This window comes from Selaginella moellendorffii, unplaced genomic scaffold (assembly GCF_000143415.4).
Source record: "Selaginella moellendorffii unplaced genomic scaffold, v1.0 SELMOscaffold_59, whole genome shotgun sequence".
Classification (NCBI taxonomy): domain Eukaryota; kingdom Viridiplantae; phylum Streptophyta; class Lycopodiopsida; order Selaginellales; family Selaginellaceae; genus Selaginella; species Selaginella moellendorffii.
The window spans coordinates 260,353-319,669 of record NW_003314320.1 but is presented as its reverse complement, the minus strand read 5'-3'; the positions used below and the strand labels follow the sequence as shown (position 1 = coordinate 319,669).

General features: G+C 45.9%; 14 protein-coding genes across 20 annotated transcripts; 6 read left to right on the top strand and 8 right to left on the bottom strand.

Annotated features, from left to right (window-relative positions):
* The first annotated feature begins 7,731 nt into the window (after positions 1-7,731).
* LOC9643803 (histone acetyltransferase HAC12) lies at positions 7,732-14,228 on the top strand. Its single transcript, XM_024688765.1, has 16 exons — positions 7,732-8,351; positions 8,408-8,519; positions 8,588-9,380; positions 9,438-10,807; positions 10,862-11,158; positions 11,213-11,491; positions 11,542-11,670; positions 11,729-11,932; positions 11,985-12,127; positions 12,196-12,514; positions 12,569-12,708; positions 12,767-12,845; positions 12,910-13,302; positions 13,361-13,578; positions 13,643-13,934; positions 14,016-14,228. The coding sequence occupies exons 1-15, from the start codon at positions 8,236-8,238 to the stop codon at positions 13,755-13,757; spliced, it is 4,707 nt and encodes a 1,568-aa protein (XP_024544533.1). The 5' UTR covers positions 7,732-8,235; the 3' UTR covers positions 13,758-13,934; positions 14,016-14,228.
* Positions 14,229-14,257: 29 nt separating this feature from the next.
* LOC9643985 (putative glycerol-3-phosphate transporter 1) lies at positions 14,258-16,911 on the bottom strand. The gene is made up of 3 exons (XM_002983591.2): positions 15,410-16,911; positions 14,787-15,341; positions 14,258-14,682 (listed from the first exon to the last, which is right to left on the bottom strand). The coding sequence occupies exons 1-3, from the start codon at positions 16,533-16,535 to the stop codon at positions 14,645-14,647; spliced, it is 1,719 nt and encodes a 572-aa protein (XP_002983637.1). The 5' UTR covers positions 16,536-16,911; the 3' UTR covers positions 14,258-14,644.
* Positions 16,912-17,770: 859 nt separating this feature from the next.
* On the top strand, positions 17,771-19,754 carry LOC9643802 (inositol-tetrakisphosphate 1-kinase 6). 3 transcript variants are annotated; one of them, XM_024688807.1, is made up of 11 exons: positions 17,771-17,927; positions 17,984-18,019; positions 18,139-18,294; positions 18,356-18,424; positions 18,480-18,679; positions 18,735-18,891; positions 18,939-19,052; positions 19,100-19,162; positions 19,218-19,360; positions 19,417-19,552; positions 19,606-19,754. In XM_024688807.1, exons 1-11 carry the CDS (start codon positions 17,787-17,789, stop codon positions 19,738-19,740), a joined length of 1,350 nt encoding a protein of 449 aa, XP_024544575.1. In that variant the 5' UTR covers positions 17,771-17,786; the 3' UTR covers positions 19,741-19,754. The 3 variants fall into 3 exon arrangements, with proteins under 3 accessions (XP_024544575.1, XP_024544573.1, XP_002983744.2); XM_024688805.1 differs by having other exon boundaries at positions 18,073-18,294; XM_002983698.2 differs by having other exon boundaries at positions 18,067-18,294.
* On the bottom strand, positions 19,574-20,831 carry LOC9643801 (glucuronoxylan 4-O-methyltransferase 3). Its single transcript, XM_002983590.3, has one exon. The coding sequence runs from the start codon at positions 20,639-20,641 to the stop codon at positions 19,790-19,792; it is 852 nt and encodes a 283-aa protein (XP_002983636.2). The 5' UTR covers positions 20,642-20,831; the 3' UTR covers positions 19,574-19,789.
* A 103-nt stretch (positions 20,832-20,934) lies between these two features.
* LOC9643984 (nucleolin 2) lies at positions 20,935-23,441 on the bottom strand. Its single transcript, XM_024688804.1, has 10 exons — positions 22,441-23,441; positions 22,360-22,392; positions 22,225-22,307; positions 22,057-22,171; positions 21,901-22,010; positions 21,749-21,824; positions 21,608-21,699; positions 21,335-21,552; positions 21,189-21,275; positions 20,935-21,109 (listed from the first exon to the last, which is right to left on the bottom strand). Exons 1-10 carry the CDS (start codon positions 23,404-23,406, stop codon positions 21,081-21,083), a joined length of 1,809 nt encoding a protein of 602 aa, XP_024544572.1. The 5' UTR covers positions 23,407-23,441; the 3' UTR covers positions 20,935-21,080.
* A 101-nt stretch (positions 23,442-23,542) lies between these two features.
* On the top strand, positions 23,543-24,740 carry LOC9643800 (NADH-ubiquinone oxidoreductase subunit 8). The gene is made up of 7 exons (XM_002983697.2): positions 23,543-23,678; positions 23,747-23,800; positions 23,868-23,959; positions 24,015-24,128; positions 24,189-24,256; positions 24,319-24,430; positions 24,485-24,740. The coding sequence occupies exons 1-7, from the start codon at positions 23,567-23,569 to the stop codon at positions 24,578-24,580; spliced, it is 648 nt and encodes a 215-aa protein (XP_002983743.1). The 5' UTR covers positions 23,543-23,566; the 3' UTR covers positions 24,581-24,740.
* Positions 24,718-27,643, bottom strand: LOC9643798 (cysteine--tRNA ligase, chloroplastic/mitochondrial). The gene is made up of 11 exons (XM_024688808.1): positions 27,270-27,643; positions 27,136-27,199; positions 26,907-27,068; positions 26,661-26,849; positions 26,307-26,588; positions 26,098-26,223; positions 25,819-26,022; positions 25,662-25,763; positions 25,126-25,600; positions 24,911-25,068; positions 24,718-24,845 (listed from the first exon to the last, which is right to left on the bottom strand). Exons 1-9 carry the CDS (start codon positions 27,641-27,643, stop codon positions 25,379-25,381), a joined length of 1,725 nt encoding a protein of 574 aa, XP_024544576.1. The 3' UTR covers positions 24,718-24,845; positions 24,911-25,068; positions 25,126-25,378.
* LOC9643799 (39S ribosomal protein L47, mitochondrial) lies at positions 24,842-25,288 on the bottom strand. The gene is made up of 2 exons (XM_024688742.1): positions 25,126-25,288; positions 24,842-25,068 (listed from the first exon to the last, which is right to left on the bottom strand). Exons 1-2 carry the CDS (start codon positions 25,286-25,288, stop codon positions 24,842-24,844), a joined length of 390 nt encoding a protein of 129 aa, XP_024544510.1.
* Positions 27,644-27,714: 71 nt separating the features above from the next.
* LOC9643983 (PH, RCC1 and FYVE domains-containing protein 1) lies at positions 27,715-31,074 on the bottom strand. 2 transcript variants are annotated; one of them, XM_024688797.1, is made up of 5 exons: positions 30,689-31,074; positions 28,624-30,637; positions 28,417-28,563; positions 28,054-28,352; positions 27,715-27,993 (listed from the first exon to the last, which is right to left on the bottom strand). In XM_024688797.1, exons 2-5 carry the CDS (start codon positions 30,631-30,633, stop codon positions 27,858-27,860), a joined length of 2,592 nt encoding a protein of 863 aa, XP_024544565.1. In that variant the 5' UTR covers positions 30,634-30,637; positions 30,689-31,074; the 3' UTR covers positions 27,715-27,857. The 2 variants fall into 2 exon arrangements, with proteins under 2 accessions (XP_024544565.1, XP_002983632.1); XM_002983586.2 differs by lacking the exon at positions 30,689-31,074 and having other exon boundaries at positions 28,624-30,676.
* A 116-nt stretch (positions 31,075-31,190) lies between these two features.
* On the top strand, positions 31,191-32,348 carry LOC9643797 (proteasome subunit beta type-4). Its single transcript, XM_024688810.1, has 6 exons — positions 31,191-31,333; positions 31,388-31,464; positions 31,523-31,652; positions 31,705-31,864; positions 31,925-32,110; positions 32,165-32,348. The coding sequence occupies exons 1-6, from the start codon at positions 31,230-31,232 to the stop codon at positions 32,276-32,278; spliced, it is 771 nt and encodes a 256-aa protein (XP_024544578.1). The 5' UTR covers positions 31,191-31,229; the 3' UTR covers positions 32,279-32,348.
* Positions 32,258-35,525, bottom strand: LOC9643982. Of its 2 annotated transcripts, XM_024688802.1 has the most exons (13): positions 35,243-35,525; positions 35,055-35,165; positions 34,928-34,987; positions 34,468-34,587; positions 34,343-34,409; positions 34,093-34,284; positions 33,470-34,043; positions 33,199-33,404; positions 32,994-33,133; positions 32,883-32,928; positions 32,723-32,817; positions 32,616-32,670; positions 32,258-32,557 (listed from the first exon to the last, which is right to left on the bottom strand). In XM_024688802.1, the coding sequence occupies exons 1-13, from the start codon at positions 35,299-35,301 to the stop codon at positions 32,321-32,323; spliced, it is 1,962 nt and encodes a 653-aa protein (XP_024544570.1). In that variant the 5' UTR covers positions 35,302-35,525; the 3' UTR covers positions 32,258-32,320. The 2 variants fall into 2 exon arrangements, with proteins under 2 accessions (XP_024544570.1, XP_024544571.1); XM_024688803.1 differs by lacking the exons at positions 35,055-35,165; positions 35,243-35,525 and having other exon boundaries at positions 34,343-34,420.
* On the top strand, positions 35,391-35,951 carry LOC112351245 (eukaryotic translation initiation factor 4E-1-like). The gene is made up of 2 exons (XM_024688741.1): positions 35,391-35,614; positions 35,729-35,951. Exons 1-2 carry the CDS (start codon positions 35,391-35,393, stop codon positions 35,949-35,951), a joined length of 447 nt encoding a protein of 148 aa, XP_024544509.1.
* LOC9643796 lies at positions 35,498-39,974 on the top strand. 3 transcript variants are annotated; one of them, XM_024688801.1, is made up of 11 exons: positions 35,498-35,614; positions 35,690-35,864; positions 35,932-36,057; positions 36,249-36,314; positions 36,377-36,740; positions 36,849-37,313; positions 37,371-38,372; positions 38,433-38,806; positions 38,863-39,243; positions 39,304-39,692; positions 39,743-39,974. In XM_024688801.1, exons 5-9 carry the CDS (start codon positions 36,381-36,383, stop codon positions 39,230-39,232), a joined length of 2,571 nt encoding a protein of 856 aa, XP_024544569.1. In that variant the 5' UTR covers positions 35,498-35,614; positions 35,690-35,864; positions 35,932-36,057; positions 36,249-36,314; positions 36,377-36,380; the 3' UTR covers positions 39,233-39,243; positions 39,304-39,692; positions 39,743-39,974. The 3 variants fall into 3 exon arrangements, with proteins under 3 accessions (XP_024544569.1, XP_024544568.1, XP_024544567.1); XM_024688800.1 differs by having other exon boundaries at positions 38,863-39,484; positions 39,558-39,692; XM_024688799.1 differs by having other exon boundaries at positions 38,863-39,692.
* LOC112351270 (uncharacterized protein C11orf65-like) lies at positions 39,281-41,411 on the bottom strand. Its single transcript, XM_024688809.1, has 9 exons — positions 41,222-41,411; positions 40,989-41,126; positions 40,841-40,933; positions 40,696-40,767; positions 40,435-40,579; positions 40,278-40,377; positions 40,134-40,220; positions 39,976-40,082; positions 39,281-39,896 (listed from the first exon to the last, which is right to left on the bottom strand). The coding sequence occupies exons 1-9, from the start codon at positions 41,408-41,410 to the stop codon at positions 39,796-39,798; spliced, it is 1,032 nt and encodes a 343-aa protein (XP_024544577.1). The 5' UTR covers position 41,411; the 3' UTR covers positions 39,281-39,795.
* Between the last annotated feature and the right edge of the window lie 17,906 nt (positions 41,412-59,317).

Below are 59,317 nucleotides of genomic sequence, written 5' to 3'. Positions count from 1 at the left end.
AAAAGCGCGTCCATAGTGTTGACACTGACGAGAGCCGGCTGCCCGGTCAGGATACACTCGAGTATGACATCCTTGCCTTGTTGGGGATAATCCGGAATGCTGGATGTCATCCTTGAGTAGACCTTTGAATAGAAAACGTACGATGAAACGTAGCCAAGTCGAACCCGACGCTTCCATTCCGTGAATGTATGGATCTGCTTCCTTGAAATGTACTCGCAGCAGCAGCCGGTCATTCCCTTGTAACCGCTCGTCAAGGAGTGAATGCTGGCGGCCAACTTTACGATGACCTTGTCCGCATTTGCTGCGCTCCATTCCTGTTCCTCGTTCTCCCTGAACTGAACACCAAACTCGCGCTGATAGTCAGTGAGCATCATGGCGATGTCCCCAACCAGAAGAAAGTCCGATGCCCTCTGCTCCTGAACGCTGAGTGGCGAGATTGGACGGCCCCTCCACGGATCGTAACTGTCGTGACCTCGGGCTGGGCTCGCTGTAACATAGGAACTTCCTTCGGCAGCAATCCGCCTGCCTCGGCTCGGCTGAAAAAGCAAGCTCGTCTTGTCTGTGCCGACCAGAACAAAGCTTCGCAGGCAGTAAAGACCAGAAGCCCCGGCCCTGAACACACAGCTCTCTTTGCACGTCCTCAACGCGGACAGAAACGCAAGCAGCACTCCCGGCCAGGTGATCTCGTTCAGAAGCGCTGCCTCGTCGATGAACCACACTATCTCCTTGCCGGGAGAAGCCAGCATCTTGAGAAGTCCCATGACGCCGGGAGTTCCATCGTACTCGAGCCTGCCTTTGCTCCCCAGAGCCAGAGACATAGCCATCTCGCGGATGAAAGCAACGGTAGCGTCGTCTTCAACGGCATGCTTGTTGGCTGCTCCCACCACTTGAGGGTTCAACACAGTCACCACGGGCACCAAGTCCTGCGCACTCATGCGATCGGCAAGCCCGTACATGAGCGATGACTTCCCGGATTGCCACGGCCCCGTGATGAGCAGCCACCTTGAGTTCCGGAGATAGCCCTCGAGCCTGTCTATGTCGCTCCATTCCACAAAGAAATTCGTGGCTGGATGGATTGCGTGGCCCGCAGCAAACAGCCGTGGCCGCGGGACTATCTCACTGCCCAAATCCGGCCTCCGCTTCCCAGGAGCAAGGTCGACATGCTCGCGCTGCCGTTTCGCCATGGCCAAAAACCCTAGGAACGAAGACTACATTTAAGGAAATTATAAATTTAATGCCACTGTTGTTAGCCTGCTATTGGCCGCCGCGTTAGGAACTACATGGAACTGGAAAGGAGTTGTTTTCAGGTTGAAATCCTTGTAATTTGACGATTTATACTTTTTGGGAGCCTCCGGTCTCAGAAGTGGAGATCATTGCAACACAATGTTCCCAGCAACAGATGAGATTCAACACCAGATGTAAATGCAAGAAGCCGCCTGAGCAGAAGAGAGCCAGATGAGAAACTGTTCCTCCTCGTCCAGCAAAATAATCTGGGATGAATGACCGCCGAAAATCCATAACCACAGTTCATGGTGTTAAACCTTCGATAGAGGATTGTTACAAGGTTTATGGAATAAAAAATGTTAGATCCAAGGTCCTCGATGCTTGTAAGATATGCCCCAAGCTAGGCCTTTGTGGGAAGTGGGCTTTGAAGTCCAGGATTTGAGGATCAGTGGCTTGAGCAATTCGCAGAGAAGTCTACAAAACCCTTCTAAATTTCTTGGATGTTCACTTCAAACCTGGAAAGGCCCATGCTGCTCACATTGCGAGGAAGGATGCACTATGAATCTTAAGAACCAGCGGCGGAATTTTGCGAAGGTTGAGAAGAGATATTACATGCCACGGAATTACAGGCTGGGCGAGACAATGGTGAAGATGTTCATGGCAAGCTTTCTGATTTCAATCATTTCGTCGAGAGACTGTGCAAAGGCTCGTATGAGGAAGCCACAAGTTTACCACCAGAAATGCCAGCTTATAGGTACTGGAGTTGTCAAGGAAGTTCAACATGGTGGAGACGGTGGGAGTGATGTTGAGTATCAAGAGCCTCAATCAAAGACGCAAGGGCTTGCTGCTTCCACGTGGTGATTGAAATCTTTTGTTCCACATTGAGATATGATTTGTAAAGTTACTCTTCTAATGTTTATTTTTCTAACAGTTTCTCTATGTTTGTATATGTGGCTTGAATATATGAGATTTTGCAGATGCCAAGATTTCTGTTGATGAAGAAGATGACGAGGTTTGAATTCAAGATCATTTTCTGATGTTATGTTATGTTTTATTTTCAGGATGTACATCAGTATAGCCTCAGGATCAACTTTGCATGGGCCAAGAAACTTGCACACAACTAAGACAGTAGTTTGCAATACGCCAAAAGCCAGAGGTTGTAATGGATTTAAAATGACTGAAAGTTGCAATGAAAATTCAATTGCAAGCTCTTTCATTGTTATAATCTTTTTCTTCCAGCCTCTCAGGAATGCTCCTGTAGAAAGTCCATCACAAAGCCTTTGTAGAAATGACAAGATGCCTAAGTATAGTGTAATTTTTTACACTTAATATTTGAGTAACACTTTGCTAACTAAACTTTCATCTAGACAATGGCAAGTAGCCTTCAGTATTACCACCTCGAAATACAGTAATTATAATGTTTTCATAATTTTACATTGCTGAAATTCTTCATATTTCAAGAGATCATAAACAGGTTATTTCCAGTGTAAATTCTTCATATGTGATCACTTTATCAGCCTATTCTAATTTTTTTTAAAAGGATGTGAATCAAGTGTAAACTTTTTTCTGGATTGTACAATGTAGCATAGTGACTTTTACACAGGCTATGTGCAACAATAACGAAATCTCTTGGAGCTATTTTTGTTATCACCTTAACTTTGGATGGAGGGAAGGACCACCATATAGTGTAACTAACAACAAAGACACAAGATGAGAGTGAGTTATATATTTCTTTCTTATACTATGTAAATGTTGATTGAAGTTGCTCTTTGAAAAACCTAGAACTAGGACAACTTTTGCCCATATAAGAAGGCCTTAAGACGAGTTGAATATAAATCCTAGAGGTTGGTTTATAAAGTATCTAAAAAAGAACTTTGTTAAAAATATGTTTCTTTCATTATACATGTTGACTGCCTTTTTATTTTAGATAGTTGGGTAAGAATTATCAGGCCCTGATATTAGATATGGTGTGCCACATCTAATCTCTTCTCTTTTCATAAGGGATGAGTACTCTAGAAGTTTGTTAGGTTAGAAAACTTTGTAGTTTTACTAGACAAGTTGAAAATCCATTGCACTATGGTTTAGTTTTATTTTTTTTAAAAAATAATTTATACTTGATTCTTACTAAATAATTTGAAATAGAAGGAAATTTTTTATGACTTCTTGAAGCTAATTTCATTGTCTTAGATTTTGATATATATTATAAAACTACAAAGACAAAACTTGCATTACAATCAACACAAAGATCAGAGATAATAAAAATAAATTTCCCAAGTTGTCTTAGTCAATGTTAAGGTCCCAGTCCTCGAAGAGCCATCTTCTATTAAAAATTCTAATACAAAAGAATTTCTTCAAAGATCTCAACTATGATCCATTCCTTGGGCCTTTATAAGAGCTTCAATACCATGATGTGCATTGTAAGCATCACATAGTACCTCAAGCAGCTAGAGAATAAATCCTTAAAGTTCTTCATCCCGAGGGAATATTATAAGCTTCAAATGCTCTATAATAAAGCAATCTTAGTATGGAGGGATTACTCAATGATCCAATTCCTAATCCACTACTTTCAAGTAGCTAGAAAAGATTCTTGGAATGGTTAATTACTAGAGTGATGGGGAAGGATCTATATTTGGTGATTTTTTATAAAGCCAACTCAATCCAAAACCTTGCTATACAAATGCTGTCAAGTCTTCTTTGCTATAGGAGGTTTAGACTATAATAGATTTTTTGGTTATCAAGTTTTCATGCAACTCTTTGGATGAATCTAGTTAGAGAAATTCCATACTCACACATATTAAGATATTAGGGTGATGAAGGAGAATGTGTGGGGACACTCTACAATGCTGTTGGACATTGATATCTTCATCAAACTCTAGCAGAACCAATAGAAGTTTATTATGACCTTGACCAGAGGATGTACCACCTCCTTCATGGTGTTTCAATTGGGTGAGAGAACTCAAGATGAGGTTTAGGTCCTCTTGGACTAACTCCAGACCACTGCCAATCTTGAGTACCTTGGTTATGAGTTTTAGACTATCATAGGTTGAAGCATGGTTGCCATTATTTCCAGCAACTTTCCTTCACAAAAACCCTTTAGAAGTAGGGATCAATATATTATATTGCCTTGCTCACTATTGGATACTTCTGACTAGAAGAATATAATCAATGGCCAGAAAAAAATCACTTTCTCTTCATAGTTGGAGCTTATAGCCACAATATGAGTTGTGGAGGCATTGGCTTTACACTTTTCTCAACTGAACAATTGCTATATCTTGCATTTACTTTGATTGTTGCAAAGTTTTCTAATGAAGTCGAGTATAAAGAATTTATAGTTAGCATCTAGAAAGCTCTTGGTCATGATCTAAAACTTAAGATAGACTTGAATTTATCATGCCAACACATCCATGGTGGATTTCTACTCAAGAGCTTGCAACTTCATTCACTACATGAAGAGCTTCAATGGTTCTTAAACACTTTAGTATATCTCTAGAGAGTAAAATATAGTTGTTTTTGCCTTGGTAAAGTAGGGGTTTATTGCCTTCTTTGCACAATAGACACTCAATAAGAACAAGCTTTCATCATAATTGCCTTGTCAATTTGGTGGAGACCAAAATGGTTGCATTTGTGGTGAACACCAACTTTATTGAGCTCGATCTAGCTACATCTAATTCCTCACCACAACTCATCCTCATTAAGGATGAAGCCATCTCTACCACCTTTGCTTTGAATAAAGACATCTTTATATGGCATTATAGGAATTTGTGAGGAGTCTTTCCAAATGCTATTATGTATTATATCCCCTTCCATGATGATGCTCATTTAATGCAACAAGCTCCACAACATTTGAGTTCAATACTAGTGTTAGTCGTCAAAGTTAAAATTATGACTTATGGACGTCAAGTTTATTTTCTTAGTTGATACCTAGTAAACTGAATCATCTCAGTGAGGAAGGCAAATAGTAATATCTGAGTTTGCATGGATTTTAAAGACCTTAACAAAGATATGTTACATAAATACTTTTCAACACTATTTATCGATAACATTCTCAATGTTGTAGTTAGTTATAAGATTTAATCTTTTATGGATGGATTTAATAGTTATAAGCTAAGTGTGAAGAAAATCTAGACATACAACTGTTGATCTCATAAATTCATTAGTGACATTCCAATAAAGTTATAAAAGTTTTCCATGTAGATCCATAGAGGATTGGAGCATCAAGTTGTAAAAGGCAAAATTCATGATTTATTAGCAATACATGTTGAAGACTTACAAACCATCTTCCAGCAATGCCATTTCTATATCATCCAGCCCAATCCCATAAAGTGCAAGTTTTTCATTCCTTAAGGGAAGTTACTTGGTCAACATTATATTCATAAGGTAGAAAGTGACAGCAATCTTACATATTTGCCATATGGTGAAGTTAGTTCATATGTAAGATACTATTAACCAACATTTAAGAGTTTTTTTAGTGCTCCAAGACTTTAGTTAGTAAAGAAGGCAAAAGTCTCATGTGATGCAGAGTAAGAAAATTAGGTCTTGAAGAAGATAATCGTGGAAATTCATCCAAGAGCTTGATTGATACATTTATTTTCAAGTCTTTGGGCCTTTCACACATCTTACAAAGTAACAATAAATGCTATTTCCTTTGGACTTCTCTACTATGTCAAAGTGGTTTTATTTGTCCAATTTGGATTGCCAACTTTTATAGTAATTCCCTTGGATGACTAACTCATATAACAGTATGATCAGTTATTAGGTCACCATATTGTAGCAATGCGTAACAATAAAGTCTATCAATAGCAATAAGTTTTTGGAGGGTGATTTGGTCTATCTTTTGAATATTACTACCTAACATCATCCTAAACTTGTTTCACCTTGACTAGAACTATACTCTATTGTTGGTGTTGTTGGTAACAATTCCTGTCACTTTATAAACTTTGATAAATGATGAATCCTTGCAATGGGACATATTTATCTTTAAGGATACACTTTCTTCTGTAGCATGTGAGTAGCGTTAGTACTATTTTATAGGTACTATGCCAAGATCACTAATTGATATAGAGACAACACAATAAATAAAACTATTTACTGCTCATCACTTAGCTTGCTTAATAGTTTTTATTTAGTATTTTTTATTTGTTTAAGCAAAACCTGTAGGATGGTAGTGGATATACTTAAAATATTCTTGGATATTCTAGGATATTCTACCATCTAATGGTTGTTATTCATTTAGATTAATCTTGTATTTATAATTTATAAATATGTTTATAATTACAAACTTTCCTAAACACTTCCTAGTATATTATTTCTTATTCTACCATCTAATGGTTAATATGAAATAAGAGTAATCTTGTTTTATAAAATATAAACATATTTATCAATATTGATCAATTGAATTATTCAAAAATACTAAATAAGAACTATTAAGCAAACTAAGCATTGTTGCATGTAATGCACAGCAAATTATTGAATAATCCAATTAATAAATAATTATAAACATGTTTATAATTTTTAAATCAAGATTAATATGATTGCATAATAACCATTAGATGGTAAAATAAAAAATAATGTACTAGGAGGTGTTTAGGAAAGTTTATAAATTATAATTATATTTATAAATTATAAATACAAGATTAATCTAAATGAATAACAACTGTTAGATGGTAAAATATCCTAGAATATTTAAGCATATTCTAAATATATTCTCTACAGGTTTTGCTTAAACAAACCAATTATCCATATTACTTGTTTTATAGATCACTAAAGTTACCTTTACTTCTTACACAAGCACCACAAAACTACATCACAACATGATGCCTCCCTATTTGTACTTTTTCATGCTTAAAGACACATACTTTAACTATGAAATTTATTTACTTTCCAACCATGCCTAAACCTTCTGAGTCATGGTGAAGGAATAACCTGATAAAGGATTAGAAAGGAATCTAGGAAAGTTAATGGAGCTTTCATTGGACATATTCTTAAACACCAAGTACAATTAGCCAAGTAGTCTCACAAATACTCATTCATTTGCTCTTCTCATTTATTATCACTAGCATGCCAGAACAAGCTCTCGGAGTTCTAGAAACGCTGAAGAGTTGAGGCTCAAAGAAGCTTTCAAGGATTTTCCATGAGGAGAACTTCACTTGTTTCAGGTTCTCCAAGAGCTTCAAAGCCAGGGAGCTGGGTTGACAGACGATGAGCTTCTATGAGCGAGCAAGCCTAAGGTTCCAAGGATTTTGGAAAATTGGACCAGATGGTGGGCTCAAAGTGACGAAATGGATCGACATTCATTCTTAAACATAACAGATGTAAAGAGGAGAATGTTTCTAGTTGCCATGGAGACGGCCCGGATGCTGTATCTGACCGGAATGTGAGGGCCGTTAACGGCCGTGAGATTCTTTCCGTGAGTTTGTCCCACCTGATGAGCGGCCCCGATTGGATATCTAGCCGGAATGTATGGGTGAACTACCCTTACTGTGGAGTATAAGATGGGGGTTTGAAAGGCAATGGTCTTGGAAGTATGCTCCCATAGGCTTCACTTTCTGGATTCTCCTTCCATAATTAGGGTTTCGATTGACAGGGCGTTGCCCGCCACGCCGCGACGCCACGGAATTGGAGCTAGATCGAGGAGTAGGGGTTTGGCAGGGACGCGCTGGGGTTAGGGTTTGTAGGACAGTGAGCTCGTCCCAGAGGCCGAGCACGGAGGATGCCGGTAATCTAATTCGATAGAGGTTTAGGGTTGAGCAGCAGCAGCAGCAGCAGCCGCGATCGAGCACGCTGCCGGCCAGCGCCAGGTTTGAATTGGATTGCATGAGCTGGGGGATGATCGGATTTCGAATTGGGTGCTGGCGGCTTTGGGAGCGGGCCATGGATCCAGGAGCGGAATTTCGGGATTCTAGCTTCTGGATGTGAGGATCCATTGCATTGGGATTGGTCGTTTGATTGGCCGGGAGGAGTATGGACTGGGCTGGGACTTAAGAGAAGCTACATTGGAATTGGCTAAGGAAGATGCAGGCCCAGGCACAGCTATCTGGGCAGTGCATCACTTTGCAGGATAAGACGTCGTTACCTTCGAATCCATGGGGTAACGATTTGGCTTTGCGTAGGAAGGTCATAGAAAAAATGTAAGCGTGTTTTTCACTGTATCTCTTGAACTAACGATTGTGTTTTCGTTTTCCAGAGCACAGATTTTTCAGAAATGTAAACACCAATTGCCTCCAGAGTGGCAGCAGAAAATCCCTGACTTGGTATCGAATGTGGAGCAGGCTTTGTACAATGATGCTACTTCTAAGGTTCTGTGTGATCTTTGCTTTTGTTTGTCTTTTTGCCTTTCGATCTCATGGTTACCTCTGATGAACAGGAAGATTATGCTGACGTGCGAACGTTGGAGCATCGTCTCCAAGTTGCAACTCATCGATTTGTCAACCAGCAGCCGCGAGTAACTTCTATAGAGGATCTCACGAGGTCTTCTGGGACCGCGGTCTCTGTGAACGGTGGAGGTGGCATGGTACCAACTCCAGGCATGGGTGGCAACCTTGTCCCTACTCCTGGTTACTCGAACACCATGATCCCGGTTGGGGGTCATGGTAATGGTACCGCCAGGGCCAGCTCGACGATGATGCCAACTCCTGGACTTGGCAACAAGATGGGGATCTCTACGAACGGAAGTATGATGCCCACCGGGAATGCAAACATGAACTTCGTCGCCAATGGCGTTCAAACTTCGACAGGGATGTTTGCCAATGGGAACTTGATGCCTAGTGGGATGCCTGTCAACGGTATGAGGATGATTCACGATGGACAACTTGCCTCCAGTACAGGATTTTCAGCTGGGGGAATGCAGATGATGCCGACGCCGGGTCTCAGCATGCCACAGCAGTCGCCCAGTGTGTCGAACTTCCCTAAAGTCAGCGACATCTCGATGGCTTCCGTGCAACCGCAGCAGCTCGCGGCTTCCAATGGTCATATCCTTCGTGCTCATATGAACGGTGCTTCTCAAGTGAAGACAGCAAACGGACTAGCGAATGGTATGGTGATGAATCGTTCTCACCTAGCGAACGGAAACGTTGCAGTGCACGATTACCCGAATCAAGCTCAAGCTCAGTATATGCTACAACAGCAACAGCGTTTGAACCAACAACAACGGATGCAAAGTAAGCTAGCTCTTTCCTGTCCAGCGATGTGTTTTTACTGACGAGTTCGTTATGTAGCGCTGAGCTCCGCCGTTTCCAATGGCAGCTATGCCATGAATGCTGCGGACTTGGCTGGACCTGGGGGTAACTTGTATACTCCATCAACAACAGGTGGCCTTGTGAACAATGGAGTTGCTCTAAACGCAATTAATCCTCAACTTGCGAAATCTTCGAGTCAACAGCAAGGGGTGGCGATGAGCTTACAGCAACAGCGAATGCAGCAGCAGCAACAGCATCACCAGAAGCAATTGCAGCAACAAATGCAGCAGCTGCAGCAAAGGCAACAAGCCGCACAACAGCAGCAGCCGCAACAGCAAGATCAGGGAACAACGTTCCAGCAACTCTCTGACTTAACCAAGACCTCATTAGACGTCCAGAATGTTGTCCCGGGACCTGTTGTTCAGATGGAGCAGTCGGATCAAAAACCGTCCCCGCAGGTTCAGCAAACATGGCAGGCGCAAGAGAGGGAGGTGAAAAACATCGCCAACGAGAATCATGTCGTGTTCCCGGAGACACAGAAACAGTTACAAACTCCGAATAGTGAGACCTTACAACCGAAGCCGGAGCCGGTGAACGAGAGCGTGCAAGTGACCGAGCACCAACAATCACCACAGCCTGCTCCTGCCGTTTTGAAGCAGGAACAAGGAAGTCCGTCGTCTATGGTATCAACTCCGGGAGGAGCGGCTGCCCAGCCTGAAAGCAACGGCTCTGGAACGGGACCCCAGCCAGTGATCAGCAGTACTCGTGCTCAGCAGTACCTCAAGCAGCAGCGCTGGCTACTTTTTCTCCGTCATGCAACGAAATGCTCCGCCGCGGGTGGACAGTGCATATGCAGTCCTCACTGCCAAACTGCTCGCCAGCTGCTAAGTCACATGTCCAAATGCCGGGATCGTGAGTGCCAATATCCGCGGTGCAGTGCCTCGATGAAGTTGCTCACACACCATCAGTCGTGTCGTGACGCTAGATGCCCGGTTTGTGGACCTGTCCGGCAGGCCATCTTAAAGCAAACTCACCCTCCGCCAGCAGACCAGATGGGATCTCCTCCGGGTTCTAAAGATGGTGGCCAGCCACCTCTGAAACGGCCCAAGGTGGCGTCGCCAGACTCTACTACTATGGAGAATGGTGATGGACCCGTCAAGGTCGAGTCGAAAGAGGTTATCAAAGCTGTGAAGGCTGAAGCACCTCATGGTGGTGGCGTCCGGAACGTGAAGCCGGAGCCTGTAGCAAGTGACGTGAAGCATCCCGGGAACGCGATTGTTAAGCACGAGTCTGGTCCAAGGATTGGCAAAGGAGGAAAGCCGAAAATAGTTGGCGTCTCGCTAACAGAGATCTTCACCATCGAGCAAATCAAGCAACACATTGTGAGCTTAAGACAGTGGGTTGGCCAGGTACGTGAGGAATCACTAGAGTTTCTTTCTCGTGCTCATTCATTTTCTTAGCAGAGCAAGTCCAAAGCAGAGAAGAACCAGGCCATGGAACTTCAGGCAAACGAGCACGCTTGTAGATTGTGTGCAGTTGAGAAGCTTTTCTTCGATCCACCACCTATTTATTGCACGAGCTGCGGGATACGAGTGAAGCGAAACGCACTCTACTATACAACAGCGGTTCGTGAAACTCGACACTACTTTTGCATTCCTTGTTACAACGATGTTCGCACGGAGAATGTCGAATTGGAAGGCCTTACGTACGCTAAGTCGTGCTTGGAGAAAAGGAAGCACGACGAAGAGCAAGAAGAGGCGGTAAGCTATGTCGTTTGCAAACGGGATTTCTGTACTCAAGTTTGATTTTCGCAGTGGGTGTGCTGCGACAAGTGTAACTTATGGCAACATCAAACCTGCGCGCTTTTCAATAGCAGGAGGAATGAGGGTGGAGAAGCGGAGTATACTTGTCCCGAGTGCTGCATGGCTGAAATGGAGTCGGGCGAAAGAGATCCACTGCCAGTCTCGGCTGTCCTCGGAGCCAAAGACCTTCCTCGGACGTGGCTAAGCGATCACCTCGAGTCCAGACTCACTCTGAAGCTCAGGCAGGAGCGATCTGAGCGCGCTAGAAAGGAAGGGAGAAGCCATGACGAGGTATGCAGCTCACTGTTTTTACACGAATGTACTCAGATAACTGCGTGAAGGTTCTCGGCGCGGAGGGGCTGGTCGTGAGGGTTGTTTCCTCCGTGGATAAAAGGCTGGAAGTCAAACCTCGGTTTCTAGAAATCTTTCAAGAGGAGGATTACTCTACTGAATTCCCGTATAAATCAAAGGTGAAAGTTATTTTTATATTTGGTAGTCCTTTTTTCTCTGACTGGTTGGAATTTCCAGGCAGTGCTACTTTTTCAAAAGATTGAAGGAGTGGAGGTTTGTCTTTTTGGAATGTACGTTCAAGAGTTTGGAGTGGAGTCTGCGCAACCAAATCAGCGGCGGGTGTATCTTTCTTATTTGGATTCCGTCAAATACTTCAGACCAGCAGAGGTGAAAACACCAAACGGAGAGGCACTAAGAACTTTCGTTTATCATGAATTGCTGGTAAATTTTCTCTCTTCTTACCTTACTTTTTGTAACTTGATATTCCTTGCAGATTGCTTACTTGGAGTATTGTAAAAGGAGAGGTTTTACCAGTTGCTACATTTGGGCGTGTCCGCCTCTGAAGGGCGAGGATTACATTCTTTATTGTCACCCTGAAATTCAGAAGACTCCAAAGTCGGACAAGTTGCGAGAATGGTATGTGGTTTCCATCTTATTCTTTCAGTTCATTGACCTTTCCCCCCCTTTTTGTGTTATATTCTCAGGTACTTAACGATGCTTAGGAAAGCGTCCAGGGAAAATATTGTTGTCGAGATTACCAATTTCTATGACTTTTTTTTCATATCTCCTGGCGAGTGCAAGGCCAAAGTGACCGCTGCAAGGCTTCCATATTTCGATGGTGATTATTGGCCGGGTGCCGCAGAAGATATGATACTGCAACTACAACAGCAGGATGACGATGATGGATCAAAGCAGCAGAAAAAGGGAAAGATTAAAAAACCGCCAACGAAACGCGCCACAAAGACTGCTGCTCAGGCGGAAATGGCTATCAACGCTTCAAAAGATGCGCAACTCATGCAGAAGGTGGGTTTTTCTTTTTCCAATGCCATGAATTTACATCGTGCTTTTTCCTTGCAGCTTGGGGAGTCGATAATGCAAATGAAGGAAGATTTTATTATGGTTCATCTACAGCACACTTGCACACACTGTAGAAACTTTATATTGACGGGCTGCCGCTGGGTTTGCCGGCCTTGTAAGACCTTTCAGCTTTGTGATAGGTAAGAATCTTTCAATTACTTGCTCCGGTAGTTTGGCAACTCCGCTTGCTTTGTGCAGGTGCCATGAAGCAGAGCTAAAACTGGACGAAAGGGAAAGACATCCTGTCAATAGCAAGGAAATGCATTATCTAACTCCGGTGAGTAATCATCCGAGAGAATTGTTGGTTTTGATAATGACACACTTGTTTGTGTGCTGTGTAGATCGAAGTTACCGATGTTCCACCAGACACCAAGGATAATGATGACTTAATGGAGAGTGAATTCTTTGACACCAGACACGCGTTTTTGACCCTCTGCCAGGGGAATCACTATCAGTACGACACACTGCGGCGGGCCAAGCACTCGTCTATGATGGTGCTTTACCACTTGCATAATCCTATGGCCCCGGCGTTCGTGGTGACGTGCTGCATTTGCACCCACGACATAGAACCAGGACAAGGCTGGAAGTGCGAGACCTGTACAGAGTACGACGTTTGCAATGGCTGCTATTACAAGGAGGAGACAAGGAAGCATCCTCACAAGCTCGTGCAACATCCATCAGCATCGGAGCGGAATGCTCAGAACAAGGAAGCGAGGCAACAGCGGGTGCAACAGGTTTGTGTGAAATTGAACGTTCTGTCACTGCTCACAACATTTTTATTTCCTTGTCCAGCTTAAGATGATGCAGGAGTTACTCGTTCACGCTTCGAAGTGCTGCACAACACAGTGCCAATATCCAAACTGCGGAGATCTCAAGAGGCTGTTCCGGCACGGAATGACATGCCAAAAGCGAGTTATCGGGAACTGCTTGCACTGCAAGAGGATGTGGAGCTTCATGCAACTACATGCGAGATCTTGCAAGCAAGCGGACTGCCGCGTGCCTCGCTGCAAGTAAGTACCTCTATCCTTTTTCTTCTTTGTGGTTTTCGCACAGAGACTAACCATCTCTTGGCAGGGACCTGAGAGAACATTCAAGAAGAAACCAGCTCCAAATGGAGTCTCGACGACGAGCGGCGGTGAACGAGATGATGCGGCAACGCACTGCGGAGACTGCTGGCAGGAAGCAATAGAGGCAGCGAGGACTTCTTCCAACACGTTATTCTTTTTTTTTCCTTTTTTTTTTGGCATCGGCGGACGGACAGAGTGACTTGACTTCATCGACGTTGTGTTCCAATTTTGACAGTCGTTGGGAAGCAAGCAGTACAAGGAACAACGCTTGCTTTCTTGTGTCTCTTCCCAGAGCAAAGGTAAACTTCTCTTCGATCTTTTTCGTCTAGTGTGGCCACGAATGATCTAACTTTCTTCTTGTGCTTCTTTCCTTTTGCAAGGTTGAAACAAAGCGCAAGTACCAAACATCCCAAGGAGAGACAAAGATGAGAGAATGAGAGAGTGACAATCAGGACAGCGACACACCAGTGTACATAGAAGTTTTCTTTTTTTCCGTGACTCATCAGAATTCATGTAAAGTTCCATGTAAGTGTGAGAGAGTGAGAGAATTCCTTTGTATTTACTTAAATTATATATAGGCGAAGATTATTCCACCTCCTTTCTCTTTTTGAATAGTTCTACCTTTAAGCAAACATTGTGATTCTCTTTATTGAGTGACAATGATATGTATCTACCTTTCTCTTTTCGAAAACTTATTGTCTACTGATTCATCAGAGTTTATGTGTCACGGTGCAACCAAGTTCTACCTTTAAGCAAATTTCCCTAAAAGGATTTTGATATATATCTACCTTTCTCTTTTCCAAAACTTATTGTCTACTGACAATAACTTCCAAGAAGATTCCAAGGGACAAACACATCTCAATCGCGCGCCAAGAATATTTACACTGGATCATACCTCCCGCAAATATGTATGATCCCATCCCAGAGATTCGAACGATCGATCCTAGGAGACAAAAAAAAATCGTATCCAGAGCCGCGGTAGTGGAGTGGGGCATCATTTCAGGGCCACTCAGCCTTTCCCATTTATGAATGGCTGTGAGAGATCTCCTGTAGACAACCACAAAAAAAATTCCACGGTGAGAAACGAACAACAGCGACTGGAGGATTCGCGTGACCACGAAAAAATATCACTTTGAATCTGTCCAACGTACCCGAGGAGGATGCGCGAGATGACGAATCTTTTCCAGCCTCGCGGAGCCCCCGGATCTTCTCGGCGGCCTCGTTCACCACCAGTCTCGAGAGCAGCAGCCCCGCCATGAACGCCGAGGCCATGAGCATGAGGAAGACGTTGTCCCAGCCTTGCTCCGAGATGTAGCCCGTGAGCAGCGGACCCACGGCCGCTCCAGCCGATCCACACCCGTCGATGATGGCGGTCACAGTGGACAGCGCCCGAGCATCGCCACTCAAGCTGCTGTGCGTCCCCAGGTCCGCGGACACCGCCGTGGTGATGAGCGCGTAGGGGCCGTTCACCAGCATTCCCAGCGCCAGCATCAGCCCCGCGTTGAGAGGCATGGAGATTGCTCCAAACTCGTGGTAGAAGAAGAGCGCCGGGATCGCGCAGTACGTGAAAGTTGCCGCGGTGATGGCCCGCGCGTTGAGCTTGTCCGAAAGGTGGCCGGCGAGAACACCGCCGAAAACGCCGCCTATGTCGAACAGTATCGAGAGATTCGCGGCTGTCGTGTCGGAGAGGACGACTCCAGCAATTCCTGGAAGATCAAAGAACAATTGTTTAGAAACCACCGAAAAGAAAAAGTGAAAAAGAGCATGGACTTACTTGTGTGTCGTACATAGAACGGTAGCCAGTAGAGAAAAGTGTAAGCAACCAGCTTCGAGAAGAAGAGACAAAACGCGAATGGAGCAACTCCGGGTATCACCCACGCCTCCAAGAACCCGACGGGTTGATCGCGTCCGGGGCTGGAGTTTTTCCTCACCTGGGCCTCTGGATCCTGATCATCTCGATCCGAAACGAGGCTGGAGCTCGACGATGATCCAGCCTCATCTTCCTCCTCCTCGTCGCTTGATCCTTGCACGGACGAACTCTCGCCACCGCCACCATCGTATGGAGATGGCAAATCCACGTCTCGCGGATCCACCACCAGGAACAAGTAGACCATCACGCCACCGACCATGATAAGCAACCCCGGGAGTAGAAACGACCACCCCCAGCCGAATGGAAGAACCGCCGCTCCAACCAGTGATCCAACGATGTTTCCAACCGAGGTGTGAGCGTTCCACACGCCCATGATCAATCCCCGCTTGGATTTCCCACACCAGTTCCCAACGATGGCCACCACCGACGGCCATCCTGTTGCTTGAAAGAGCCCCGCGATCATCTGGACGAAGAGGAAGTAGTAGAGGCTGTGGATGTTCCACCAGTAGCCCAGGCCAAAGAGGCAAACGAAGGTGCCGCTGCCCACCATCCCCATCGTGAGGAAGATCCGCAAGTCGAGCCTGTCGCCGAGATGCCCCGCGAAGAACATCCCCAGCGCGTAGCACGCCAGGAACGCGACGTCGATCTGGCCCAGCCGGGATTTTCCGCCCTCTTCGTTGAATGGAGCCCAGCCGGCGGCTCTGGATTGGAGCCGCGCCGCATTCGAGGCATCGCGGGGGACGAAGAGCCAGCTGAGAGGCCTGGCGATGGCGATTTCTTGGACAGCGCTCGCGTTGCCGGCGACCGCGATGGCGGCGATGGAATCGATGGCGTTGATATTGGGATTGCTGGAGCCTGTCTCTGGATCAAGAACGCTCTTGACGATGCTCGGCGGCTTGCGGGAGGCGTGGTAGCAGGCGTAGGCGATGAAGGTGATGACGAGAATGAGGCCCTTGCCCACCCGGAAATTCCTGCCCGCGATCGCTCTCGCCACACGGATCCCCGGTGGAGCGCTCCGGAAGCGATCCATGGATCCCTGGAGCAGAGCCGCGGCCGAAATATCACCCCAGACCCAGAGATTTCGCGAAATTTCTTGGATCAATCGATGAGCCGAGAGCTCGCTCGTCGATATCACCAAAAATCCAGCCCCACAGAGTCCAGAATCCGTGAAACCTGAAACTTACACAAGAAATCTCGCAAACCGGAGCTCCAATCCGTGAAATCGATGCTCCAGCGCCTGCATTACAAGCGCGCTATCGAGGGAAGAAAAGAGAGAAAAATAGGAGAAAAACGCAAGAAAGCGTACATTGACCGTCCGATATGTGCCTCCGTTTAAGAAGGCCGGTATATCCGAATCCGTGGGAAGGGATATCCCAGAATTCCAAAAACTTGGCTGCTGGGGTACGAAAGCTCAAACGTGGCCACTGGTGGCCATAAATTCGTGCTATGGTGTTGCGACACATCTAGGTTTGAAATTTCGTGAGCTAATGAACTCTATATGACATGGAAGCGCGGGAAATGGTCCACGCGGGATGTGCCAGTCACAGTTGACGGTAGACGGCCAAATATGTCCGGAATTTCAGACCAGATATGGTTCCGGGAAGGTATAATATGTGATCAATCGATTGAAAAGATTAGGTCAGCTTAAAAGATGGAGATCTCCTCCAAAGTTATGGCTATGGGGCTCATTCTTGTAATAATGGTTGTTTCAGCAAAGGCACGAGGTGGTCCTATGGATTTATCAGCGATGGGACAACAGGTTTCTTCTCCACCGTTGGGATCACCATCACCATCGTTTGTATCACCACCTCCACCTTTCCTATCACCGTCACCGTCACTATCACCATCACCACCACCGTCATCACTACCACTATCGCCCACACCACAACCAATGGAGTCACCATCGCCCACACCACAAACAGTAGAGCCACCTCAAATTCTATCGCTACCGTCGGCATCCCCGCCTTCGTCGCCACCGTCACCGTCACCGTTACCTTCACCTTCACCTTCACCTTCATCATCATCGCCATCCAGCCACAAAGGATTGAGCCCTGGACAAAAGGCTGGGATTATCTTTGGAGTGATATTGGGAATTGCGTTAGTGGCTGTTGCTGGCTACATTTACTGGAAGAGAAGAGAGGATTGTAGATTTAGGAGACATTTCAACATTTCAACATCTAAACTTGTATTCTAGGGCCTAGTTGGCAGATTTATAAATTGACACGTATGCGTTTCTATCTGACGTGTTGCATTGTTTGTTTGAGTTTTAGGGTTCTTGGGCATGGCGCAGCAGGGGTTTACGCGGGCAGTGGTTCTCGACGAGGCGATTGTTTTCCAGCAGTGCGATGAGAATGCAGCTGATTCCCTGCGGCCTGGCGCCGATAAGCTCTTAATCCGGCTCAGTCGTTCGGGATTGTTTGTGGTACAGTGTGTTTTTCGCTTTTTTTCTTCCAGAGATTGATCGATCATGCTTGATAGGGACTCTTCTTTCGATCCGATATATCGGCAAGAAAGGTAATCGGCTGTGTTTTTCCCCATGCGAGAGGTTGATCTTCTTACAGTCTCAGGCTTTGAGAGAGATAGGAGTTTCCAAAGGCCTTCATTTGATTCAAACTTTCTCGGATCAAAGCCAGGTTCTTTCAGAGGCTCAGTGCGTGGTCGTGTGCGCCGAAAAGAATTTGGAGGAATTCAAAGCATCGCTTGACAGTAGCTGGAACTTTATAGCTGCTGAAGATTCAACACTTCAACTTGAGTCTCTACCTTTCGCGATCACAAGCTTGATAAAAAAGGTGTGATTCGACCTCTGATAAACTCGCAAAGCTCAGTTTTTCTATTTTGTTTTTCTTACAGGAACTTGGAAACAAGATCACTCTCGTTGGTCACTGCATGAACTGGAAGAGGGAGAAGGATTTGCTTCAGGTAAGAAAGAAGAGCTCTTGTTTTAGAATAATTTGAATGCTTTTTGTTTTTGTAGAGGGGTGCGCTCCCGTTTATGTCAACGTTTGGAATGTCTTTCACTCCATTAGATTTATCGTCTTCCCTGGATCGGCAACTTAGTGTGGTCGATATCGTGTTGAACAAAGCCACAGACGAGATTGTGAGCGTTTCAAAGGTGGTCTCGGACACCAACGAAAAATGGATAAATTTCTCTGACCGATTCAACAAGCTGGAAAGGTACCTTGCTTCTCTTCGTTTATCTATTTGGATTTCTCATTCTGCATACATACAGGTATCTGCAGGAACATCCGGACATTCATGTCGTGGATCCTACTGATCGAGTGACACCCCTTATGGATCGTGTCGCTACTCAATCTCTTCTCGAAGAGCTACCACTCATAGAGGTTGCTGCTGGCGGGCCAATTGTTCGTCCTCCTCGTTGCGTTAAGGTAACTCAAATCTTTAGTTTCTTATTTTTCAGTGACAAGATATACAGGTGACAGGATTTGATGATGCTGCCCTTTTCGACAAGCTGAAGTCTGCGAACTTGGTGGTTCCTACTATTGTTAAGCCGCAAATTGCTTGTGGTGCATCGGAGTCACACACCATGGTTTGTACTTTGATTAGAATAGTGCTTTTATCTTTTTTCCCGGGCAGGCTATTGTTTTCGAGGATCGTGGCTATTCCAACCTTGCTGTGCCTCTTCCAGCAGTTATTCAGGTAAGTCAGGTACTTCATCGGGACTGTGGTCTTACATGCTCCGGTTTTGTAATAGGAATACGTTGATCATCAATCAGTCATCTTCAAATTTTATGTTCTAGGCGAGCAGGTGTTTTACTCAACCAGGAAATCTACTCCGGACGCAGTCGTGCTACGCACGATGATCAACACAGAAGCGCCAAGTATTGTGTTTGACAGGTACGCCATACATTTCCTACTTTCCTAGATCCATGAAGCCTAACACCTCTTTTTAGTTTGAAAACTTTACCGACTGGAAGAGCCGTCGATGAGAAAGCGGCAGAATCGGCTCTAGATATCACAGCAATGCGATCAACGGCTGCTGTGCTGAGACGGAAACTCGGACTTACAATCATTGGTTTCGACGTGGTTGTGAGTATGTGCGTACTGATGTAAGGCTCTCTAAAAAGGATTTCTTTTGTCAGGTACATAGCCACACACGCGACCATGTTATAGTGGACGTGAACTACTTTCCAACATTCAAGGACGTTCCTGACACGGAAGCAGTCCCTGCATTCTGGAAAGCTTTGCAAGAATCGAGAAACACAAGAACTATCTAGGCAGCCACGAAGAAAAGAAGTAATAACCTCGGGAAGAGAAGGAGAGCCCTCAGCAAAAGCTTTTGGAGGAACTTCCGCTCAACTGAGGAGCTAGCCTGAAGTGCCACAGCCTCTTGGTTGGAGCTTCCTCCACGAGATTCGCGCGACACAGAAACTCCTCGCAGTACTGCCTCTCCACCGGCCGCTCCACGTCGTGTACGTATATATCCGTCGTTCCATTCTTCCGGCTCCTGGCCATGACCGACGCACTGAAAATCGCTGCCATTCTTCCAGGTGCCTCGGCAAAGTAGCCTCGGGGAGCGTCCACCATGATCACGTCCCAGTCAACCTCGTACAGCTTCTTGGGAAGATAACTCAGCGCGATCTTGCAAGTCGAGTTCCGGATGGCCTGCACTGGCCGGCACTTTCCATTGCGATTCTTCCTGGCGTGGTCCATGAGTCTCCCGGCATCCATCAACTTGGTGTTGTATCTGACGAGGTAGGCCTCCAGATCTGGATTCTTGCCCGTCACCTGCTTGATCCAATCCTCGGTTTCTTCCAGGAACACCGTGCGGCCACCGTGGTTGAGAGTTTTCCACATGACGCTGTCGAACCCCAGTCCAAAGACGAGAAAGTTGCAAGGGCCCCGTGCCGCGAGAACTCTCACGGTCATCATAATCTCGTCGAAAGTTTGCTGGGGGATTACCTTGCTGGAGACGTAGCGAGCGAGAGCGGTGCCTACCTCGAGCGGGAGTCCGCGATAGCTCTCCGGAAAGGCCGTCTCCTTCAAGTTCTGGAAAGTGGACTGGGTCTCGGGAGTGGTGTCCCGGAGAATGCACAGGCTGAGGAAGAAGACGAGCGGCAAGATAATGGATCCCGCAACCGCCCATTGCTTGGAGGAGATGTACTCGACGAAGCCCATCGCGCCAGAGACGAAAGAAGCAAGAACAAGATGGATGGATGGATCGAGAGAAAACTTGCTGCTGCTTATGACAAGGACTTGGTCCGTGATAGAAGCAACGATTCTTGGATCTAAATCTGGATCTGGGATGCAGAGCTTAGACACAAAAGAACCACTTTTCGTGGAGGCACGATTGGATCCATCAAGAAATCCCAGAGAGAGAGCCTGTAGGCTTTCACTCTTTTCTTTTCTCTTCTCCTTGAGACCAAACGTGTCAAAGCATTTTTATGCAACGAAAACGCGATTTCTTCTAAAGCCACAAGTTTATTGTAATTAAATAGATCTTTTCTTCCACAAGAGCTGCAAAACTGAGAGTACACAAGCACTACTTTGCTATTAGAGTGTGCCTTTTCGAGACGCACCTAGAGAGCTAGCAGCGATGGTGTTTGATCAAGCGCTTCTAATCGTCGCCAAAGGTTGTCTTCTTTCCTGCAAGTTCATGAGAGAGGAAGTTAGCTTTGGACTTTGGAGCATAGACAAACAAAGAACTACGTGAAAACAAACTTACCGGACGCTGCGACATTGATTTTCTGCCTTGGAGCGCTGCTTGGCCCGCGACCGCGACCACGATCACCACGGCCACGATCACCACGGCCTGTTAAAAAGGAGAAAAAAGAATAAGGCCTTGTTATCGAGAACTCGACGCCTTCTTACCTCTTCGACCACCGCGGTCAGCATAACCTCCACTACGGTCGCCATAGCGACCACCATAGCTTCCTCCGCCGCCGCCACCATAGCTTCCACCGCCGCCTCCTCCTCCAGAAGGCTCGGTTGCGTCATCAACGACGAGGTTGGAGCCGTCCAGGTCTGAGCCGTGAAGTTCTTTGGCTTTGGCCGGAGCTCCGTCGGTACTGAATTCGATGTAAGCGAAGCTGTAGCCAACAAAAGAGTGAGAAGCATTCTGGAAACAAAGTAAAACTAAGTTACCCTTTGATATTTCCGGTTTCTCTATCAGTGGGAATTTTAACCCGCTCAATGGTACCGCAGCTTTTGAAGTGTTTAGTCAGCGAGTCTCGTATCTGAGAAAACGGAGGTCACGCGAAGGTATATATAAGAGGAGAAATGTACCGAGTCTTCTTCTTGATACTTGTCGAAACCCTTGACAAAGACGGTATTTCCACTCGTCTTGCGGTTGCCATTGAACCTATGAGAAGAATGCAATCTCGTAAGAAGTTTCCCGCAAACGAAAGAAAGAAAAACAGGAAGAAGTCAACACACACCCCGGAGAAGGCCGGTCGCGCTTCGGTCCACTCGCAGGAGTACCCCTCGGATTTGCAAGATCACAGTAAATCCTTCTGCCACCCATATCTTGACCGCTTTTATTGAGTGCCTGGCATAGCGCGACATGAGGAATGGAAGGAACAACAAAAAGGTACCTTTTGAGCAGCGGCTTCCGTTGAAAACTCAACGTGTGCAAACCCTTTCGGACCGTTATCGCCCTGCGCAATTCGCACGCCCACAACTTCACCAGCATCTTCGAAGTATTGTGCACTGCATTTACGGCAACAATGAGCTTGAGATTCCCTCGGAAAGAAAGAACTTACAGATCTTCGTCGGTTACAGAAAACGGAATGTTTCTCACAAACAGAGTTTTAGATTCGCCACCCTCTTTCGCCGGAGTTTTCACCTGCATGAAGCGAAGGTTAGACAATCTACTGGAAGAGACTTAAGCAATCTACCTCGTCAGTTTTTGTCGCTGCAGCTTTTCCATTCTGCAAAAGGTATCAGCACAGTATAGGAGAATAGCAATCATTACTTACTTCAAGCTTTTGCTTTTTCGAGGCTGGTGCTTGTTTGGCAGCTTTCTCCTCCTCTTCCTCTTCTTCTGATGAATCCTCCTCATCGTCTTCCTCATCTTTCGCAGCTGGCTTGGCCTTAGTAGCGACTTTAGCAGCAGGCTTAGCAGGCTCATCGTCATCGTCGCTGTCATCATCGTCACTGCTCTCATCAACGTCCATCGGAGCTGTAGAAGCCTTGGCATTAGTCTTGGCCGCAGGTTTCTTCTCCTCTTCGCTCTCATCACTACTGTCATCACTATCACTCTCCTCCTTCGCAGTAGCCTTTTTGGTAGCAGCAGGCTTCACTTGGGCCTTCTTCGCAGGCGTTTTGGCGGCAGCCTTATCGTCTTCGCTCTCCGAATCACTACTGTCATCGTCGCTGGACTCATCCTTGGCAGCATTCTTCTTGGGAGCAGCGGCGGCGGCGGGCTTCGCCAGTGGCTTCTTCACTGCCGGCTTCTCGTCTTCGTCGTCACTATCGTCTTCACTATCGCTCTCACTTTCCTCGACTTTTTTCTTCGCAGGAGTGGCCCTCGAAGAAGTGGCGGCAGGCTTGGCTTGGGGCTTGGGCTTCTCCTCTTCTTCGTCACTATCATCGTCACTGTCGTCACTGCTCTCCTGTGCCTTCTTCGCCGGAGCCACCACCGAAGCCTTGGCCTGCGGCTTCTTCACCGCAGGCTTTGCTTCCTCTTCCTCATCGCTACTCTCATCGCTGCTATCACTCTTAGCCGCCTTCTTCGCTGGAACCGCAGCTTTTCCCTGGGGCTTCTTCACCACAGGCTTCGCGTCTTCTTCATCGCTGCTGCTATCGCTGCTATCGTCCTCGCTTTCCACCTTCTTAGCCGGCGGCGGTGGCGGCGCCTTCTTCCGCTTGGCGGGGACAGCCTTGGCGGGGGGATTTCTTACCTCCTCATCGCTGCTGGAGTCGGATGAAGAAGAATCCACCATAGCGGCCGACTCTCACGCAAAACCCTAGACCACAGCGACCTAAATCGTCGGCTTAAACCCTAGTGCCGGGAATATGCCGTCAGCGTTAGGACATTCCGTTAGCGCGGAGAGAGAAAAATTTTAAGTAGAGGGAAGAAAGAAGTGTTTTAAGGGTTCCAGAATGTGGGGAATTTCGCGTAGAGCGGTGGAACGAATCGCTCGCCCCGGCCGCGATGCCGCGGCGCTGCTATCGGCTCGAGAGATTCACGCCACAAGGCCGGCGCTCGACGGAGGTATGGCGGTGACTCTCGATTTCCTCTCTCGCGGGTTCTTAGATTCGGAGTTTTTCCTGTTCTTGCAGCGCGCGCGCCCTTGGTTAGCAACGAGGAGGCAGCCAAGATGAGCTGGTATCAAGGTTAGAGTTGTGTCGGTCGATCCATCCCTCTTTCGCGAGCTTGGATTGAACGAGATTTTTCTTGCAGTGCTAGATAAGACGGGGGATACTATGTTCTTGGCCGAGTGTGTTCGTGGCTTGATGCTCACGCTCAAGTATTTCTTCGAGCCCAAAGTTACTGTGAGTAGCCCCTCCCTTTCTTTCCAAGGTTTTTATAGCTCCATGGTTCTCTCAGATAAACTATCCCTTCGAGAAAGGACCACTCAGCCCCAGGTTTCGTGGCGAGCATGCTTTACGACGCTATCCCACGGGAGAAGAGCGATGCATCGCTTGTAAACTCTGCGAAGCGGTAAGAAACTGGAAAAAAAAAGTTGCGTTTTTCATTGATTGATATAGCTGTTCTTCACAGGTCTGTCCGGCACAAGCCATAACTATAGAAGCCGAAGAAAGAGAGGATGGTAGTCGTCGAACTACGAGGTATACTAAGTTTGTTTTTTCTTTTGGCTGGTTTGATAGTAACTTAGCACCCTTTGTCGCAGGTATGATATCGATATGACAAAGTGCATCTACTGCGGATTCTGCCAAGAGGCTTGCCCAGTCGATGCTATCGTTGAGGGACCAAATTTTGAGTTTGCAACCGAGACTCACGAGGTTAGGAGCTGCAGTTTCTCGCAAATATTTCTCTGACGCTCAATGAACTTCCAGGAGCTCTTGTATGACAAAGAAAAGCTGCTAGAGAATGGAGATAGATGGGAGACCGAGATCGCAGAAAACTTACGCGCAGATAGCTTGTACAGATGAGCACAAAGAACGGGAAGAACGGGAATAAAAAGCAACGAAGTGTTCAAGTACCTCGCACACCACTGGTGCGTTTTTTCCAAGCTTTCCCAGATCGAGCTCGAGAGAAAAATTCCATAAAAAAAGCTCTTGTTGGAGAATGACGAAAACACTGGTTTGATCATCGGCCATTGACAAGCTTCTTGAGAACGTTCCTCTTTCTTCGATCCTTTTCCGCGAGAGCTCTCTCGGAGAGGACGTGCTTGAGTCTATGCATTGACAGCTTCACCTGGAAAAATCGAGAGGAAAACTATCGGTCCTGAAAGGAAAACCAGGGAGAGCGCCACATTCTACCTTGTCAATCCGGTCCCTGGCAGCGATTTTAATGTTTTGCGACTTGAGCATGAGAACTTGGGACAAGAGCATGTTCTTCTCGATGTAGAGAACATACCACAGCTTGTGGAGATCGTCCCACGATTTAATCCGCAACTCCTCGGTGCGCCAGCTCCTTCCTGGAGATTTGGCAGCAAAGAATCAGCAGAAGTTCGAAAAACCCTGGCTAAACCCACCACAGTAGTCCCCCTTCTTTGGATCGGGGCCTCGCCCCGCTTCAAAGAACGCATCCACGCCGCCAGATTCGCTGTGATTCAAGGTAAATTTCGATCGGCGAGACGCATTCCCCCATAGCTGCCCCGTCGTCGTCCTCGCAACGCGGACGAGCAGCGCTTGCATTCTCTCTTTTCTCTTAAGCCCTAAAAGAATATTCTACAAATACTTTAATTAGCCACAACGGGGAGTTTAAATTCCGGCCAGATACTTCATCTAGAAACATTCTTCGCTTGTCACACTGGGACGCCAGAGCGTTTCATCCCCGCCTCCGTCCATGAGAGAGATCCCCAGCGACGAGAGCTTGTCTCTGATTTCGTCTGATTTTCCAAAATCCTTGGAGGCTCTGGCGGCTGCTCGCTCGTGAATTTGGAGTAGAAGCTCGTCCTCTGTCAATCCAGCTCGTTTCAAGGCCTTGCTTCGAAGCTCTTCTAGAACCTGAGACAAAAAGAGTTGCGTTATTCTAAGATCTAGCAGACCAAGTAGGAAGGAACAATGCCTGTGAGTAGTCCGCCACGGAAAATCCCAAAACTTCCAGCGCTTGTTCCACTTCCAGACGAAGAAGATCTAGAGACGAGTAACGACTCTTATCTTTGCGACCCTGAGAAACATAACAAGTAAGAAAACCAAAAAGTTAGATATAGAGATTGGCTTACTTTTTTAGAATGTAGAAGCTCGTTCATCAGCTTCAATGGCTCCGAGAGCGCTCCTATTGTCACAGGCGTGTTTAAGTCGTCTGCTAGAGACGATCTCAGGGACAGTCTCAAAGCCTTCGCGATCTCGGCAGCTTTCTGTGAAACCACGTAGCTTTTCTCTTCCTTTTGCGAACCCTCGACGCATCTCTTTGCATCAAACAAAGTCTGCAAAATAAGCGAAGAAGAATGAAAGGCAAAGTGAGTCATTGGTACTGTAAAGAACCATGAAATAACAAGCACCTGGTATAAATAGAAGAGACGTTGCGAAGCGTTCTGTAGCTGGGATTCCGAATAATTGATCGGAGATCGATAGTGTGTGCAAAGTAGAAACCATCTTAGAGCCAGAGGATGGTAGAGCTCGAAAACCTTGCAAAGCCAGGCCGAGTTAATCAAATCTGCATTCCACGATCAAAACAAAGAAGAAGAGAAAACAAAAAACACTTTTTTACCTCGCGGATCGTGAAGAAATTACCAAGAGACTTTGACATCTTCTCCGAGTCCACTGTGACAAAGCCATTGTGCATCCAGTACGTGACATTGCTCTCGTGACACGCTGCCCGGCTCTGGACAATCTCATTCTCGTGGTGTGGAAATATTAGATCCATTCCTCCGCCATGAATGTCGAAAGAGCTTCCCAGTGTAGCACCGCTCATGGCACTACACTCGATATGCCACCCCGGCCTCCCAGCTCCCCATGGACTCTCCCAAGAAGGCTCGCCATCTTTAGAGCTCTAAAAGAGAAGGCATTGTGAGAAAAAAAAGAGAAAAGAGAAAAAAAATACTCGAGTTTTTTAGAAACTTGCCTTCCAGAGCACGAAGTCTCCTGGATTCAGCTTTCTGTCGTCGACAGCAACCCGCTCGCCAGCACGATTATCATCGAGTTTTCTGCCAGACAAGCGACCATAGGAATCCGGGAACGCTGGCACGAACTTGTCTAGAGAGAAATAGACGTCGCCATTGTCAAGAACGTATCCATATCCATTCTCCAGGATCTACAAACACACGAATTCGCGTGTCAAAGATAGCTCGGAAAGATTTTCATCCTTAACCTGCGAGATCATTTTAATGATCTGGTCGATGTTTCTGGAGACTCGAGGCTCCAGTGACGGTGCTAGACATCGTAGCGAAGCCATGTCCCGGTGGAACTCGTCGCAAAAGCGATTGCTTAACTCGATGGGATCATCTCCAAGATCGTTGGCTCGTTTTATAATCTTCAAAAACAGAACAAAAAAAAAAACTATCTGTTGAAGAAATGTAGGAAAAAGAAAACTTACAAACCTTGTCATCGATATCTGTGAAGTTCCGCACGTACGTTACCTCGTATCCCATGAATGGAAAGTATCTGGCACCAAAAATACGAAAAAAAAAAAAGTGCAGCCGTGAGGAAAATCACAAAAAGACGACCAAAGTACCTGTAAAGAACATCGAAGAAAACGTAGACCCTGGCGTGACCAATGTGGCTATAGTCGTAAGCAGTGACTCCACACACATACATGCTAAGCTTCCCAGGAATTCTCGGCCGAAACACTTCCTTCTCCCTGCTCATTGTGTTGAAAAGAAGAATCTCTACACTCTCCTCTTTGTTTACTCTCGCATTTGGTGCTTGAGAGACGAGGCTTGGAGTGAAAGAAGAAGCTCTAGGTCGAGCGCAAGCGTGGCGATGGGAAGAGCTAAAATCTCCACCCCCGGCCTCGCGAAACCTCTGATTGCTTCTACTCGGCCTAGCGCCTACCTTGACGAGAGAAATGCTGTGACTTGGAGCTCCGGCTAGAATGGCGCTCCCCATCCCTGTAGGGCTTCTATTCTAGAAGATAACCACATTCCAATCTATCACCTTACAAACATTTTGGAGCACAATTGGTTAGAACAATGGATCATATTAACAAATCTTTTTGTTCTTTATCTACAAAACTTTCTCGAGTGGTGCTGCCAAGAAAAAGATGGCCCATTGCTGTGTGCCATTCCAAAAGGTTTGCAGCAAAATTATCTCCAGGAGATTGTCAATCTTTTATGGTGCTGGCATTGTTGGGCCGCGAGGAGCCAGGAACTTTGCCTCGGACGTTATACTGCTCGTAAACTCGGTGTCGATTCTCTTGCCACCAGATCTCTGCTTGCTTCTCACTGAATCTCTTGCGGCTGCAAAACGAAAGATCGAGCGAAGAAAATTCGATCAAAAACCAAAAGAGAAAAGCTTACCTGAATCTAACACGCTTCAAGTCTTTGCCACCGCCGGGTAACGCCGTAAGAGTTATGTACACTCCGGGTTGGTCTTGTTCCACCCATTCCTCCACACCACTTTCACTGGTAGCCGAGTTGGAAGCTCGGCCATCCGCCTGGTCGTGAAGTCTGGAAGTATCAACATCGGACAGCCTCGCAGGGACGTCGCAGACAACGTTCCCATGGCTTCTAGTACCATCTTCCGGCAGTGGTGCGCTTGGAGGCTCTGGCCTCGTTCGATAGCTTCCCGGGGGCATCCTCTCCGCCAGGTCTTTGAGCTGGGACCAAAGACAGTAAAGGAGAATTAAAAACAATAGCTGCGAGGACCTTGGTTTTGCTTACTTGTGCTGTCAGTGACATGATCACCTCCTTCGCAGCCTTACACTTCGCGGACTCGGCACCGGCGACCGCAAAGGCATCTTGAATCTGCTTGGAGCTGTGGAGTAGCTCCTTCTCGTGCGACTCGCAACGTCTTGTCAGTTTCTCCACCTGGAAAGACACGATGAGTTAATGTCTACACAAAACCAACCAAAAGCTTTTCTTCTTCACCTGAGCTTTAAGTCTCGATATCTCCAGAATGAGGCTCTCGTTTTTTAGCTTCACCCCCTCCACCTCGTGCTTTGGAGAAGTCAAGCCGCCCACCGTTGGTATCGGAGTCGCGGACCTTGGTGGACTGGGCCTTCTCGATAGAGGTGAAACAGCTCTGGAGCCGACTCTCGACTGTGGAATTGACTTCGCTGCGTCCAAGAAGGCGTTGAAGGCAGCCGGGGCATTCACACCACCCCACTGCAGAAGACCATTCGGCATCGGTGACACCCGACTAGTGGAATCCGGTCGTTTACTTCTCTTGGTCGTCTTGACATCCGTCTGCTTGAACAGGTCCCCCTTGGTCTGCACTTTCAGGAACCTTGTCTCGCTGTTTTCCTTCGGGGCAGTCACGGACACACTGCTCCTGCTCATTTTCAAGAAGCAAGTGTCGCACACTCGATGTAGCTTCCGTGGATTCGGGGCCTGCGACGCGTATAGTGCCTTCTTCGAGCTGCATGAGTGACAGTAAGGCAGTCCACAGTTGTAGCAATTGTGCTTCTTCCTCGTGAAGCCGAAAGGCTGCCTGCATCCGGAACACATGGAATTCCCTGTCCCTACCCCTGGCCCAGACTTGTGGAGACAGATTGCCGACGTAAAGCTCGATCCACACGAAACTTTCTTCACCTGCTTGTCCCTGAGAGCTTCCACCAGCGTCGGCACATCCCGGTCCTCCGCATCACCATGTCCAAGCCTGCCATTTGCTCCTTTTCCCCACGTACAAACGTCACCTTTTGATGTCAGCGCAGCAACGTGGTAGGCTCCGCAAGAAACCTCCTCAATCAGTGTTCTGCCCAACCTCAGAACGCCAGGAAGCCTTCCCGTAGCCTGAGGATCTCCCAGCTGACCGTAGGACACACTTCCCATGGTGTAAAGGTGTCCTGTTGTCGTTAGAGCCACCGTAAGGCTGTGGCCACACGCCACTTGACGAAAGTTGTGATCAACGAGAGCAGCGACGCACGTCGGAACTAACTTTTGCTCCTTATCACCATGCCCGAGCCTGTTCTTGTCTCCATCCCCCCACGTAAAAAGCTTCCCGGACAACGAGCTACCGGCGTTGGAGTATCTACTCATCACCTCCACCACCGCCGCAGTATGCCAAGGGCCACAGGCAGCTCTGAGAGTCTTGAGCCCCTTGAGCGACTCCACTTCTCTGGGCATCGACGCACTCTTCCTGTCACCATGCCCGAGCACCCCAAACGTTCCATCGCCAAAGCTGAAAAGCTGACCGGTGGAAGTCACTAGGACTGTATGCCAAGGTCCACAGGCAACCGACGACACACGTACTCCTTCCAAGGGACCACCCACTCGCTTCGGAGTCCAGTGGCTGATGCTGTTACCGTGTCCTAGAAGTCCAAAGTTATGAGTTCCATCGCCCCAAGTGTAGAGATCCCCGGACTGTGTCACCGCACAAGAGTGGTACTCGCCGCAAGCAACGTACTGGACGGTGGAGCTAGCGAGTGAGTCGATCAGCTGGGGGTGAGCTACGTCGGCATCCACACCATGTCCCAGCCTCCCACCACTCTCTTCACCCCACGAGAAAACTTCTCCTTGCCTGGTCACCAATGCGGTATGACGAACACCGCAAGCGATCTGCTGGACGTCGAGCACCACCAGTGATCTCACCGCTCGCGGAAGAAACGCATCTGTTCTAAACGAAGTGTCGAGCTTCTTCGTGACACCACCATCCCCAATTCCTTCCCCCCACATCCACAGCTCTCCGAAAACATCCCCCTCCTCCTGCCCAGATCCCTGGCTCGACGAGCTGACAGCGCTAGACATGCTCGTCGCCGTCCACACGGAAGCATCGATGAGCGCACCACCCCTGCTCCTCAAGCCCTCCGCGTTTGCGGCCGAGTGAGCGGCAGATCGTCCCTTGAAAGAATCAACCGTGTATAGCGCTCCCGATGGGAAGGTCTTCCCCACGCCATTCCTTGGAGGACTTCCATAGCAATCCGTCCTCCTGTCGACCATGTTCCTGCGAATTCGGCATTCTCATGAGCCCGAAAAAGAAGAAAGAAACCCACACCTCTCTAGAAATCGCTGCCGCTGCTACAAGAATCCTTGCAACGCCGCATTCCCTGCAATCCATGAGCTGCTCGCGCGTATCTCATGCGAGGACTTCGTCTTGCCGGACGCCGCCTAGGGTTCTCGACAAGAAAAGAACCATGCGCGATCCAAATTCCAGCCTCCACACCTGCATTCTCGCGTCCCAGAGCTGCGATCCGCGGAACCATGCCTCGATCCGGCGGGAATGGCACCGGTTCTTGGCGCCGCGCTCAAAATTTCCGGCCCTGACACATTGAATCGGGAGAAAAAGGAGCTGGAAACCTGGAATCTCCTGGCGAATCGATCGATCGCCAATGGAAGAGCACCGCTCTCTTTCTCGCTCTATTAGGGTAAAGCTGCCTCTCGGCCCTGTCTTGTCGAGAAAAAATAAATCAAACTAAAGGCACGAACGCGAGAAGGCAGTATAGTCAGAGTTCGACGTGCGTGACGGGTACTTAGCCCGTCATTCGTCCTTCACAGTAATTTAGGGTTCTTGGGCGATTTATTTAGGGTTTGCGCAAATGGAGCACACGATCGAGGCATTCAAGCGCGAGGAATCGCTGGGCGCTCGCCATTCCGGGGCTGCGGCAGCTAGCGACGGCAAGATCCACATCGAGCGCACACAGTAAGCTCCGGGGGCGCTGGTTTCGTGAATTTTCACTCCATTTTCTTCGATCAGGTATCCCTATGTCACTGGATCATCCGTGTTGGGGATTAAGTACAAGGATGGGATCCTCCTCGCAGCGGACATGGCCGGTATGTGTGTGAAATCTCTTGCGAAGAAATGTTTTTGAGGAGATTCCATTTGCTTAAGCTTCCTACGGATCTACAAAGAGGTACAAAAGCTTCCAGAGGCTAAAGCCCGTCGGCAAGCACGCTGTGATTGGAGCTAGCGGGGAGATGAGTGACTTCCAGCAGATTTCTACCATGCTGGATGAATTAACGTGAGCATTTTCACTTCTTCTTCTTCCTTTTTCTGATGATGGTTTCTCGCAGCTTGCGCGATCAGATGTGGGACGACTCGAACACTCTCGGGCCTCACGAAATTCACAGCTACTTGAACCGGATCATGTACCAGCGCCGGAACAAGTTTGATCCCTTGTGGAACAACATCATTCTCGGTGGTGTGAAGAATGGGAAGAAGTACCTTGGAGTGGTAAGTTTCTCGATGATTTTACACTACATGAGCTAGAGAAAACTCAATCGAGGTTCACAGGTTAGCATGATAGGCGTTCACTTCGAGGATGATCACGTCGCGACTGGATTCGGCCAACACCTTGCGCGTCCAGAGCTGCGAAAGCAGTGGCGGGCCGACATGACTTTGGAAGAGGGTGTTCGTCTCTTGGAGAAATGCCTCCTTGTTCTCTACTATCGCGATCGGTCGTCGATTAACAAATACCAGGTAAGAAACTTTGTCATCTTTCTTTTGTCTCACGGATGATTTTTGTTTTGCCAGATTGCGAAGGTGACAGAGGAAGGTGTGACAATCTCGTCTCCGTTCGCTATCGAAACAAACTGGGAACTCGAAGCCTTCCAGAATCCCACGAAAAACGCAGAAGGTTCTTGGTAGTTTGATGACAATGTTTTTACAAAAAAGCTCTCTTTTTTATCTTTACAACAAGCACGAGTAATTGGCCGTTTTGAACGAGTGCTCTCCAATGTAGAATTCCTCCTTGTTCGCTTCGGCAGTGGCGGGCCGGATAGAAATCCCCGACAGCGTCTGGCCTTTGCAAGAGAAATCAACTCTCACTTTCATGCTCAGCTTCTTAAGTGATTCTTCGTCTTCTAATGACTGATCAGATGCTGCTAGTGGAAATTGCGCTCGCAATCGTCCAGGCGGAGTTCGCAGCTGGAAGAAAAGACCAGAATGTGTTTAGAGTCCAAAACGTATACCGAGAAAAACTTACTCCAATCTCTCCAACCTGCCATCTTAATTCTTTCGTACTGCGATCCAGAGCCGCTCTAGAAGATTAAAGAGTTAGTGAAGAAACGTTAAAAGAAACAATGATCTTACCTGGGAGAAACTTTAAGAGACTCTGGCGAACATGGTAGGCAGAGAACAAACGTCACGTCCTTCAGTTCTCTTGGCAAGTACGGGTTGACAACATACTGGCCAAAAAAAATCAAAGAGAAACAGTGAGAGATCGAATCAAATCACCAAATATCACACGTACCTGTATCATCACGGAAAGTAGGAACCCGACCTTCTTAGCCACAAGCCTAGCGAAAGAAAGAAGGAAAAGAACCAAGTGTTAAAGACACTGGAGCACGGAAAGCAGACATACCTCATCCGTAGAGGCAGCGGTGTAAAGCGGGGATGCAAACGATATTTTAAAACGGCCAAAGGACTCTCCGCTGGTGGAGTTCGAACATGAAAGTATCCTTGTCCTAGGCTGCTAGTGATTGACGACTTTAAAACACCGTTCTGGAGGTCAAGCAAACAATAGGGAGTTAGAACTGAAAATCATTGAAGCGCTGGCTGGATCATACCTTGATTCCGGCAGCTCCTTCCAGAGAGAAGGAAAACTCCGTGTCAGTCTCGCCAGCGGCAGCCGGATCTGGTGTTTTTAAATGCAAAACTCCCTGTAGGCCGGTTCTGCTCAGCACCAGGCCTTTAAACTCGGCATAAATTTCTTCCGTGAACCAAAGGAGCGGGGTTCTTGTCTCGGCTGGCTTGTCATCCTTTCTCTGTGTACCTGCAAAGGAAGTTAAATAACATACTTTGAGAAAGTGTGTATAAAAAACGTATTTCTGGGCTTACCTTCGTGAGCACCAGTGACGACAAGCTCGCTGGCGAGATCACCCTTGGCCTCAGATTTTTCGGTGGCTGGTTTCGTGCCAGCTTTTCTTCCGCCACCACCTTCTAATTCCTCTAGCCCGGCTAGGCCTGAAGCCGCAGCTTTGTCTTCCGCTGTCGCATAATCAGAGGCGTCCAATCCTCCACCAAAAGCATCCGTCAGGCCTTCAAATGCGTCTCCAAATCCGCCACCGTAGTCGTCATTAAAGTCGAGGCCTCCATAATCGCCTTCGAAGCCTTCCACTCCTACAAATGTCGACTCCGCTGCACCAGGTGCTACGGTGGGAACGCTGAGCTCCGAAAGCCCCGCGGTTATGTCTTTGGTGTCCTTTGCCTTTTTGAAACCGCCAGCGAGAGATTCTGGCTTGGTGAGAGCGTCGCTTGCAGCAAAAGGATCCTCGTTCTCGGCTGGCTTCTCCTCTGGCGGCGGCGGCAGTGCAGGTGTGGCAGCTGGTGCCGGAGGAGCTAGCGTAGCTTTGAACTCGTCACCGGCAGCGATGGTCTCTTCTGGTATCTCAAAAGTTGCATTGGACAAAACCTGGGATTCAAACGTTGGCCATTTTGAAAAACACAAGGAAGAATCGTACCTCCACATTTGCTAGACGTTCTGACGGGTGGTGCTTTATTTGATTCCAGCTATCAGCGCCTCGAGCACGGTTCTCAGCTTCGGCAGCAGAAAAAAAGATTTGTCCAACGTTGTCGCCGTGAATGGAAGACAAAATGAACGAAAGTCGCGCGGCACTGACTCCATGGAGAACCGCATCAAGGGTCATATAAATCTATTCCATGAAAGTGACCTTAAGAAAACTAAATTAAAACGAATGGAAAGACGCTTACCTCGGTGTACTTTCTGATGACTCTTTCGGTGTTAACATCGATACCTTTGCAAGCTGCAACCAAAACACTAGTATGCTCCTGGTCTCAAAAGATCAGATGGAGGTAGCAGCACGAAAAGGACTTACCTCACAGTCTGGTTTACAACATTTGCACATTCGAAGATATTATTTGCAGAGTCATCCTGGTGAGCGCTTGTGATACCAAGCACGTAGACTGTGTTTACCAAGCGATAAACAACACGGTATCTAACCAAAAAACACAGACAGAGAAGAAGATCAAGATCATGGAAACATCTAAGTTGAGATCAACAGAAAACAAGGAATAGGCAATGCGTCATCTAAAAGTCCAGAAAGTGAAGAACTTAAACACGTATCTATACAAAACACACAGAAAGAAAAAGTCATAAATTGACATCAAAAGAAAACAAGGAATAGGCAATGCATCATCTAAAAGTCCAGAAAGCATTCGAGAAAATAAATCGAGAGATCACAAAAAACGTCAAGGAAATAAGTCGAGAGATCACAAAAACATTCAAGGAAAGATCACGAAAGTCGAACCACAACCAATTCAAAGTGAAGAACTCACTTGTTTTCCTTTCCAACAACAACTTGACCGCTTGCAGCAGCTAGAGCATCGTCCCCTAGCCTGACAAGAGAAAGAAAACGAAGAGTATAAGAAAATGTAGCATCTCTAGTCTAGATCTAGAACTCACCCGGTCCCAACAACATCCACAGAGATTTGTTTGCCCGCCGCGAAGGCGATTCGAGTGCTGCGAAAACTTGATGAAACATCCGCGGCTCTGGCAGGAGGGAACCATTCGCGGCTGCAATACCAAGAGATTATCAATCCCACCCATCGATCGCGCGCCGGATCTAATCTATCCGATGGAAGATCACTTACGTCTGGAGGAGAACATCGGGTCCTTTGACGGGCTGGAGCGCCAGTGCCAGGCACGCCATAGACGGAGAAAAAGAACAAGCGTTAAAGCCCTAAGAATATTCGCGGGGTACATTAGGGTTCTCGGGAGGCGAGGTTATTTCCTTTCCCAATGGTGGAGGTCGAGAAGGCGCCGATGGCGATGCCGGTGGATGCGAGCGAGCGTGAGGAGGGGGAAATCGTGGCGTCCCCCAAATCCATCGTCAAGGAGAAGCATCCGCTGGAGCACTCGTGGACGTTTTGGTTCGATAACCCTAGCGGTAAGAACAAGCAGCAGCAGTGGGGAAGCTCATTGCGGCCGGTCTACACCGTGAGCACTGTCGAGGATTTCTGGTGGTAAGCCCCTCGATCCATGCCCCTTGCTTTCGATTCTGGGATCTAAGATACAAATGCGCCTCTATTTCTTTGCAGTCTCTACAATAATCTCGTGCAGCCGGGTCGATTGATCAGTGGGGCGGACTTTCACTGCTTCAAGGAGGGAATCAAGCCCGAGTGGGAAGATCCGAGGTGTGCGAATGGGGGGAAATGGACTGCTGCTCCACCGCGAGGTAGCAAGCAAGCGCTGGATCAGTTCTGGCTAAACACTGTGGGTATAAGAGAGATTTCTCTCGTTTTTCATCGTGGCTTTTCTGCTTACATTCTTGTTCTTCCAGCTGCTCGCTTTGATCGGTGAGCAATTCGATGAGGCTGATGAGATCTGTGGCGTGGTGGTGAGCGTGAGGCCGAGAGGAGATAAGCTCTCCTTATGGACCAAGACGGCTAACAACGAAGCCGCTCAGGTAAAGAGATCTTCTCTTTCCTTCCTTCTCTTCGTTTTGGTTGAGTTCTCTAGCATGTTTCTTCTTGTTCTAGCTTTGCTTTTTTCCTTTAGCAAGCTTTGAATGGTTCTTTCATAAGATTTGTTTTCTATTAGTTTTTGCCTTGTCCTTGCTCGAGCTCTGAAAAGTTTCCTTGTTTTGGGCGATTCCAGATGAGCATTGGAAGGCAATGGAAGGAATTTCTCGAGTACCAGGACAGGATCAACTTCATGTTTCACGTAAGAATCTCTTTATTCTCATTCTGCCAAATCGCTTTAACTTTTGGTCCTACTTTTTCCAGGAGGATGCAAAGCGTGGTGATTCGAAGGCGAGAAATCGCTACTCTGTATGATAACCTTCTAAGCTCAATTTTGCTGGATCGCATTTTAAAAGGATGGATGTTTCAATGGCTTTTTGTAACCGTGTTACAAAATAAAGCTATAAGGGGAAAAGGAAGATTCTCTCGTTCTAGTGGTTTAGGGTTTATATTTATTCTCTCAATGGCGTCGAGCCAGGGATGGCGCCTGTCTCTGGCGGCCAAGCGCGCGAAGAAGAGGACGCGGTGCTTGGATCAAGATTGCTGCCGCCACAGTAATCTCCGCTGCGAGCACTGGCGCGAGCTCAAGAGCTACGCCGTGGAGCTCTGTTCTTGCGATTCCTCCCAGGTAATACTTCTTTCTTCCCTTGCGGCACTCGCAGCGCTCCTGGATTTCCAGTCCCTGCTGCCAGCTTCCTCACTGATATGAAATGCTGGCAGTCCCTCTGTGTCGCAGGGCGATCGCGTCCAGACCCTCAAATCTCTCGCGGCGCTGCTCCTCTGCCTCGCCGCCGCGGACGATCCGGCCAATGCAGATGGAGATTACGCGCTATCGGTGGCCGTGGGCGAGGCAATGGTGACCATCGCTCACGACGACGTGGTCCGGCTCTACAAAGTCTTGTTCCAGGAGCTTGCGAAGATTAGCAGCTATTTGCTCACGAACTTCTGGTATGTCCCGGAGATGGTATCTTGTTCCAGTGAGGCGGCGCTCCACTTCGAGGCGCTTGCTCAAACGCTGTGCTGCTGCATCCGGATCATTCCCATCGTGGATATGTTCAACACCAGCATGAGCCACACTGCCGCATCGACTGTCCACGATATGCTCCACCATCTTTGCTCGCCGTCGAAGTTCTTCCCTCTTGGCTCGCCTTACACCGTGAAAGAACATCAAGACGTCGTCTTGAGGAGCGCCCTGCTAGAAGTATGCAAAAGATCTCTCCTTTTTCCCTCTATTGACCTCTACATCTTTGTTTTGTAGGTGTTCTTGGATGAGATCTTACTCCACCGGGCTCTGACATTCCCAGAAGGCGAAGAGTTCTCTTACCGTGCGTCGATCGAAGCTGCATTCGCGCATATGTTACACTTTCAGTTTCTGCAAGACCGACCGTTCCAACAGTCCAAGCTTAGTCTTCCTGCGGGTGTTCTTCTGCTCGACATGTCCACTAACAACCAAGTTCCTAGCAACTTACTGACGCACATCATATCGCTCGTGACCGGAGCATTGGTCCCAGGTGACTTGGGTACGAGTTGCGACGCTGGGAGCTTCGCTGCGATCCAGGCCCAGAATTATATTCCACACTTTCAGCTGGACGACGAGTTGCCGCATGGAGTAGCTATTGGATTGGCATCTTCGGTGGTAGAAACAGCAATGGGGTTACTGTCAAAGTATTACTCAGCGTTTGCAGCACGGGACAGAGATGGTTTCGAGAGGGGGACACAAGCACTAAGTTATGTTGGGGGATATAACAGTGACCAAGGCGAGTATTCCTCTACGTTGGCTGCTCTACTCCGAGCGATGGCTTGTGCAATAAATCGGCTTGTTAGAGAGGTCTGTACTATCAAGTGCCAGGACAGGGATGGGGAGTTGATTGGTGTTCGGGACCTTGCCATTCAAAGAACTTTCGAGACGGTTGCTACTGCCATCAGGTTTAATATGCCTTCCACAAAGTTTATGCACGCTATTGGCTGTTTCAATCTGAACATGGTCGAGGCTTTGACATCAGAAAACGCAAGAGGAACCATAGGATGGACGCTTGTTATATTTGCTCACATATTTTCCTACGAGTCACTGAGGGGACTGGATGAAGCTGTGGCCGTCGAATACGTTCGCGTTTTGGACTCTCTCCTGGCCTTGTTACTACTCGAGAGTAGACCCGATAACGGCGTCATGGACGATGAGGTGCCCGCTTCTACAAACTTTTTCCTGCGTGAGATGATTAAGTCGCTTCATCAAACAGCCTGGGACATGTGTTCCCGTAAGGTAACTTGTGTGATTCCAACGGCTCACATCTCTTAGCTTTTCGTTTCTGTTGGCATGCAGAAGTCCGCGACGAAGCTCTTGTCGTTTATATCAAAAGTCACTCCAATTGGTAGGAAGGATTTGCCAACAATTGAAGATGTCGACTGGCTGTCGCCTGGCATCAGCTTCGACAACGGGAAGGATTTGCCAACTATTGAAACTGTGACACCTGACATGAGCGTACATGAAACAATCCAAGAGGTCGTTCAAGAGGTCGTCCAAGAGGTTGTGCAAGAGGTCATCGTGGAGGAAGCATCAGATTCGACGACTCCTTTGAAACCCAGGCCATCGACATTGATCATAGCCAAGCGGTTCAAGCTAAAGAAGCTCCGCGTGGAACAACTTACTGATACACCTGTGGAGAGTACAAGCGCACCAGACACACCTGTGGAGAGGTAAGTCTTTCTGTTTGTCCGTCTTTTGAGCTTATGGCTGTTTTCATCATCTTCAGCAAAACGAAGAAAAGGAGAAGACGTGGCGCAGGAATGAAGAACTGGAGTGCAGAAGCGTGCATTAGTAAGAGAACGCGTAGCGCCACCAAGAGCAAGAGCAAGAGCCCCGCGGCAACAGTCAGCAGCAGCAACAAGAACCGCCACGTTGAGAATCCTTTCGTCGCAGAGATGCTGACCAGGGAGACGTACGAAGAGTCTTTCGCCGATTTGAACGATTTCATCGTCTGCAAGAAGGGCCGCAACTACACGAGGTTCCTCAACGCCCGGATCAAATACAGGCGCAAAAGCCACACTCGAATGATTTGGAAGCGGCGGGACGAAAGGCAAAGCCTGATGAAGCTGCTCGACCTGTGCGGCGAAAGGCCGTGAGCATCAAACAGGTTCTTTTCTTTTCTTTTCCTCTCAACTCAAAACAAGTCTTTCTCAATCTTTCTTTTCAGCTCCAGATGTACACTCTTCTCCCAAAACTAGCTGGTACCTGTGAACTGCTTAACTCTATCGACAACGCCGCGAACAGCACTCCTGGTCGCGTCCATCCAACTTCCTCCGCCTCCACTGGTGTTCTTTCCTCTCCCGGGAGTGGCCGCATCCTTGTCAACCTCGGTGTCCTCCATGACAAAGGTATCGGCCCGCATCTCCTCGCCTATAGGATCACTAGCGGCTGCCTCTGACGTCTTGGGCGCCCCTGTTACAGCATTGGCACCGTCTCGATCGCTCGCAAAGTTCCTGAAGCTCCACCTCCTGGAAGCTCGCAAGGAAGTAAAACTAGTCTTTCCCATCATCGCCAAGTGTGACCCTGCCTCCCTAGTGAAGATCACGCGAACAAGAGGTAATAAACTTGACCAATCCTCGTTTTCTTGTCTCAAGGTTTCCATGCAGTGCCACTTGGAGAGCTATGTGGCAGCACCAGGTAGAGCGAGAGAGGTATTTCTTTAAATGCAGCAAGGTTGGCCGTCGTGGAACTCGTAAGATGGTATGACACAGCTCGTCGCAAGATTGCTCCAGTGAGCTTCGTAAGAATCGAAGTTGAGGCCTGTAGGACGGATTAGATTGGATGGAGGTTTTTGGTTGTAACTTTTGAGTGATTCGATTGACGGATATCTCTCACTCACCCAGGCTCCACAGGAATAACTCGATGGCTCGATTGTCATCCTCGGCGCTACCGCTGTTACCGCTCGTGGCTGTGCCAGCGATCTCGGCTAGACGACCTTCTTTATACCTGTGAGAGATTTCTCTTCCGGTTTAGATCGTAGGAACAAACTTAACTTACAGTTTGTTTAGCCAAGCTCGTTTTTTCTTGCGTGATTCTTGGGCTTTGTGTTCTCGTCTTGCGGCCACGGATGGATAGAAGATCTTCCTGTGGCAATCAAGCAACGAGATTTGTACGGAACGAGAACTTGTTTGAGAACTTTACAATGGCTCTTTCTTGTCATGGATAAGCTCGTCGGCGTTGTGCATCCACGCAGTGTCGCAAACCAGCCTCCATCCATTGTTCTCGCAACGCACGTATTCCTCTGTAATGCATAACTTGAGAGAAAAAATAAAGGTCTGGATATATATTTTATTTCTACCTGTGGTTTGCTTCACGGGCTGTTGAAAACACCGTCGAGGATCGCGACCGCGCGTGAGAGGCCGGCGTAGCGACACGGAGTATTTTCGGGGGCTAAACGATCCCATGTCCACAACGGGCCTGTGTGTGTAAAGTTTGTAGAGAAGCTGGAGAACAAGAAAAAAAGGAGAAAGATTTAGAGAACTTGGTGGATCGATCGAGAGCCGATTGATAGAGAGAAAAAGCGAAAACAAGAATTCTTTAGTTTCTCACCAAAGCTCACCAAAGGAGGAAATGTGATTCCACCGAGCCTGAAACGAATGTGTAGGCCGGTTGCCGAGTCTGCTAGCGCTGCCTGGTTTTGTAGGAAAGTGAAAACGCTAGAAATTTCAGAAACCAAAAGCAAGAACTTTTCTTTTTCTCCTTACTTCTGATGGATTGATTCTCCGAAGAAGCAAGCTTGGATGGAGCTTTTCATTGTTAGTGATGAGATCTTTGTAGTATCTAAAAATCTTCTTGTTCTGTAAGGAGAGAAACAAGACTTCAAAAAGAAAAACTAATAGAAGAAAAACTCACCGCGTAAGAATGCCAGCAGCGTTGGATCGTCCATGCAGCAGCGTGCAGTGAATTTCTAGATCGGCCCCGTTTTCTTCGTATTCTCCTGGCATTTTGGTGCTTCCTCCAGGCCGCTTGCAGCAAACGCGCAGCTTCTTTCTGCCAAAACAAAACAAAAAAAAAAAAAGAGAGAAAAAGCTGAAATACCAAAAGGGAAACGAAGGAAATCTCAAGAGAGCGGAGAAAGGAGAAACCATGGCAGCGAATTCTCTAGCGCAGGCCCTAGATTTCCACCATCCCTGGATCTTGGTCACATTCCACGCCAGGAAGAGATCGCTCTCCTTCGTGGAGCACAGGAAATCCACCGGCGTGACGCTCACATCCGGCGTTTCTCTGAAATACCTCCGCTGCTCGCCGCCATCCCCTCGCGCCGGGATCCCCATGATATGTGTGAGAACCCTAGTAACGTTCAAATGTAATGTTTCAAATGTAAATTTAAGAAACAAATCAAGATCTTGCTTGAATGAGAATATACTTTTTGATAAGCGTATTTCTTTTATGCTTATCATCCCCGCTACAACCATCGCATATAATAATAATACCTAATTATTACTATTAGGGTTTAGCTTCCACCTGAATGCAAAGATAGACGCAATTTCCCTCTGAAAGTGTCAACAACACTCTTATCCCAGCTAAAGGTGCTGTAGCAGGGACCTGTGAACTCAGCGCTGTGCAGTGGAGGGAATTTGCACATGGTTTGACTTGGGGACTCAGTTGATTTTAGCACGCCGCAGCAGCAAGTAATATACAATGCTCAGGCCCCCATCTTGCAAGGCCCAGGTCTCACATGTGTAACCTCTAGCTTTTGGATCTCAGTTTGCTGCCTGAGCTGTTAAGCACATAACTCACGGCACTGGGCATCTGGTGGAGAAAGGACACATTCCACTTGGGCGGGCTATCCTGGCATTGAAATCTCCTCTAAGTGAGCAGATTACCATCCATAAGGCCCATGTGGGTTTGTAGTAGCAAGCAACGCCATGGCGAGAGGGGACTTTGCAATGCCTGAGACTGTTTTGCATTTGCGCCGCTGCTATGCCAAAAGTGCTTGTGCTAGAAACCGCCATTTCATGCGTAGCCGTAATCGTCTTTTGGCAACGGACGTTAAAGAAAAGCATACGGCTGACTCTTCGCAATCTACATTGACGCACTAGAGTCCATGATACAGGGCAAAACACTCACGCCATACCAACTCTCGGGAATGTATTTATATGCACTGCTTTACGTAAATGATATACTCTGTTCGGCTCCTCAGCTCGCCAAATGCAGCGAATTGTGTGAGGCCACATGCATGGAAGTCAATGGTGTTGGGCCAGGGTATGCTCCTACCATGGGATTGCACTTCAGAAAGTAGACCATTACAAGTACCTCAGATATATTATCCACAAGAACAATCCACGAAAGGTGGGGATCATAGATTGCATTACGGCGGCACGTGGTGCATACTTTGCATTCCACTCAGATTGTTCCAATGCACTTGTCACCCACTGAAGTGCCAAGCGACAACTTTTCATAGCTGAACTCTCCACGGTCATCTTGTCTAGGAATGATGGATGCTCTCTGGGATCAAGTGGAGGAGCTCCAATACCACTTTATCCGCATGGAGCTTCATACAGGAGATGTGTCATATCCTATCATCTGTTCGAGTCTGAATTATGGCCCTTGGAGCTCCTTGTGTGGAAACGGATGATCAATTAAGTGAAGACCCAGCGGCAGCTGCAAACGAAAGCTCTTGATTTAAGCTATCGATGACTCCATCAGCCTGATGTATACGAGCGAAATGGAGGTTGGTGATCTGAGCTCAAGAAATGGACAGCAAAGCTTGGCCTTGATCTCGAGGTGCTCAAGAGTCCAATAGACGATTATAGCTGGTGGATGGCATAGGCTTTTGAGCAATGGCTGCTAGCAAGAACAGTGGGAGCCATCAAGTATGCTATCTACCAGACAACAATAGGCATGGATCCCCACAGCTATCATCATGCCCCGCCCTCCCTTCCCTCCCTTCCTCACTGTGAAGAGGAAGGCATCTTCAATGTAAGGATTAGTTTGTTAGTGTAATTCTAAAGTGAGTTACTAGTTTCTTTGGCTTAAGCATTTATAAAATCCTAAATATTTAAATGTTTACTACTAGTTTTTAATTAATATTAGTAAGCCAGCCACTTTTCATTTCTCTTAGCTGCATACCATCCAAAGAAAACATCATATTTGCAAACTAAATCAATGGGAAGCTAGGTACAGAACTTTTTGTTATCACTCATATGGAGTCAAAGAATCAAAACTAACTCGAAAAATGAGAAAGCAAAGCGTGATCAAAGCCTCTGGACACTAGACTCATGCAACACTAATCCAAACAAGAAAGAGAGAGGATTTTTCTAAATTGTCCCTTGCTAAAATTATTGTATATGTAACAGGATAAAGCTGAGGAAAGAAACATTATATATATTAAATACTTTGATTTGGCTCTATATATTAGATGGTAAGAGTTTTAACATCAATGTACCTCTATTCATATTGTAGATGCTTTGCTGTTAAAATCAAGGTTTAATAATATAAACTGTTGTTTAAATTTCTAAATTAAGACCTCCTAGAAAGAATACCTTACGTTAAGTTTACCTTTATGTTAAGCCATAAGTAATAATTGTCACTAGCAGTCTTCTATAGCATTTCTATGGACAGCCTTTTATGTTGTGGCCCTTGCATATTGAAAGATTAAATGGCTACACAAGAAGAAATTATAAAAAGAATAATAGTTCTTGAAAAGGGATTTATACTCAAACTTTTAGTATTAGTTATAAATCTAAAATCTATATGTCAAATTAACATGGCTTAATGTTGAAGTGACCTTATGGACTTTAGATCTTGGTTGTTTACCAGTGCAAAATAAAAGTATATGCTCGTCCCTCAAGGCCAATAACACCTAATGCCACTATAATATTATTCAACTTGTTGTTATTGAATAGGAAGTTTAATTAAAAATCATGTCATAACAGCTTTAGAACCTGTCTTGACAGGATCTAGAGCTATAAATTTCTAATAGCAAGATACATGGGTGCAATTGCTTTGATACAACTACACAAAATACTTACTAAAAGCATAGCAAATTTAAATATCTAACAACTTGGGAAATATTACTTAAACACAGCAAATTATTCCATTACTTAGAACTTAATTGCTTCTGACAAGACAATTTGGTATCCTTGCTAGGGGACGTCCTGGTGGTCCCAATATCTGCACCCCTTACATGCTTCATGTCGAGATCATTTCAAGCTCCTTTTGAAGGAGTTCACGGTCGTGGATCGCCTTGATGTTGCTCATGGGCGTCGCTCCAGCTGGCCAGGCAATGTTAGAGCTCAAGTTCAGTGGGTAGTGAACCATCTCATCCTGTCCTGCCCAATCGAAATCGAGGAAACAAGGCTGCCCCGTTTGGACGTTGTACATGATGTTGTTTAACCTCAGATCACCATGCACCATCGTAGGTTGCAAAGCTTGTAGCTGCAGTAGTGCCCGCCAAACTGCATCCTGCATGGTCTTCCAAGTATCAGACGTCGTCTCCTCCATGCCACGGAGCTCCAACACCGATCGCCAGCCATACGCTGCCGTGAGGCAGTCCATATCCACCATTTTCCAACCGCCTGGGAGTTGCTCAATCGTATGGTGCGGTGCATATCCAGCTTGCTCCCACTGCGCATGAGCATCCTCCCCATACTGCCTGACAAACTTCACCACCCTTCGCTGTCCACTGCCAGTCGTAACCATGTAAACAAGAGTGTTTTTTATCTGATGGACCGCAGCAGCATCTGGATACTTTTCTCGAAGCGCATACGGCCAGTGCAGGGTATCTACTCGAACAGGCACTCCAGTTAGTGTAAGAGCGCTAGTGTACACCTTCACGAGTTCTTTCAAAGCTTGTCGAGTGGCATGAAGAAACCGCATCAACTGCAACGAAAACGAGCACTGAATGTAAGCTTCCATCCAGTATCAAACTTACCTTGAACAGGTGAGCATCATCCTCGAAATCAAGCAGGGATAGAAAGTCGGTCAAGGGCTGATAAATGGCCTTGTCGTGATATATGGCCCCGCCAACGCGAATGTTGGGGCCAACAAGCTCGACAATCAGCTCTGGACAGCCTGTGTAGTGGTGCCGACTAACAACAACGCTCTCTGCAGCATCAGTCCCATAATAAAAGAGGGCCTCCAAGAGCGGCTCGCCATTGAAACCCATCTCCGGTTTCACCTCGCAGGTGAGAAGAACCACCAGTATACCCAGTATCCTGGCTTTCACCTGTACATCAGGAGTCCTCCTCACGCTGCTGTCATCCCGAGATCGCTTCCCGATCTTTAACTTTACTGCATCCCGGTTAGCAACCACCACGTACTTATCGTCGTCCAGATACGATTCGAGGAACTTCGCGAATTCTTGCCGCCGAAGTGCTTCCGTCCGATAAAACTTCTTCATACGGTCACGAAGGTCACGCGCTGCAGCCAGAAGTCCTGCCTCAAGAGGCGCCATGGAATTGAAAGTGTCGATGAAGATTCCGAATGCTCTGGCACCGAGTCCAATCGGCATACCACGTTCCGCTCTCATATCCTTGAAAAGCTTGTTGTCCAGAGTTCTTTCAATCCCCTCCAGCGTGGCAACTTCGGCGCTCGGGCTTGATACACTACAGACTGCTTTGAATTTGTCAGGAATAAGGGCCAGGCCGGCTGCAAACCATGGGAGTTGTTTAGTTTCCTATGATAAAAGAACGAAAAGAAAAAAGAAAGAAATAACTTACGAGTCGTAGCAGGCGAGCCTTCAACAGTAAACGCAGTATCTCGCGACGAGCCATCCTCGATGCCTCCAACACCTTGAACCTTCCGGACAGTGTGTAGACTCCTTCCTTTGTCCGTAAACTTTAGACGAAGGCCAGCAACACGTACAGCGCTTGAGGGGTCGAGACCGAATGTGCTACAAAGGTCTTGCAAGTCAAAAAGACCGTCCGAGAATAATCCAACTGTGTCGGTCGAACCATCCTGGACATCACGTATGAGCACAAAAAACTTCAGAAAACAAGAGAAATACCGGTTTCTGGTGTCGAAACCAAAGATAACGGTCCTCCCTTATGATCAAGGCATTGTCTTTAGTTGTGCCATCCCCACCTTCAGTGGCCGCCCCCAAGATAGAATCTAGAGTTCTACTTGCCTTAGCAGCAATCATCTCGATGGCCACTCCTGAAACGTGGAGATTTGCATTCGGATCGAGGAGGAACTGCTTGCAAACGGCCGCTACATCGATCAAACCATCTGCGCCGACCTCGAACTGTAACGCCGGGCGGTCGCTATGCTGAATCCAAACCCTCATTTGAAACCGTAAAACCTCGAGAGTTCCAAACACAAGAAATAAAAGGCAAAACTTAGATCTCTTTTTCTTCTTTCTTGCCACTGGCGGCCATCACTGCTCCACCACCACCTCCACCCCAGAAAGCGAATTTCTGTCTCTTCACACTGTCCACGTAGAAGAGATCGAGCCTTTCTTCCTCCACATTGGCGCCCACTAGAAGATTTTCAGGATTGATCTCCAGATGACGTGAGGAGTCCCTTAATGTTGGCACGCTGTTTCTAGAGAGCATAGGACCTTCATAACCAAAACTTAGGGTTTTCACAAATGCATGAGAGTTAGTAGTGAATGTATTTAAAATATATTCAAATATTCTAGAATATTTTACCATCTCATGGTTGTTATAATTTTATATTTATAATTTATAAATTTTTCTAAACACTTCCTAGTATATTCTAATCTAATATTTAATATTAAATAAGATTAATTTTGTATTTATACATTATAAACATTTTTATAATTATAAAATGTCATTTGATTAGTTAGAATAATAAAAAATAATAACAGTACTATTAAGCAAACCAAGCATTGCTGCACACAATGTGCAGCAAATTATTAATCCTTCTGATTCATCTTTAATATCAAAGTCTCCCACTATTATTTTTGGAAAATTCTGAATTATAGATTTTATGTGTTTTAATAATTAATATTTCAAATTATTCTATATTATCTAAGCTATCCCATTATATTAATAATAGTATATAGCATTATAGTCATATATCTGGACCTCACAATCATCCCCCTCTCTCAAAAGGATGAAAGATAATTAAGGTGCTCTTATTGATAGGTTAGAATCTAGAGGAACATTGGATAAATATTGTGTTGAACTTTATAAATTTGCAATTCAGCTTGCTATAATAATCAATATTGTCTCTTTCACTAGGTAAAAAGCCCTTTAGACAAATTATATATTATAAAAAAAAAAAAAATTACATTTACTTTATAAGTGGTAAATGATGCAAGTTATAACACCATTGTTGTCCCACTTATGTATAATCTAAGTGTTTAGCACACTTGACTCAAATCAATGGAAGAATGCTCATAAAATATTAATTCCAAAACCTAACATTGATAGTTTATGGCAATTGCAAAGTAAATTCAATTCTATTGGCAATATTGGATCATAACCATATAAAAGTTTATATAATGAAACACTAATGGAATTCTGTACCTTATGATATATGTATATTTTTTATTCATATAACAATGTTCCATATATCTATCTAGAATCAAAGAGTCATGTTAAATATAAAGAAAACATAGAATAAAAATCAAAGGCACCATAAGCCATAAATGGTCATCAAAAACAAAGTAAAGGTTATCTTCAAAGCAAAAGTGAAAATATAAGTGCTAATGGCAAGTCATTCAAGTGATGCAAGATTCTCAAACTTATCATGTAACCTTTAAATGCATAACTTAACCTTTAAAGTCTCATGAATCTTGTCAAAAGAAGGTAAATTTAGTTTTTACATGTTATAAACATTAAATATCAAACACAATAATTACTAATGACACTATATTCTCATTTAAAAAATCCATTAATGCTCAAAAAAAATAAGCTTATCAAGAATATAAAAAGAGAGTAAAGAAGCAAGAGAAGCTTAAATAAAAGGTGTTAACATCAGATTCCCCAAGTAATAAATAACCTTGAAATCATATATTTAAAGCTTCTGAGTTTATTAAACAATATGACTAATCAAGTTTTTTCACTTCAATAATGAAGTGACCATAACATGATTGCCCTTCAACAATATTAAAGAACCATACAAGTATGCATAAAACTTTTTTAAGACACTTTTTCTATTGTGGAGTAGTTCACCTCTACTAGTTGTAATATAGTTGATGTATGCAACGGGATGATGTTAACCAAACATATTTGTACTCTTTTGCATTAGCATATATTTGATATCAATATTGAAAGTATACATATGCAAAATAAAAGATCAAATGTAATTGCCAATTTTGAAAAAGTTATTAACACTTCTTTAAATGTTTATGCATTCTTAAGACCAAATGCAAAACATTGTTAATAACTTTAGCAACATTTGGAATGATGCAAGTATGATACAAAAGATGATTAATGACACAAATTTAATAAAATCAATTTATAAACCTTTAGGAAAAATGTAGTACCCAAGATAAGTTATGTCTTTCGACCCAAATGTGCATTTCAACCACTTCAATTTCAAACTATCATCCCACAAATAATCTAACACTTTATAGATATCACAAATGTGCTCTTCCCACATCCCCTTCAAGAGGATCAAGACATCATTGATAAAGTTAATGTTATTTTTGATATATTATAAAGAACTTCATTCATCATTTGCTATTAAAGCATTATTCAAATCAAATAACATCACTAAAAACTCGTACAAATCAAATAGTGTATAGAAAGTATTTTTCCTCCCTAACCATTAACACTTATCAGTACTCAGAAGCAAGATTTAACTTGGTGAATTAATGATTTCTCCCCAAACAATAGTATTAGGAAGAGGGTATATATCTGAGATAATTACATCGTTTACTACATAATAGTCCATATAAAATCAAATACTCTTATTAAAATTTATCATAAAATGAAATTCACATGCTCAAGAACTTTGATACTTTTAGATAACACCTTTTTCTATGATATTTGTATATAAAATCTTAACCTTTTCTTATGACAACTGCAAAAATAAATCTTGATTGGCCAATCATCCTTAATTGTAATTGGATGATGGTTGCAATCTTAACTTCAAAAGATAAGTCAAAGGTGAAGAGATCACTATACTCCTTCTTGAGTTGATCAATTGCCCTAACTAAAAACTATTTAAGTGATCTGAAAAGGAAATAGAAGAATAGAAAAAAAAAACATAAAAAGAAGTAATGGAGAGAACAATGATGGAAATAGAGGTGAAAATAGAAAAATGAAGTAGATAATGGAGGAGATATAAAAAAGATAAAAAAGAGTATTATATAAAAGGGAGAAGTCTCAAGGTCATATTTAACATGATTATGTTAATGCAATTGTAGAAGGCAATGTATAGCAACAAGTAGACTGATAAAAGATAAATTTTTGAATATATATCAACCAATAAAAAGAAAATAATAAATGACCTCTTATTATAAAAAAAAAGTTTGGAAAGTGAACATTTGATGAATTGATACCAAATGAACTTTTTGATGGTACTCCTAAAAGAAGGATAAAAGGCTCTTATTACTCTAAAGAATTTCTATATCATGACTTTCCACTACGGTAGTATAATAAAAAATTATTGATGCTAAGGACTCCACCCAAGAAATAGAGGATGCTAATCTAAAAAACACTAATAACATTAATACATATAATTAATCTCATCACACACCGAGTAACAAATATTACAACCATCTCTATGTCTTTACTTTTGTCCTTTGAACATAAGCAATAATAACATCATATAAAAACAAAATTATCTTTTATAGAAAATATGTGCAACTAAAAATGGGAAAAATGATATCTCATAACATTGTGCAAGTCATAAAGCATTGTCATGGGTGATTGGTGCAAGCGTAGCATAGGATCTTAATAAAGTGTTGCCCAACTTTATGCATTATAATATCTTTGGCTATGTACGAAACAAAAAATTCAGAGAGTGAATATTGAATTGCATAATTAACTCACATGGCCCTTGATTTAGACAATGCAATTATTAAAAGGCATCATCATAGTCATTAGCATGTCCAAATATATAAAGTCAGAAGATTTAAGTTTGTGCTACTAAACATCACAAACTTAATCCCTTTTTGGCTTCTGGAAAACCACATAGGCTTGGCAAGGCAATCCAAAGAGAGAAGCTGCAGGAAAAATCTTTTACTTCTCTCAGAAACTAGTTGGTTTAAACCTGCTGCCTTGCCATAGACATATGAGTTGTGAGGAAAGCCATTGTTCCCTTTTCAGTCTTCACCATGCAGTACATAGAAGATGGCTAGAATATACAAATGCGTCCTAATGCTTTGCAGTGGCAACACAGGTGGCAATCAGTTCTTTCATGCATTGGTGGAAGTCCTGGCAGTCAGCTAGAATGTGAACATCTTGTATGTTCTACTATGTATAATATGATGTTCTCCTGTCTTCCAGGCCGTAGGCCTGTTCAAAATATCCTCATCAATGAACCGTCTTAATTCGAGCTTTCCTAAAGCCTGTGATCACTATAATCAAATTTAACACCTCAAAGACAAGAACCCTCCACACAACACCCTCTTAGGCAAAGATGAGCAACAGGAATAGAGATGGTGGAGGAAGCCTTGGCTTCACCATCAAAGTCTGTGCCAGCTCCCGCTGCTGATGCCTGAGTCCCAACTGACTTTGCTCTCCTCTCCAACTTTTGACAGGAAGCAAATGTTGGGCGGCCTGCAAGCTGTTTGTGGAGGTGCTTTGTGGAGCTTCCCGTTCGTTGTGGACCTCTGCCTTTGCTTACTGTGAAGTTTGGCCATGCACTATTCCACCACTTAGCAACTCTAGAAAGCTTCTACAAACTGCTGGGAAATATCATGAATATCTAATCTTTGTGAGTGGATTAGAAGTAAGACAGCAAAGGAAAAGAAAAAAACAAGAAAGCACAGAAAGAACAAAGCTGGAGAACCTCGTCAGCTTACTCCTGCAAGACATAATAAGTACCTAATAGCAGTAAAGCTGAAACAAACCTCTGTATCTGTATCCTCTGTATCCTCTGTATCCTCTGTCTCCTCTGTATCCTCTAGATTCACACCAGACTCGGCAGAATCGACCACGTCTGCAAGCCAGAGTTCCCAGTCCGCTGTGGCAGTACCCCTCGTGTCTCGTGAGCGCGTCGCTTTCATGGACGCCATCTCCTGTAACACCATCTGCTGTAACACAAGCTCACACTCGCGAAGAGCAATAATATCGTTGCCCATGGCCACCTTAGAACAAGCTGGACCCACCAGGCACTCCTCAAAGCCGACTATGGCGACTCTCTTGTCATGTGGCCAAACAAGTATGTTCTCGACGCAAAGGTCACCCATGGCCACTCCACGAGCATGAAAGCTCTCAAGAGCCTTTCGTGCTCGAGACACGACGGCCTCTACCTCGTCCTGATCGACCGGCGACCACCCCTCTCCTGCCGAGTTGCCAGCATCCGACATCACCACACAGAAGAACATCCCGCCGCACAAGAACCCATACTCAAACAAGCAAGGGATACAAGTTCGCTGCAGCTTATGCAGCCGAATGTACGCATCCACCTCCCTCACACACTTCATCAAGCAGTCTTGGACACTTGTAACACCTGCAAAAGCCAATCACAATTTGGTGAAAGCTCTGGGCTGGTAGAAATAAGCTTTTAACCTGTGGTCAAGTCCGTGATCTTCACGACGACGTTTTTGCCCTTGTACAGAGCACGGTAAACAGCGGAAATCCTTCCCGTGGCCCCGGACAAAAACTCTAGAATCTGAAGATCCCGAGCCTCCAAGCTGCCCACTTCGTGGACCATCTTGGCAATGCGATGCACCCCTGCGACATGGCAGCACGTCTCAAAGACACCCATCGCAAAGCGCGACGCAAAGCCTCGTGGAGAAGGTAGTGGCCTGGTACTCTGCTGCACCCTGTGTCCAGTAGCCATGTGAATCAGAAACCTGATGCCGATAAGCGGAAGTGGAACAGGGTCTGACAAGAGAAACCGGTTGTCCAAGCGCGCGCAAAACTTCGTCTCTGCGTAGGATGAGACGACCCCAAACGAAGAACCACTGCTCAGCATGTAAGCATAGACCCTCGCAACTGCTCCCGTGTCAATGACCCCCACCATGACACCAACAACAAGCGGGCTATGGCCCTTGCTGCTCACCACAAGCTCCGGCGCACCTATCCAGTTCCCAATGGCATAGCTCGCCATGCCAGCACACACATCCTTGGGTCCCTTTACGAGTTGCAGCACCGTGTCAGCCGCTGAGAAAAGGAAACCTCTGAAATGAAGATCGATCAGCACTTCTGGCTTTGATCTCAGAGGCCTGTCTGGAAGCCCAGAGAACCAAGAATTCATATCACAGAGGAAGCTATCCCAGCAGTCCGTCTCGAAGTCCTGCGGGCAGAGATCCACCAGAGGAGGTGATGTCGACAACAGGAAACGATGATATGCGTCAACCCCAGCAGGCACAGCCCTCATAGGCTGAGCAAGGTAAGCTTTGACACTACCTCTCACGAATGGCTCCTCTTCCAAAAGCATCAACTCAGCCGCTGCATCACTCTCGAGTTCCGATGCCGCTGCGTCACTCTCCAGTTCCGATGCATCCATCGATGCCACCCTCAACTTTAGGGTTTGGACGTTTAGGGTTCTAAGACTCTAGAATAAGAATATTCTGGATTTAATTCAAACATGGATTATAATTCTTCCTAACCTTAATCAGGTATGTAGCACAGATTCTGACTTAAAAGCGTTCAATCATAATCCCACACATCACTTTTTTAAGTATCAAGAAAATGAAGAACGAGTCTCTTCTGCCTTCTGTCAAATGTTTAATCTAGGACATCTCAAAGCAATCAATAAATTCATAGAATAAAGAAACCTTTTTTCCTAGAAGAAATTACATACAAAAGTCAGGGTTGAATTCACAAATCAAACTGTACGACGAGAAGAGAGACACCTTCGCTGTATGGGAGAAAGTAAAACTTCCACTCACTCCTCATACGTCCCCCGCTCAAACTCTAACTCGCTTGTCAAGCCGCAGTTTACAACTCTCTCGCTGGAACCCCCATTGATCTTGCTAGCAGCAGCAGCAGTATGAAGATCATCACCGCTTTCTTCCAAGCTCGCATTGATGTTGATCAAGTTCTTGGCCACCACCAAGTTGTCGTGCTTGTTTTGCTCTTCGTCCGTATCACTGCTCGACGCTTCCTGCTGGAACTCTTCCTCCTCGCTCTCCTCTTCCTCGTCACTCAGCTCCTCCTCCTCTTCCAACATCAATCCATCCTCTTCCTCCTCCATCTCCAGCTCTTCCAGATGATGGAGGCTTCCATGGCCTGGCTGCTCGAGCTCCTCGAAAGAATCCTGGCCTTCCCAGTTCATCTGCGAGCTATCGTCACTCTCGCCACTAGCTTTCATTGCCAGCCTCTTGTCTTCGTCTTCATCATCTTCTTCTTCCTCTTCCAGTAGAACGGCGGCGCTCTCTTGCCGAGCGCTCCAAGATGGATGAGCTCCAAAGTCACCACCACTCCTCTCGTAAAACTGTGGTGGTAGCTCCTCCTCTTGGGAATTAAACTCTGCCTCCTTGGTCTCTTTGTCTTCCTCTCCTTCTGCCGGCCTAGTACTACCAGCCTCGTATAAAACTTCGCGGGCCTCTCCTTTCGATCTTCTCATTGGAACCTGGAAGGAGAGAAGCGTAAGGACCGATTCTCAACTTAAAAACACGAACGAAAGTAAAAACTCAGGAAAAAGTAAGCAAAAGAACACGCGAAATGGATGGATGGCTTACTCTTCGTTGCCTGTCCATGAGCTGCTGCTTTTGTTCTTCGGTGTAGGCGATCGAAGAGTCAAAGACCATCAGTCGAAGAGCAACAGCAGCGGAGGTCTGCGGGATCCAGGGGGGATTTTTTCTCTGAATGCCGATGAGTCTGCCAACTTGCTCGATCGACTCGTACGAGGAAGAGATCCAGTCCTCGTCGATTGCTCCCTCCAGATCCATGAATGCCTGCAAAGAAAACAAGAAAAAGAGATAAAGAAAGATAGCACCAAGCTCCAAAACTTTTAACTCTACCTGGAGAATTTCTCCTGCCGAAGAAGCAACCTTGAGCATTTGACACCACGCCTTTCTGTAAGAATTTGTCGACCATGCAGGCTTAAGTGCCTCGCAAGGAATACAAATCTAGGGAAGAAGGAAGCGTTTCAAGACAATGCAATAGAAGAAACGAAAGTTACCTCGACTAGAAACAGCAGTTTCTTGAGCAACTGTATTCGCGGAGGAAGAACACCACCTTGGATTCTCCAGGCGGGATCCCTGCTGATCATCTTTTGCTCGCAGTCGCGGACGTGCTGCGAGAAATCACTCCAGACATCTTCCTCGCCGGTGGAGTGGCAAAACGGGCAGTGCTTGTCGACGGCCCAGCGCAAGTCATGGCACGACTCACACTCGGCGATCATCCCATCGCTCTCGCTCTCTCGTCGCTTCTCGCCACCTCTTTGCAGCGCCTTGACGCTGCAGTGCCTCCACAGCCACCTTTCCATGTCTTTGTATCGTTCCATGGCGCCGGAGTTCTCCGACGCTGATCTTCCGAGCTCGACTTTGAGCGATCCTACCCGAGCGTCGGAGCTCGTCGAGTCTTTGCCGCCATTTCCAACCACGGCGCTGGAAGATGGACTCCCCTCGCAAGAGTCGTTTCCATTTCCATTTCCACTCGCAGCTCCAGCTTGAACTCCAGCTCCATTTCCATTTCCGGTGTGGTGACTTTGGTGGTGGTCTTGGTTCTGCTTGGTGCTAGAGCTGCTCATGGCTTGCCTTAGCGAGCCTTCAAGCTCCTTGAGAGCTACGAAGAGATTTGCTTCTCTCGTGCCTCTTATGTCCAGAAAGTTCATCAGCGCGTTCAAAGCCTGCCGGAATGGACACAAACTTTGTTTAGTGAGTGACCAATAAGAGAAGAGAAAAGAAAACTCTTGCACGTAAGAAACGAAAACCATCCATGAAAACTGGGAGAACAAACATTTCTCTAAAGCCATGCAACTCAATAAGATGAAGGATACTACACTCACCTCTTCGGTGTCGATGACTTCCCAGTGGCCATCTTCATGCGATTCAAAGTAGATCCTTCTACACCCAGGGTCGTGTCCGCTACTACTAGTGACGAACTGCCAGTACCGGATGTGCCTCCGGTCCAAACCTAGAGGAAGCGACCGAATAACGTAGAGTTTCTCCGCCCGCAACCTGATATCGGCTTTCATATCGGCCCGGGACCTGTCCGAGTGCTGCGAAGCACACTTTTGCTGCCTCTCGTTTGGATCTTCGCTCAAGGCTTGCGCAGGATTGGAGCTGCCATCTTCATCTCCATCCAGCTGCTGCTCCTGAGCCTCCTGTGATCCATTCTCCAGAGCTTGCAGCAGTGGTTTCTCATCCACTTGCTGTTGTTGTAGATTCGTCTCGTCGACCTTTGCAGCCTCGGCTTTGCTGCATTCTTCTTTTAGCCGACGCTTATCGATCTGGACTTCCTCCCAGAGCTGTCTCTTGAGAGCCGACGCAGCCTCGTATCGCTCCTGGAATGCAAAGTTTATATGCAAACTTTGAGTGATGAAAACAAAGAAAAACTCACCTCTATGGCCGAGCGAACAGTGCTCCCTTGGTTGACAGCATCCACGAGAGCAACCAATCCACACAATCGGTCATGCGTTGGATCGTCCATGCAGCAGCGTGCAGTGAATTTCTAGATCGGCCCCGTTTTCTTCGTATTCTCCTGGCATTTCGGTGCTTCCTCCAGGCCGCTTGCAGCAAACGCGCAGCTTCTTTCTGCCAAAACAAAACAAAATAAAAAAGAGAGAAAAAGCTGAAATACCAAAAGGGAAACGAAGGAAATCTCAAGAGAGCGGAGAAAGGAGAAACCATGGCAGCGAATTCTCTAGCGCAGGCCCTAGATTTCCACCATCCCTGGATCTTGGTCACATTCCACGCCAGGAAGAGATCGCTCTCCTTCGTGGAGCACAGGAAATCCACCGGCGTGACGCTCACATCCGGCGTTTCTCTGAAATACCTCCGCTGCTCGCCGCCATCCCCTCGCGCCGGGATCCCCATGATATGTGTGAGAACCCTAGTAACGTTCAAATGTAATGTTTCAAATGTAAATTTAAGAAACAAATCAAGATTCTGGAATCTTGCTTGAATGAGAATATACTTTTTGATAAGCGTATTTCTTTTATGCTTATCATCTCCGCTACAACCATCGCATATAATAATAATACCTAATTATTACTATTAGGGTTTAGCCTCCACCTGAATGCAAAGATAGACGCAATTTCCCTCTGAAAGTGTCAACAACACTCTTATCCCAGCTAAAGGTGCTGTAGCAGGGACCTGTGAACTCAGCGCTGTGCAGTGGAGGGAATTTGCACATGGTTTGACTTGGGGACTCAGTTGATTTTAGCACGCCGCAGCAGCAAGTAATATACAATGCTCAGGCCCCCATCTTGCAAGGCCCAGGTCTCACATGTGTAACCTCTAGCTTTTGGATCTCAGTTTGCTGCCTGAGCTGTTAAGCACATAACTCACGGCACTGGGCATCTGGTGGAGAAAGGACACATTCCACTTGGGCGGGCTATCCTGGCATTGAAATCTCTCCTAAGTGAGCAGATTACCATCCATAAGGCCCATGTGGGTTTGTAGTAGCAAGCAACGCCATGGCGAGAGGGGACTTTGCAATGCCTGAGACTGTCTTGCATTTGCGCCGCTGCTATGCTTGTGCTAGAAACCGCCACTTCATGCGTAGCCGTAATCGTCTTTTGGCAACGGACGTTAAAGAAAAGCATACGGCTGACTCTTCGCAGTCTACATTGACGCACTAGAGTCCATGATACAGGGCAAAACACTCACGCCATACCAACTCTCGGGAATGTATTTATATGCACTGCTTTACGTAAATGATATACTCTGTTCGGCTCCTCAGCTCGCCAAATGCAGCTTACCTCAATGCACTCAGCGAATTCTGTGAGAGGCCACATGCATGGAAGTCAATGGTGTTGGGCCAGGGTATGCTCCTACCATGGGATTGCACTTCAGAAAGTAGACCATTACAAGTACCTCAGATATATTATCCACAAGAACAATCCACGAAAGGTGGGGATCATAGATTGCATTACGGCGGCACGTGGTGCATACTTTGCATTCCACTCAGATTGTTCCAATGCACTTGTCACCCACTGAAGTGCCAAGCGACAACTTTTCATAGCTGAACTCTCCACGGTCATCTTGTCTAGGAATGATGGATGCTCTCTGGGATCAAGTGGAGGAGCTCCAATACCACTTTATCCGCATGGAGCTTCATACAGGAGATGTGTCATATCCTATCATCTGTTCGAGTCTGAATTATGGCCCTTGGAGCTCCTTGTGTGGAAACGGATGATCAATTAAGTGAAGACCCAGCGGCAGCTGCAAACGAAAGCTCTTGATTTAAGCTATCGATGACTCCATCAGCCTGTGTATACGAGCGAAATGGAGGTTGGTGATCTGAGCTCAAGAAATGGACAGCAAAGCTTGGCCTTGATCTCGAGGTGCTCAAGAGTCCAATAGACGATTATAGCTGGTGGATGGCATAGGCTTTTGAGCAATGGCTGCTAGCAAGAACAGTGGGAGCCATCAAGTATGCTATCTACCAGACAACAATAGGCATGGATCCCCACAGCTATCATCATGCCCCGCCCTCCCTTCCCTCCCTTCCTCACTGTGAAGAGGAAGGCATCTTCAATGTAAGGATTAGTTTGTTAGTGTAATTCTAAAGTGAGTTACTCATTTATAAAATCCTAAATATTTAAATGTTTACTACTAGTTTTTAATTAATATTAGTAAGCCAGCCACTTTTCATTTCTCTTTGTCTCGTCTGATATTCTCATTCACACTCACATAGTCACAAAGAGCTGCATACCATCCAAAGAAAACATCATATTTGCAAACTAAATCAATGGGAAGCTAGGTACAGAACTTTTTGTTATCACTCATATGGAGTCAAAGAATCAAAACTAACTCGAAAAATGAGAAAGCAAATCGTGATCAAAGCCTCTGGACACTAGACTCATGCAACACTAATCCAAACAAGAAAGAGAGAGGATTTTTCTAAATTGTCCCTTGCTAAAATTATTGTATATGTAACAGGATAAAGCTGAGGAAAGAAACATTATATATATTAAATACTTTGATTTGGCTCTATATATTAGATGGTAAGAGTTTAACATCAATGTACCTCTATTCATATTGTAGATGCTTTGCTGTTAAAATCAAGGTTTAATAATATAAACTGTTGTTTAAATTTCTAAATTAAAACCTCCTTACCTTAAGTTTACCTTTATGTTAAGCCATAAGTAATAATTGTCACTAGCAGTCTTCTATAGCATTTCTATGGACAGCCTTTTATGTTGTGGCCCTTGCATATTGAAAGATTAAATGGCTACACAAGAAGAAATTATAAAAAGAATAATAGTTCTTGAAAAGGGATTTATACTCAAACTTTTAGTATTAGTTATAAATCTAAAATCTATATGTCAAATTAACATGGCTTAATGTTGAAGTGACCTTATGGACTTTAGATCTTGGTTGTTTACCAGTGCAAAATAAAAGTATATGCTCGTCCCTCAAGGCCAATAACACCTAATGCCACTATAATGTTATTCAACTTGTTGTTATTGAATAGGAAGTTTAATTAAAAATCATGTCATAACAGCTTTAGAACCTGTCTTGACAGGATCTAGAGCTTTAAATTTCTAATAGCAAGATACATGGGTGCAATTGCTTTGATACAACTACACAAAATACTTACTAAAAGCATAGCAAATTTAAATATCTAACAACTTGGGAAATATTACTTAAACACAGCAAATTATTCCATTACTTAGAACTTAATTGCTTCTGACAAGACAATTTGGTATCCTTGCTAGGGGACGTCCTGGTGGTCCCAATATCCGCACCCCTTACATGCTTCATGTCGAGATCATTTCAAGCTCCTTTTGAAGGAGTTCACGGTCGTGGATCGCCTTGATGTTGCTCATGGGCGTCGCTCCAGCTGGCCAGGCAATCTTAGAGCTCAAGTTCAGTGGGTAGTGAACCATCTCATCCTGTCCTGCCCAATCGAAATCGAGGAAACAAGGCTGCCCCGTTTGGACGTTGTACATGATGTTGTTTAACCTCAGATCACCATGCACCATCGTAGGTTGCAAAGCTTGTAGCTGCAGTAGTGCCCGCCAAACTGCATCCT

What these genes read in the sequence shown, in the direction of transcription:
- LOC9643983 (XM_024688797.1), bottom strand. Translation starts at nt 30,633, where the DNA reads ATGGTCGACAGGAGGACGGATTGCTATGGAAGTCCTCCAAGGAATGGC. An exon ending in TATCGAGACTTAAAGCTCAG is followed by an intron (nt 28,564 to 28,623) that starts GTGAAGAAGAAA and finishes GTGTCTTTCCAG; the next exon opens with GTGGAGAAACTGACAAGACG. An exon ending in TCATGTCACTGACAGCACAA is followed by an intron (nt 28,353 to 28,416) that starts GTAAGCAAAACC and finishes CTTTGGTCCCAG; the next exon opens with CTCAAAGACCTGGCGGAGAG.
- LOC9643985 (XM_002983591.2), bottom strand. Translation starts at nt 16,535, where the DNA reads ATGGATCGCTTCCGGAGCGCTCCACCGGGGATCCGTGTGGCGAGAGCG. An exon ending in GTTCTATGTACGACACACAA is followed by an intron (nt 15,342 to 15,409) that starts GTAAGTCCATGC and finishes TTGATCTTCCAG; the next exon opens with GAATTGCTGGAGTCGTCCTC. An exon ending in ATCTCGCGCATCCTCCTCGG is followed by an intron (nt 14,683 to 14,786) that starts GTACGTTGGACA and finishes GGTTGTCTACAG; the next exon opens with GAGATCTCTCACAGCCATTC.
- LOC9643803 (XM_024688765.1), top strand. Translation starts at nt 8,236, where the DNA reads ATGCAGGCCCAGGCACAGCTATCTGGGCAGTGCATCACTTTGCAGGAT. An exon ending in ACGAAGAGCAAGAAGAGGCG is followed by an intron (nt 11,159 to 11,212) that starts GTAAGCTATGTC and finishes TGATTTTCGCAG; the next exon opens with TGGGTGTGCTGCGACAAGTG. An exon ending in ATGCGCAACTCATGCAGAAG is followed by an intron (nt 12,515 to 12,568) that starts GTGGGTTTTTCT and finishes TTTTCCTTGCAG; the next exon opens with CTTGGGGAGTCGATAATGCA.
- LOC9643799 (XM_024688742.1), bottom strand. Translation starts at nt 25,288, where the DNA reads ATGCAAGCGCTGCTCGTCCGCGTTGCGAGGACGACGACGGGGCAGCTA. An exon ending in AAAGAAGGGGGACTACTGTG is followed by an intron (nt 25,069 to 25,125) that starts GTGGGTTTAGCC and finishes CCAAATCTCCAG; the next exon opens with GAAGGAGCTGGCGCACCGAG.
- LOC112351270 (XM_024688809.1), bottom strand. Translation starts at nt 41,410, where the DNA reads ATGGGGATCCCGGCGCGAGGGGATGGCGGCGAGCAGCGGAGGTATTTC. An exon ending in CATGACAAGAAAGAGCCATT is followed by an intron (nt 40,221 to 40,277) that starts GTAAAGTTCTCA and finishes TGATTGCCACAG; the next exon opens with GAAGATCTTCTATCCATCCG. An exon ending in CGAGCTTGGCTAAACAAACT is followed by an intron (nt 40,083 to 40,133) that starts GTAAGTTAAGTT and finishes AATCTCTCACAG; the next exon opens with GTATAAAGAAGGTCGTCTAG.
- LOC9643796 (XM_024688801.1), top strand. Translation starts at nt 36,381, where the DNA reads ATGCAAAGCGTGGTGATTCGAAGGCGAGAAATCGCTACTCTGTATGAT. An exon ending in GTTCTTGCGATTCCTCCCAG is followed by an intron (nt 36,741 to 36,848) that starts GTAATACTTCTT and finishes TCTGTGTCGCAG; the next exon opens with GGCGATCGCGTCCAGACCCT. An exon ending in GGGACATGTGTTCCCGTAAG is followed by an intron (nt 38,373 to 38,432) that starts GTAACTTGTGTG and finishes GTTGGCATGCAG; the next exon opens with AAGTCCGCGACGAAGCTCTT.
- LOC9643797 (XM_024688810.1), top strand. Translation starts at nt 31,230, where the DNA reads ATGGAGCACACGATCGAGGCATTCAAGCGCGAGGAATCGCTGGGCGCT. An exon ending in ATCCACATCGAGCGCACACA is followed by an intron (nt 31,334 to 31,387) that starts GTAAGCTCCGGG and finishes TTCTTCGATCAG; the next exon opens with GTATCCCTATGTCACTGGAT. An exon ending in CGTCGATTAACAAATACCAG is followed by an intron (nt 32,111 to 32,164) that starts GTAAGAAACTTT and finishes TTGTTTTGCCAG; the next exon opens with ATTGCGAAGGTGACAGAGGA.
- LOC9643984 (XM_024688804.1), bottom strand. Translation starts at nt 23,406, where the DNA reads ATGGTGGATTCTTCTTCATCCGACTCCAGCAGCGATGAGGAGGTAAGA. An exon ending in CGAAAAAGCAAAAGCTTGAA is followed by an intron (nt 22,393 to 22,440) that starts GTAAGTAATGAT and finishes TACCTTTTGCAG; the next exon opens with AATGGAAAAGCTGCAGCGAC. An exon ending in AATCAATGTCGCAGCGTCCG is followed by an intron (nt 21,110 to 21,188) that starts GTAAGTTTGTTT and finishes ATGAACTTGCAG; the next exon opens with GAAAGAAGACAACCTTTGGC.
- LOC9643800 (XM_002983697.2), top strand. Translation starts at nt 23,567, where the DNA reads ATGTGGGGAATTTCGCGTAGAGCGGTGGAACGAATCGCTCGCCCCGGC. An exon ending in AAGGCCGGCGCTCGACGGAG is followed by an intron (nt 23,679 to 23,746) that starts GTATGGCGGTGA and finishes CTGTTCTTGCAG; the next exon opens with CGCGCGCGCCCTTGGTTAGC. An exon ending in TTGCAACCGAGACTCACGAG is followed by an intron (nt 24,431 to 24,484) that starts GTTAGGAGCTGC and finishes ATGAACTTCCAG; the next exon opens with GAGCTCTTGTATGACAAAGA.
- LOC9643798 (XM_024688808.1), bottom strand. Translation starts at nt 27,643, where the DNA reads ATGGGGAGCGCCATTCTAGCCGGAGCTCCAAGTCACAGCATTTCTCTC. An exon ending in TTCTTCGATGTTCTTTACAG is followed by an intron (nt 27,200 to 27,269) that starts GTACTTTGGTCG and finishes TTTTGGTGCCAG; the next exon opens with ATACTTTCCATTCATGGGAT. An exon ending in TCATTAAAATGATCTCGCAG is followed by an intron (nt 26,850 to 26,906) that starts GTTAAGGATGAA and finishes GTGTGTTTGTAG; the next exon opens with ATCCTGGAGAATGGATATGG.
- LOC9643982 (XM_024688802.1), bottom strand. Translation starts at nt 35,301, where the DNA reads ATGGCGTGCCTGGCACTGGCGCTCCAGCCCGTCAAAGGACCCGATGTT. An exon ending in CGTCACTGGTGCTCACGAAG is followed by an intron (nt 33,405 to 33,469) that starts GTAAGCCCAGAA and finishes CTTCCTTTGCAG; the next exon opens with GTACACAGAGAAAGGATGAC. An exon ending in AAGGAGCTGCCGGAATCAAG is followed by an intron (nt 33,134 to 33,198) that starts GTATGATCCAGC and finishes CTTGACCTCCAG; the next exon opens with AACGGTGTTTTAAAGTCGTC.
- LOC9643802 (XM_002983698.2), top strand. Translation starts at nt 17,787, where the DNA reads ATGGCGCAGCAGGGGTTTACGCGGGCAGTGGTTCTCGACGAGGCGATT. An exon ending in CATCGGAGTCACACACCATG is followed by an intron (nt 19,053 to 19,099) that starts GTTTGTACTTTG and finishes TTTCCCGGGCAG; the next exon opens with GCTATTGTTTTCGAGGATCG. An exon ending in CCAAGTATTGTGTTTGACAG is followed by an intron (nt 19,361 to 19,416) that starts GTACGCCATACA and finishes ACCTCTTTTTAG; the next exon opens with TTTGAAAACTTTACCGACTG.
- LOC9643801 (XM_002983590.3), bottom strand. Translation starts at nt 20,641, where the DNA reads ATGGGCTTCGTCGAGTACATCTCCTCCAAGCAATGGGCGGTTGCGGGA.
- LOC112351245 (XM_024688741.1), top strand. Translation starts at nt 35,391, where the DNA reads ATGGTGGAGGTCGAGAAGGCGCCGATGGCGATGCCGGTGGATGCGAGC. An exon ending in ACTGTCGAGGATTTCTGGTG is followed by an intron (nt 35,615 to 35,728) that starts GTAAGCCCCTCG and finishes TCGATTGATCAG; the next exon opens with TGGGGCGGACTTTCACTGCT.